General features: G+C 33.9%; 6 protein-coding genes across 8 annotated transcripts; 4 read left to right on the forward strand and 2 right to left on the reverse strand.

Annotated features, from left to right (window-relative positions):
- The first annotated feature begins 871 nt into the window (after positions 1–871).
- Positions 872–4,575, forward strand: LOC21398715 (protein SRG1). Its single transcript, XM_010096827.2, has 4 exons — positions 872–1,196; positions 1,483–1,730; positions 3,042–3,366; positions 4,312–4,575. The coding sequence occupies exons 1-4, from the start codon at positions 930–932 to the stop codon at positions 4,573–4,575; spliced, it is 1,104 nt and encodes a 367-aa protein (XP_010095129.1). The 5' UTR covers positions 872–929.
- A 19,978-nt stretch (positions 4,576–24,553) lies between these two features.
- On the forward strand, positions 24,554–31,322 carry LOC21398718 (ABC transporter B family member 9). Of its 2 annotated transcripts, XM_024164765.1 has the most exons (13): positions 24,554–24,666; positions 24,742–25,016; positions 26,038–26,092; positions 26,196–26,371; positions 26,486–26,707; positions 26,808–27,046; positions 27,173–27,698; positions 27,842–28,115; positions 28,206–28,872; positions 28,976–29,204; positions 29,437–29,703; positions 29,801–30,064; positions 30,151–31,322. In XM_024164765.1, exons 2-13 carry the CDS (start codon positions 24,798–24,800, stop codon positions 30,793–30,795), a joined length of 3,783 nt encoding a protein of 1,260 aa, XP_024020533.1. In that variant the 5' UTR covers positions 24,554–24,666; positions 24,742–24,797; the 3' UTR covers positions 30,796–31,322. The 2 variants fall into 2 exon arrangements, with proteins under 2 accessions (XP_024020533.1, XP_010095132.1); XM_010096830.2 differs by having other exon boundaries at positions 24,554–25,016.
- A 75-nt stretch (positions 31,323–31,397) lies between these two features.
- Positions 31,398–43,411, reverse strand: LOC21398720 (SH3 domain-containing protein 3). Its single transcript, XM_024164766.1, has 10 exons — positions 43,162–43,411; positions 41,996–42,118; positions 41,753–41,822; positions 41,458–41,603; positions 35,429–35,530; positions 35,105–35,302; positions 34,949–35,011; positions 34,772–34,861; positions 34,225–34,299; positions 31,398–31,714 (listed from the first exon to the last, which is right to left on the reverse strand). The coding sequence occupies exons 1-10, from the start codon at positions 43,219–43,221 to the stop codon at positions 31,592–31,594; spliced, it is 1,050 nt and encodes a 349-aa protein (XP_024020534.1). The 5' UTR covers positions 43,222–43,411; the 3' UTR covers positions 31,398–31,591.
- Positions 43,412–50,400: 6,989 nt separating this feature from the next.
- LOC21398722 (serrate RNA effector molecule homolog) lies at positions 50,401–53,816 on the forward strand. Of its 2 annotated transcripts, none has more exons than XM_024164774.1 (4): positions 50,401–50,813; positions 51,283–52,100; positions 52,211–52,315; positions 53,487–53,816. In XM_024164774.1, exons 1-3 carry the CDS (start codon positions 50,723–50,725, stop codon positions 52,307–52,309), a joined length of 1,008 nt encoding a protein of 335 aa, XP_024020542.1. In that variant the 5' UTR covers positions 50,401–50,722; the 3' UTR covers positions 52,310–52,315; positions 53,487–53,816. The 2 variants fall into 2 exon arrangements, with proteins under 2 accessions (XP_024020542.1, XP_024020543.1); XM_024164775.1 differs by lacking the exon at positions 53,487–53,816 and adding an exon at positions 52,915–53,439.
- A 324-nt stretch (positions 53,817–54,140) lies between these two features.
- Positions 54,141–55,510, reverse strand: LOC21398723 (membrane protein PM19L). Its single transcript, XM_010096835.2, has 4 exons — positions 55,203–55,510; positions 54,804–55,023; positions 54,637–54,673; positions 54,141–54,522 (listed from the first exon to the last, which is right to left on the reverse strand). Exons 1-4 carry the CDS (start codon positions 55,327–55,329, stop codon positions 54,436–54,438), a joined length of 471 nt encoding a protein of 156 aa, XP_010095137.2. The 5' UTR covers positions 55,330–55,510; the 3' UTR covers positions 54,141–54,435.
- Positions 55,511–56,353: 843 nt separating this feature from the next.
- Positions 56,354–59,061, forward strand: LOC21398724 (pentatricopeptide repeat-containing protein At5g46460, mitochondrial). Its single transcript, XM_010096836.2, has one exon. The coding sequence runs from the start codon at positions 56,354–56,356 to the stop codon at positions 58,436–58,438; it is 2,085 nt and encodes a 694-aa protein (XP_010095138.1). The 3' UTR covers positions 58,439–59,061.
- The last annotated feature ends 10,893 nt before the right edge of the window (positions 59,062–69,954 follow it).

Genomic DNA, 69,954 nt, shown 5'->3' on the forward strand with positions numbered 1-69,954 from the left:
TTGGGTACCAAGATTCAGTTTCCAAAGCACAGTCTCTCTCTTGGCTCCCTTACGCAATGAGCTAACCAAGTAAAATTAAGGAAGATTGTGACAAAATTAAAATTAACTATCGCTGTAGTGGATCTGTAATATTTTGTCGGTGAGGCACTATAAAGTTAATATTTTATTAAACAAGGACATGGTTATTAATATCAGTAATTAAATGGAAGTATAATTATAATTTTTCATAAATATGTTGGAGCAAAACTAAAATATTATAACATATTTGTATTAAAAAAAAATTAAAATTTTAAAAATATAACTAGTTAGTTGGGCACGTGCCCGCTCAACTACTAGCACCTGCGCCAGCCCAACCATTTCAGCCAATATCTTCCACTTTTTTTTTTTTTTTTTTTTTTTTTTTGAGAATATCAATATCTTCCCCTTGAGTGCCACGTAATGCGACAAAATATTGTATGTTGCTCAGAAAAAGATGACGTGGAACAATTTAGACCCTCGACCGGGTAGTACGGTCATGACTTACATTTATCATATATATCATTATATTATAAACCAAGTAGCAGGTACGGTCAATATCAACGGCGCCCACTAATAAAGAAGTGACGAAGAAATTATTGGAAGAAGATTTATAAATAAGGAAAGTCAACGTTCATCACATTGGAAGAAGATTTAAAAACAAGTAAAGTCAACGTTCATCAAAATCATAATTATAGGAGATTGTATTTCCAGCAATATTTTGTATTTTTATTCAAATGTTTTGTATTTTTAGTTAGTTAATTATTTACTCTTTCTATAGTTGTCAAACACAGTATATATATATATATATATATATAAATGTACATGTTTTTCGTCAATGAATTTTGGCCAAGCCATTCACAAAATTCCTTTCTCTGTAGATAATAAATTGGAGTTAATTAAGCTAATTAGCTATGGCCGAAGCGACCTCAATAGCAAAGCTGGGGGGATCTCTTGCAGTTCCTTCAGTTCAGGAGTTAGCGAAGGAGACAACAACACTGAAAGCTGTCCCAGAACGATATGTGCGTCGTGATCAAGACCCGACTTTCATACCCAATATCACTTCTTTGCCACAAGTTCCTGTTATCGACATGAACAACTTACTTTCTTTGGAAAAAGATGTCCTCCAATCGGAGCTTCAAAAGCTTCATCTTGCTTCCAAGGAATGGGGCTTCTTCCAGGTACATATATATAATATATACTTGTGGATGATTTTCTTTTTTTTTTTTTTTTAAATAAATGACGAGAGAAGTAACCGATATCAATGGCAACTTGCACATCTCAATCCGGTATATATCGTATAATGTATCTATAATCTCTGTTCTGAACAGTGATCAATTTTAGCGCTATACTCCTAAATTCATGAGTACTAGATCATTAGTCTTTTTTAATGACATTTTAATTTATGGATGGTGATCATATATTTACGTATACATATATATATGTATATGTATCATATGGTGGCAGTTGATAAATCATGGAGTGAGTTCTTTGGTGGTGGAGGGTGTGAAGACAGGGATTAAAGAATTGTTCAACCTCCCAATGGAAGAGAAAAAGAAGTTTTGGCAACAACCAGGCGACATGGAGGGTTTTGGACAAGCCTTCGTTGTCTCTGATGACCAAAAACTTGATTGGGCAGACACCTTCCACTTGTTCACCCTGCCAAAACATTTCAGGAAACCCCACTTATTGGCCAAATTTCATCCCCAATTCAGGTCTCTCTCTCTCCCTCTTAGTTACAAGTAATCCGCGCCTTTATTATCTATGCCTTTTTATTATCCTTATACATCGTATGAGGATTAGGGCTTCATTTTTAATTGTTAGATATGTATTCGATTCTTTTAATTTTGCACGCGTTTCATTTTGACTAGATTTAAGGTTCAGAAACATATTGCTATTCCCTGTTTAAAAATTTACAATTTGGCAACATAATGTCTGATTATCTACTCTTTGCCTAAAACTCTTTGGTCTAATGGCATGGGAGGGGTGTTGGAAAGGGCTTTGGATGGGGGTTGTGGGTTTGATCCCACATGTAACTTTTATTTCTTATTTACAGGATGGCATATGGTATAGCACTTGTGTTTTATTTTCAAAAAAAAAAAATGAAATAAATAACTAATATTTTGTGATGGGCAATGATGTTGAGAGAAAAAGAAAAAAAAAATGGAAAACTTAGACATTATAGAACAATAGAGGTTCGTGAACCACAGAGTATAAGTTTGATAAAAGGTTTTTAAAAGCATTAATGCGTGCTATTAATTTGTATGCATTGTTACACTTTCATTCGAAGTCGTTTTTTTAAAAGGGAAATTCAAAATTTTACAAAGCATGTCAAAGAAAACCACCAAGGTCGCTTTTGGTACTTTCCCTTCAAATTAGGGATTAAAAGAGAAATAAATATGATCATTAAACTTGGTACTCCACATAATTATGTTCATACTTCATAAGGAGTTCGATATCTAAAATTAAGGGCTTGTTTTTTTGGAGTTTAACTTGAGTATAATTCTTGAGTTGAATTTGAGTTATAATTTGAGTTGAACTTGTAACTTGAGTTTGAGTTTGGTTGTGTACATTTGAGTTATGGTTTGAGATAAGAATATTTTTGAGTTTGTGTTTGAGTTAGTCAAAACTTGAATTTGTATTTAGATAGTATTTTAATAAAAACTCAATGCTGATGAAGAATTTTAATAGGGTATATGGGTCGGGTTTTATTCATCTTTTCGTTGTCAACGCATAGAAAAAAAATCATCTCAATCAGAATTAAAACGAAAAAGTTATAGCATTTTTAAGAATAGAAAAAATACTGTTCATTAATTTGAGTTCGAGTTTCTGAACTCAAGTTGAAGGGGAAACTTAAACTCGAGTTTTAGTCCTAAACTCGAGTTTGAACTTGAGTTTAAACTTAAAAGAACGTGAACTCGAATAAAGTTGTAACTCGAGTTGCCTTTGTTTGAGTTTTTCACTCAAAAGAACAAGCCCAAGATTCAATTGCAAATTGCATATACTTTTCTATATTTGATTTGCAGATATTCCATAGAAACTTACTCAGCCGAGCTAGAAAAAATCGCAAACACAATCCTTGACCTAATGGCAAAGGCTCTAAAAATGGAACCTCATGAAATGAGGGAGCTATTTGATAATGGCGGGCAGACTTTGAGGATGAACTACTACCCTCCATGTCCACAAGCGGATCTTGTGATCGGCCTCAACCCGCATTCCGATGCCACCGGCCTCACCATCCTCCTCCAGATCAATGAAACCGAAGGCCTCCAGATTAGAAAGGACGGGATGTGGATTCCTGTTAAACCGCTCCCTAATGCTTTCATTGTCAACGTTGGAGACATTTTAGAGGTTAGTGCAATATTCATATTCATGTGAGAAAACGTCAACTCTCTTTCCTCAAAAAACATATATATATATATGTATATATGTATATGTGTGTGTGTCAACATTAGGCAATTTTGTCAAAAACGAAGGCTTGAACAATTGCTTCTACAAGTGTTCGAATCGGCTAGGAGATATTTATTAGGTCACACTTTGCTGCTATAGAAAAGTTTAATATTGTACATCAGTAATACTGAGTATTTTTAATACTAATTAACCGGCACTCGTGGTGGATATTTAAATGTATAAATTATAAAATATTCAGGAAGCTATCTGGCACCAAAACGCCACTCAAATATAGGCACTTAAAAAAGAGAGAAAATACAAAGTAATCTTAAAAAGTAAAGAAAAACACGAAAAAGCAGAGCAATAAAAGCTCCCTATTAAAAAAAAAGACAAAAATAAAGTAAAAAACGCTTAAAAATCAAAATTTGATACAAACAAGTAAATCAGCGAATGATTCATATAATATGGCTAGCGGGTCCACTACGTAGTGCATGAAGAAGAATGAGATTCATTCCCGTGGGGAAGCATAGGAGTACTGATGCATGAATGCAACAAAACCTAAAGTAGTTTTCAAGTAATATTTATTTAGGTCTTTCTCTAATAGGATCTTTCTAAAAAGAAAAAGTCTGTTTCTGACCTTTTAATCTAATTTAATTCAAAATAATATTTACTAAAAAATGTAAAATAAATAGTTTTATACAGATTTAACGACTGAAAAAATAATTTTTTAAGTTGTTTATTTTTTCAATACCTACCTGTGAAATCTCCTATTTATTTACTGAAACAAAAATGCCAATCATGATTACAATATTAGGTTTGAACTTTGATATCTCTACAAATGGTAGTTATTGCTAAAAGGGGTATCATTCTTATATATGTGGCTAAATGGTTGTGATTTTATTGCAGATTCTGACGAATGGGATATACCGTAGCATTGAGCACCGTGCTACAGTAAACATAGGAAAGGAACGGCTCTCATTGGCCACATTTTACAACCCCAAAATAGATGGAGAAGTGGGTCCCGCACCAAGCCTTATAACTCCGCAAACTCCACCATTGTTCAGAAGAATTGGCGTTGCAGATTACTTCAAGGGATATTTTTCACGTGAACTCAGCGGTAAATCATACGTCGATGTGATGAGGATCAATAATGACGAAAATAAAGTCTAATTAGTTACCAGATACATTCAAAAGTTTATACGTACTTTGGTGTGCTTGTGGTAAGTCAGTAGTATACTGACTTGCAGTAGTAATATGTTATTTTATAAATGAAAGTAGAAAGTACTTCTTCATTTTAAACACATTATACTTAGTTGGACCAATTCAATTAAGTGATATTTACTTCAAAAGAAAGCTCAGCGGAAGCAGAGTTGCTTCTCCGGGTCTCACGGCGGTCTCCTTGATGGCGACGGATCAGTCAAGCAGTGATTGTGGCGTTTTGCCTACTTGGATGGGGAATGATGCCGCCATTTGTAGGGCTTTTCGTCCTTTGATGGCGTTGCTCCTTTAGAGGCTTAGCAACCTATTGCTGACGGCAGTGCTGTAGGGGTGCCAAAATCTCACTGGGTGTCTCGACGGTAATGATGGCGGCATGGTTGATTCCAGCGTTGTAGTCTTCAATGGGTCTGTAGTGCTGGGGTTTTGTCGCGGTTGTGCCGTCTGCGGCATCTGATCTATGGAGGGCTCGTGTGGCTTGGTGGCCGTGTACGCATAGGAATCACCCTTGCTCCTTTGCTGTGGTTGCGGCCCTCTGCTTCTGCCTGCTCCGGTCTTTGCTCGGTGGATTGTTTGTAGTTCGTTTGGGTTTGGCGCGAGGCCGAGACCTCCCATCATTTTAGTTTTTTTTTTTTTTGGTTTTTCAATAATGACATGTTTTGTTATCCGCCTATTTGGATATGTTTTTATTTTGTTTGTCCTTGATTGTTGATTGTAATGAGGGAGGTGGTCTCTCCAACTTTTAGTGTGTCCAATGAACAATCCATAAAAGTTCACTCTTTGTGGTATATATTATCTGGTTGTATAGTTGGTGGCCTCTGTGCTACATTGTCGTGACCCATAACTGATCATATGTTTTCTTCGATTTTCAGGATCTTATTAAAAAATCGTCATGTGTGCTCTATTCTTAGTATGTCAAGGTGCTTCCTGTGTTACGTTTTACCCACAATGCATGATTAGATGGTTGATAACTTGATTTATTATTAGTACCATTCTTTGTTATTTTGCTTGTTCTTGGTACTTGCACATGTGTTTTATGGTGTTTTTGTCTCACTTTTGTAGATTTTAGCAAAAGTGGAATATTTGGTCTCAAGAGAAAGAAAAGTGCAAAAAAAAAAACAAAAAATAAAAACCACGTTGTTTCGACCGCCACAGCGCATCTTGACCTCGCTACAGCGCCAAAACCAGAGGCAAGGAAGTTACAGGACACAATGCATCCTGAGCTGCTGCAGCGCACCTCAGCCGACTAGGACAGGGGCTGCAGCGCAAATTATTCCCGTTGCAGCGCCCGCGACTGTGCTGCTAGGGTTTCTAGAGAATAGTAGCAGCACTGCAGCGTACAAGACTCCGCTGCAGCGCTCAGACACGTGTTGCTTAGTTTTTAGAGCAGAAATGAGCTGTTTTGCAGGGATATAAAAGGAAAAGAAAGGAACAGAGAGGGGAGATGATTTTCAAACAGAAAAACCAGAACGCAATAGAAGAAAATACTAAGAATTGAAGGCTTGCTTGAAGAACTAAGGAGGGATTGAAGATTGTGGAGATCTACTGGCATCTAGTTCTACATTCTCTCTTTCTCTCTTTATCTTATTTAGCTTTCGATTTTGAGTTACTTTCTTGGATTTGTGATTGAGTGATGGATTGGGATTTTGGTTCATTTATCCATTTAGTTGAGGAATTTTTGTTGTCTTTCTCCAGCTAAACCCTTAAGCTAGGGGGTTATGATGTAGCTTGATATTGACTATGTTTTGAAGATTATATTGTTTGTTGATTGAATTTCATCTCAAATCATTTGTGTTTTTCTGTGATATTTATTCAAATTTGTTTACCTAATGAATTGGAGATTTTAGATGTGTGGAACACAACCTATAGTAATATTGAGTTTGGGAGACCTATAACTTGGGTAATCACTACAATATGTTGGGCTTAATGAATGCTTAATTGATTGAGTTAATAGAGATATCAATTTGGCTGGTTCTGCATATTATTTTACTCGGCACTCGGAAGAGGGAGTGAAATTGATGTAGGTAACCTAGGATAAATGATTTGAATGAAATTGATCAACAAGTTATCAAGTTGGATAAACATAGTCTAGTTAAGTGAAATCAAAACCCCCTAGCCTTCATTTATCATCAGGGTTCCCTTCGATCCCTTGTTATTTCCAAATTCCATTTTTACTTGTTTTATTATTTTAATTTCATCATTTTAATTAGTTGAATTACTCGTATTCGATCGCCTAGATAAAGTTAAAGTTATTGTAGTAGTAGTATTTAATTTAATTTGTAAAAAAACTCAATCCTTATGGGACGATACTTGACAAATTGTCACTTTATTACTTCTTACAATTCATATACTTGCGAGCTCATACATATTAAAAAGAATTTTCCCAACAATTGTATTAATGGAGTTAGTCTCCTTTGAAGGTTAATTCTTGTATTACTGAGTCATTTACTCATAACTTTGTTTTCCCTCTTTCCTTTCCTTTCATTAAAAAAAAAATCAGGGGCAGCAATTAAAACACATAATAAGTGATGGTATTAGTAGTTTCCTCCTAGTCATGATAAAATCAAATGCCTTTTATATATGAGACCATTCTAATATATTGAGCCACATTCTATGTGGAGAATAATTTTATAAATTTGATCCCGCATTAAAATGTATAGTCTCCTTAAAAGTTAAGTCCATTAATTAGAGCAAGAGAAAAAATATGTTTTGAAAAATCATATAAAAAAATTGAGGTTATATAGAAATTTTTTATTAAAAAATTTAAGTAGGGAGACATTTGAAAGGAATAATTTTAATAAAAGAAAGTGAGGAAAAGAAAGTATTTTAAAGAAAGATTTTGTCAAAGAAAAACACGGAAAAAAATGAAAATAAGCCAAAAAAGTAGAAAAATTAAAAAAAAGTTAAAAAAGGAAAAGAAGAATAGTTAAAAAAGGAAAAAAAAAATTAAAGTTATATATGAAGTATGCACATATTTCAAAGAATGATATTGTAAAAAATGAACTGTTAAAGAATATTAGAGGTATAAAAAAATTAGAAAACGAAAAGAAGAAAAAATAAAAAAAATAAAAATGGAGGAAAAGTTTAAGAAAACAGAGAAGAAAATCAACATTGAATGTATATATAATCGTTAAAAGATTAAACGATTAAAAAAAAGATAGAAAAAAATGAAAAAAGAGAGAGAAGTTGCCACGTGGCGGCTTGGAGAGTGTTCAATGAGAGCATTATAGAAAATAATATATATGTGTAAAGATAATTTATGATATGACAAAAATTATATGAAAAACAATTAAGTAGGGATCTACAAGCCAAACCCACTCAATTCGGTTACAAAAGTCGGTTATGGAATATTGTTTTGGACATTTGAATAAAATTATTTTAACCATTGACCAAAAAAAAATAGAGATGCATGAAAAAAGTCACTTTCATAAGACTAAAGTGAGGAAAAATATATTTAAAATAAAACACACGCAAAAAATTAAACTAAATTTTTTTTTAAAAAAGCAAGATAAAATAACAGGGGAAAAAATAAAAGTGAGAGAGAAGAGAGAATGGCTATCACATTGCGGTTTGGTAGAAATTCTAACCATACTAGCTATTTCATATTTTTAGTAGATAGAATTTAGCTTTTCTCCACTCTAACCATTAGCTAAATGGTTAGTTATTTTGAAGAAAATTACATATAGTTAACAAGAAGGAGCTAGCTATTTAATTTTTTATATTATTTTATTCTTTCAAACCATAATAAATGTAAAGGTTCACTCTAAATTCAATAGAGTTATATATATTTTAAAACTAAATAAATATTAAAATAATTTATGTTTAATTAAAATAAGGAGTATGATTAAGTGTATCACTTAAAAATTATTTTATTGACCCATTTGTAATTCTCCAACCATCAGATATGCATCCACAAAATGTAGAAGCGACTCCCTTCAATAATAATAACAATAATAACAACAACAATGACGACGACGATAATGATGATGATGATGTAAAAGCCACTCATGGATGAAAAATTATTCAGTGAATTGGGTGTAACACGTCATTTTGTTTATGTAGTACACTCGTTTAATAAAAATATATCATTTGGATACTTTATTTATGACAGTTTTTTATACTTAATTTTTTCTTTCCTAATAGAATTTGCATTAATTGTTGAGTCAAAACCATAATAAATATTCTACTTAATTCCTTTATTTTAATCAATTAATTTTAAATAAGTATTTTTATTTTTAAAATACAACTATTCAATTTTCTTCGTGTAGTGCATCTTTTGCTATTAAATCATACAGAAAGAAAGTATGCTTCCAGTCATGTATCCGCACAACATGGTATAATATCTAATTTGATTGTTAACAGAGGTGTAAGTTTAGCCGCCTAATTAGGCTAAGTCTGGATCCAACGGCTTAAAGGGAAATTTCAAGCCAGCCAGCTTTGCCCTAAAAGGGAAGGGGTCCAGCCCAACCTGATCCTAAGCCCAAAAAGTTTATAAGGTACTTTAAAAAAAAAAGATCTTTAAAAATATAATGTTCAAGCTGCCCTGATCTTAAAGGAGAGAGGATCGGCCAAGCCCGGCTCTAAGCCCAAAACTTTTTAAGACCGGGCCTGACCAACAGTAACGGACCTCGAGTTGGTCTCTTTAGTACAACCTAAACTTGCTGCTCTAATTGTCAATATTTATATTTTTCACATAATAATTTTTTTTTATGTAAAAAAAAAGCTAATTAAGTTTAAAAAAAAGTGCGGCACGTACACGAAATAATTAGATCATTCAAAATGTATAAGAAACATCATTCAGCATTTTAACTTAAAAAACAAAAAAACAAAAAACAAATAGCAACTTATCAAGGGACATAATACAAAGAAAGTTTAATAGTATTTTAGAAAAAAAAATCTAAGGTTACATCATGAAGATAACATATATACTTTCCTTCTGTAGTGCAGAAAAAACAATAGAAGATATACTTTCTTCTGTACGATGGAATAGCAAGGGAAGCAGTATACAAAGAAAATTAAATAGTTGTATTATAGAATTAAAAACAATTAATAAAGAAATTAGATAAAATATTTAGAAAAAATTTCAAGTTTAACTATTGTTTTTTCTAACTTCAATATTTATGCCACTACACAAAATTTTGATGTCACTACAGAAAATAATCTACAAGTTATGAAAAGATAACCTGAAAGTTAATAAAAATAACCTGCAACTTACAGGTTATTAGTGACATGAGATAAATTTATAATTGTGTCAAAACTAAAATAATGTTACTTTAATGATCACATCTTTAATTTTCTCTTAAATATTTATTACACTTTTGACTCAACAATCAATGCAATTCCTATTAGGAAAGAAAAATTTAAGTATAAAATACTGACATAAATAAAGTGTCTAAATAATACATTTCTATTGGATGAGTGTATCACGTAAACAAAATGACGTGCTGCACCCGATCTATTGAATAATTTCTCCTCACCGCAATAAAATAATAATTGGAGCTTCACTACAATAGAGCTATTATCAGCAAACTATTAATTATATACCACAAGACCAACATCAACCTTTCCCATAATTTTCCGTAATCAATCTTTATTCGTAATTTCTTTAATTATGGTATATTTCCTTTCCCCTAATTTACTTATACCATACAAACAACCATGAGGCAACCCTGGATTTAGGAATCAAGATGGAGCTGAGATAACTATACATAATAATATAGACCCGAAATATTATTAAAAAAAACAAATATGGTCCGAATATTTATAAAAATAAAAAAAAATAAAAAAAAATAAAAAAGCAAAACTAAATGCAAGATCTTTTTTTTCACGAAAAAAATTGACTAGTACTTTGACCAATTTACAGCAGTACATATAAAACAAATTGTAGTTTATCTCTTTCATTATGGTCAATTAAATTTCTTATGAAAATGAAAAGGAATTAAAAGAGAAAATCCCAACAGATTCCCAGGTTTATTCTATTTCTAGGCGCAAGGGCGGAGAGAGAAACATCAATTTAATTACGTTAACAAAGAACATAAAGGTCACACCAGTAATGGAGGAATGTTTCTCGGTATTAAAACTACAATCAGATGATTCTTTCCTTTTGTATTTTTTACAGAAATTAAAAGATATTAGGCCTAACTCAACGTGACAAAATCGGTTTGTTAGGGGAGGATTATGTCAATATCTCCAGCCAATGTGGGATTCTAATGCGTTCCCTCATACACAGCATGGATCATGCCAAACCGTTACGAATAAGTCGATATTGGGGGACCCAACATTGCAAAATTGGGCATGCTCTGATATCATTTTACATATATCAAAGGATATTGAGCCTAATTTAATCTGATAAAATCGGCTTGTTAGGGAAAGATTACCCTCACCTTATTAAGTGGATCATGTCAATATCTCCGGTCAATCTGGATTCTAATATTTGATATTATAAATTGTCAATGTAATTCTCTTTTATTATTCTTTCTCTTTGTCCTTCAGAGCGGGTAAGTGGAGTCCAGCTTCGGTTTTCTTCGGTAATGGTGATGATAATTGCTCAACTTTGAACAATCCTGCTTTCTGTTCTTAGATTTTCGTCTTGTTCTCGCTGTTCATGGATTTTCTGTGTGTGTCTTTTGGGTATGTACCGTACGGTAATGATGGAAAATCTCTGCGATGCGGTAGTGTTTGGTTGCTGAGAAAATAGAATGCGTTTTTTTCCTAGAGTAGGGGAAATATAGGTTTTTCTGTTGCGTTCATTTGGTTGGGGATTTTCCCTTTATTTTCTGTTCAGTTTGAGCTTCAATTGAATCGGAATGTTTCGGATCCTTTGTGGATCAAAATCTTAGCGAAATGTGAAATGTGATTTTTCTCTCTCTATAGTTGAAAAAAAAAAAGAAAAATAAAATGAAGAGCTTATTTACTTTGGGCAAAAACGGTTTGTGTTTTATTGTTCATGGATCAGCGTTAGAGCTCCAAAAGCAAAAGGCAAAAACGTTTGATTTGTTTTTAGTTGCATTTAGATTTAAGGCACAAAATAAACATATATATCACGATTAATACTCAAGGTCGTGCGCTATTCATTATTTATTTTTCTTTTTTTGTCCGTATTTTTCGTTTTCCTCCTCTCTCTCTCTCTCTAAAACAAATTGTCATAAAACAAACGTTCCTCTTCCGTGTTAATATATTGGTCAGGAAAAAGAAATTCTGAAGCAAAAACAACACCAACAATGGATCAAGACGAAGTGAGGGAATCCGCAAATAAGTCGTTGTCGTCAGCGAATGACAACCGGAGTGTGTCGTTCTTCAAGCTCTTCTCGTTCGCCGACCGGCTTGATGTGTTGCTGATGGTCGTCGGAACCATTTCCGCCGCAGCGAACGGGGTTTCGAGCCCGGTGATGCTGGTGATATTTGGAGATCTCATCAACGCCTTCGGTGCCTCCGATAAATCCCATGTCCTTCACGAGGTTTCAAAGGTACGTACTTAATATCACTGCCATAAATTGAGTTTGATCTTTCTATTCTTTTGAGCTTTTTCGCTATGCTTCCTTTTATTCACCAATCACTCAAGAGTACAGAAAATGGATTTTTCCAAAAAAAAAAAAAAAAGAAGAGTACGAAAAATGGATATGTGAATAAATTAACAAGTCAAGTGGAGAATGAACTGGGCGATTTCACACAGAAATAGGTTGATCAAGATTATTATGGATCACTACATCCTGATAATCTTAATGCAAAATTCAGAAACAATTATCCTTTTTATTAATTTTCTATATATGTATATATATAACATTTATTAGCTAGCTTCAAAGTTTTTTTTTTTTTTTTTGAGTTAATAATTGGTCAATACAACAAATTAGGCGTTTTGTAGCATTTAAAAGCCGCAAATTGTATTACATCCATTGCATTTTAGCAGACGCTATTACAGCCCCTGTAATTTCTTATTGTTTGGTTGCTAGATTTATGCCATGATTCAAATAAATAAAAAATGGTTTAGAATCATGATTCTAAATCTATCAACCAAACGTCCAAACTTTCAATAGCATTTTTTTGGTGCTGCAACAGGCAATACTGAAATGACTATACACTAACGTTTATAGCAGTTTTGCAATGCTATCGTTTTCCTTTGCGGGTATAATAATATTTCTCATAAAATAGAAGTACATGCTTTTTGTTTATACATCCATAATTACAGCAAATGTCATAAAAGGAAAAAAGAAAAAAAGAAAAACCTTAGAGCACATAGTACATAGGAAATGTTTCTAAAATCTAACAAACTAATTGAAAAGCACAGTTCTAACAATATCCTACGTACAAGTACTTTAAGCTAGAAAATAATAATAATAATAATAATAATAATAATAATAATAATAATAATAATAATAATAATAATAATAATAAAAATAGAAGAAGCCGAGAGGTGTGCGCAAAGCAACAAAACGCCTTCACCATGAAGAGCATCGAAACACAGTTGAACTTGAACAAATAGCAAGCAACTTCATAAAATATTTCCTGGAAAGAAAACAATAAGAAATCAATTAGTCAAACCTATAAATTAACTCAGTAAAGTTAGATTAATTCAACTTACAACATAAGGAAGCATAATCATTTTTTTTCCATGTCAAGCATAAATCACTTGTAAGCTGGACAACAACACATCTTGAAAGGAAAACCACGAAGAACAAGTCAGAAGTCTTACTACAACAAAGAAAATGATTACACTAATTATCGAAAAAAAAAATTAAACAATATTGAACATAATCTCATACAGTGACTACATTCCCCCAAAAATTAGAACTAGAACACAACAAAGACAATGAGTCTGGTTCAGAAACAAAGTTTTGTATCTTGCAGCTGGTTTTTATTGAAAAAAACAAAAAAAAAAACAAACAAACAAACAAAGAGGGATATGGATCCTAGAAGGATATTAACACTATCATGATTCATGATACAAAAAACATAGCTCCTCCAAAACTAAGAAAACCTAATCAAAGGAGAACAGAAATCTCCCCCAAATTGAAGTTTTGGAAACAGTCTTATAAAAAAAAATTAAACTTTCAGAAATAGTATATAGATACATAATAGGTTTATACTCTATTAGGTGATGCTAAATAAATTGAAGAACAAATTTCCTCTGCTGTACCAAAAAAAAAAAAAAAGAGACAAAACTCATGAATTTATAAAAATATCATGCCAATTGCAAAAATAATCAACGCAGTAGGTAATAAAAAAAAAAAACAAATGCAGATCCAAGGCAAATTATAAAATAATGGCATAAAATCCTGGCTTCAGAGTCGAAGATTTTGCAAAATCTTACCTAAGCCTCTCATTGGTGCTCTTTTTGTGAATTTATTTTACCAATTTATCTTATATAAGGCCCTACAGACAGATGACAGTGACGATTAACTAATAAAAATAAAAATAAAAAACAAAATAAGAAATAGAACACACGATTTAAAATGGGAAAATACAAAGGATATTCATGATTGATGAGTGTGGGAGAGATTTCACGGGTTATGTTCAAATTGAAATATCCTCGATTATGTAACTGTTTGATTCAAACGAAATTAGTGTAAAAATATATATATATATATATATATATGTATATATATATATATCTCAAGTTTTAAAACTCAATTTCAAGTTGTTGGAGATTAAAAAAATTAGATTATGCACTTAGGTTAGACGTACATATGGAAAGTGGTAAACTTTTTTCTTCCTTGTAGTGGTAGCATTATCAGTACTCAAAGATATGGTGTTCTTCTAATCGAGATTTCAAAAGTTAGGGGTTGTTTGGTAGGGAGATTCGTACCCGATTTGAATTATGGTTCATAATTTGCTACAGTATTTTCTCTTAAAAAAATACACATAAATCGAAAATGGTTCTAATCTCATGATTCTAATCTATGAACCAAACGTTTCCTTAATCTAAGTATATTCAGGATTGAAATTCTTGAAATCGTCAGAATTGCTCGGACTATCTCTTTACTACTATTTCACTCTGTTTTCTTTTTTCGATCTCTTTCCCATAAATTCAAACACAAGCACATAAAGTGATCGTATGCGAATAAAATCCCCAATGTTCTCAATAACCCAATAATAAAATAATAAAAATCTTACAGAAAAACTGAAAAAAAAAAAAAGAAAAAAAAAAAGAGAACTTACAAGAGAGATTGGAAAAAAGCGAATGGACTAAACATATATGAAAGAAAAAAGTACAACTTATTAAAAGTAAAATTATACCTTTTTATTTACTTAACTTATTAAAAATACATCTTTTTTGTAGTTAGCTTAAAAATTGGGTTAGTTATTATTTCTTTTTTTTGAAAATTTTAGATTAGATATTCCTTATTTCCTTTTAGTTTTAAAATTTTATTTTTTTAGATAATTCATTTTTAATTAAAAAAAAAAACGTGGGTATGATGCTCCTTTCAACTCCCGCCTTTCTTTTCTGACCAACTCCCGCATTTTGCCCTTGTGTGATGTTACACTTTTTGAACTTTAAAAAAAAAAAAAAAAAAAAGAAACGCTATCAAAGCCACTTATTCTTACATATTGTTGTAAAATAGCAAAAGTATTAGCTATGTATATAGAATTGAAGACTATCAAAACCGAGACTCAGAAATTAAGCCAAAAGAAAAACACTAGTTAGGATCAACAGAAGAAACAGTGAATGAAAGCACCTCAAAATAAATATCTATACCATTTATCGTTTCTTACGTGTATGATGATGAGCCTTTTAAACTTTTGTACTTCGACAACTTCTCTGAAATGTTTTTATTTCTTTCTTTTTTGCTCTTTTTTTTAATTTTATTTAAATTATTCCTTCATTAGTTTCTAATTCTTTAAAACTAATTGTTAGCAAATACGTCCTTATTGAATTTTGTGGCTGGTTAAAATAATTCTCTTCAAGTGTGTCCCTACTAAAATTTCTTTTGTCAATTTTTATCTTCACGCATAATCCTTTTTAAAATAAATTTAAAAATCTTTAAATAGTTGTATAGATGAATTTCTTATTATTTAATAAATAATAAACTCTTCAAGTATTTTCAACACGGTATTACATGCAGAGTACGTTACAAAACTAGCATTTAGAAAAACCAAAAGCTTTCTTCTTCCATGCTGCCACATGACAGCATGAAGGCTCTTTTCTCTTATTTTTTTTCTTATTTATTTTTTAATCTTTATTTAGCCCTTTATTTTTTATTTTTTTCATTTTACTCCTTTGCTTTCTTTGTTTTTTTCCCTCCCTTTTTTGGCCTACTTACTTCTTGGTTTTTTCCCAAGTGCTGTGTGCTCCAAAATATTTTAACTTTTTTACCACATGCCTAATCTGAAATACTTTTTTCACTTAATTTATTAGCGTTAAAATAATTTTTCTTATCCTTGTTTAATTTTTTATTATTTTTTCTATTTTTCCAAAAGCTCTCCTAGAGCTTAATTCCTTTTATATTTAATCTATTATCTAACTTCTAATCTAATTTAACAAACATAAAAAAGCCAAAATTCTTTTTTATGGGGCTATCAGGTTTGTTAGAGTAAAAACTCTTTTTTATGGGCTGCCTTGTGGCAGCCTCTACACTTTAAACTCTATTTTTTCTTCTTCTTTTTTAATTTTTTATTATTTGGGAATTTTTTTTTGTTTTTTAAAATATATCTTTTTTCTATGGAAGTAATTTTTTTTTTGCATTTGTTCCTATGTTATGTTTTGTCAATAGTTAAAATAATTTTCTTTATGTGTCCCTACTTAATTTTTTTTTAGTAAATTGTAATCTTTACCCATATTTCTTTTCAAAATAAATTTAAAAATCCCTAAATGATTGTATAAATGAATTTCTTATTATTTGGCAAACAATAAACTCTTTAAATGTCTCTAACGCGGTAAAACGTCTAAAACACGCTACAAAACTAGTATAGTTTAAGAAGAGAGAAGCCCAACACCCGTCATCTTACTTAGAATAATCTTGATAAATACCCATTAAAAGTACATGGATCAAGATTTTTATCATCTATTCTTGATTCATAACCTTTTTAGTTTTTATAATTACACTAATAAAAAGGTATTTATCAAGAGTAAGGGCTTTTAAAGGTAAATTTTCTATTTTTTCTCTTACTCTACCCAACACCCACACCAAATTCTCCATTTTTTCTATTACTCTACCTGACACCCACACCACATGCGAGACCGTAGGCGATGTTCACAATGGCCCAAAGAGGTCCATTAGCCCAATGCTCTTTAAAAAGTGGGGAGTCCTTAAATTTTTGTCCAATAATTGGCATGAAAATTGAGAAAATCCAGCTCCTTGGTAGGAGGGATTTTGTATGTTCCAAAAACATAGGGTCCAAGTCAAAATTTTATTAAAAAAGGAAAATATTTAGGGGTGACAATTTAAGTCATAATCTCAAGTTGATGGTCAATATTTACAGGAATTATCTCAACTTTAACACGACTTATGACATGAACTCAGTAAGAAAATCTCAACTCTAACGTGACATGTTCTAATACGAATTAATATTATTACGACCCTCACGAACTCGTTACTTTTGTGACCCGTGATCCATCATAACTCACAACACACTCAATTTAAAATCAACCTGCAACGTACCTATGAACCATGTTTTTTTTTTTCACTTTAAATCTACAATTTATGCACTAAAATTATATAAAAACAACATAGAGCACATATATCTTCCAAATTAAATCAATTTCATATTACAACAACTAATTAAGTCCTAAAAATTTCAAACACCTCTAACCAAAAGTAGGAAAATTATTTTAAAAATTATAAAGTATTAACTGGATCAATTTAATGTCATGCGAACTAACACGAATGCATTTTTTTTTTTTTTATGGATCACTTTCAAGTTGATACTAAAACAATCCGTGACTCTTTCTTTTTGGTCACGAATCGACAAAAAGTTATCCCCTAAGTCTTATAATTGCTAGCATTAGGAAATGCCCTTATAATTTTCCTTTCTTTTCAGAAAATGCTAGAATAACGTAGGCCACTTTTACGTTATCGGTGGTGAAAAATCTAACGGTTAATTTCGTAAATTGTTGGTTGGTCCCAATGTTTATTTATTAATAAATGAGGACGTACACACCAGACTTTTACTTGGGCTATGCCGAAATTGAAAGGAGGACAGCTTATGAAAAAAAAAAAAAAAGGCAATTCCTTCCCCAGCCTAATTTGATTCTACCATGGAATCTCAAAAACAAAACCAGTTCTTTTTTTTTTTCTTGAAACATTACAAAACCAATTAGATGCAAGCCAAAGAAAAAACCCAAACAAACAATGCAACCCTCTTTAGAAAAAGAAGAATTCGTCTCATTTAATTTACTGATTTAAATTTTTTATTCAAATTAAAATATAACTTTATATAAAAAAAATTTAACTATAATAAAATAAATTAAATATAATTTTTTATGATAATTTTTAACTGGAACCATTAATTCTCAAACATTGAAATCATATGCAATATTTTCTTCAAAGTGTTAAATTTATCATATGCACACGTGCAGATTTTTAATTGTTCCGGATATATAACTCAAAAAATAGTCATGATAATTTTAAAAAGAAAAGGGAAGAATAGTCATCAATAAACAGTGACAGACAATGAGAAGGAAAAGTTGATTTATCCTTTTTATGTTGCATGTGAATGGCCGATGGTGGGTAGTTGGAAAGTATTCAAAACTTGGACCTAAACTCAAATTTGAAATTGAAAATTTACACCTGTCTTTCTGTGACTTGTCTCCCAAGATCAGGGCACACATCAAGCAGTTAAATTGTAAGTTTTATATTGTATTTCCTTGACGAGAAAGATTGTTGATGTATCCCGTTTATTTTACCGATTCGAGTTTAAAATTCAAATTTTATTATAACAAAAAACTCTAAAAAACAGGCACATCTAATTTTTTTTTTACTACAGTAAAAAACTCTCACATAAAGTCATATCTTAATTCGAATCAACAAACTAACAGACCCTAATGACTAGTGACTTTTTAAATTTTTTTATCAAGAATAATATGCATGATGATCCCTAAACTCTTTAGTAGGTAATTTTTTTTTTTTATTTTGACAAGCCATCCTTAAACTCTCAAAACGTTAGCAGTTAATCCCTTTTCGTTAACTTTCGTTAATTTTTTTGACAGAACAGATCACGTGTATGGTATGTGATCTAAACTAAAAAGATATTTTAGTAAAATAACAATGATTTATCATTTACCACAAATTTTGAATTAAAGAAAATTCTTAAATAAAGAAAAAGCTGTAGACCTTACGATCTAAAAAGGAAAGAGAAAAAAAAAAGTATAATCAAAGAGGGAGACGAAGAGAGCAAAACCGTTGCGACGATTGGAAAGACGGGTTTCTCTTTATTCTTGTTTTTTTGCTGGATCTGGAATTTCTTGGTTTATTCTTCCTAGTTTGGATAAATAAGGGATTCATATAGGTTGTCCTTTTGGTTAGCGACACTTTCCGGCGAGTTTCAGGTGGGTTTCAAACTGTTGTCCATTGATGGATCCCTTGCTCTCACCATTGTTTTTAAGTTTAAAAAATAGTTCATGGATTTTTGAACCTTCCAATCCCATACTCTCATAACATGTTTGTTTGACTGTATTAGAATATTGTATTATATAATAATACATTAATCTAATATCTAATGTGATCATCGCATTCTATAAATTAATACATAAAGTAAATTAATACTGTCTATGTCGCATTATTGCATACGACTTAATTTTAGCGTATTGTATTGTATTATTCTATTAGTGGATTTATGATTCATGTTATGATTGGGTATGAGTGTGGGTTAGGGACATGCCAACATAGAGTCATCTCGAATCCTCTAGTTGTTTAAAAATTTTACGGGGCAAAATGTAAATTTATATTATTTAAAATTACATTTTGACCCTAAATGTTTTTATAAAATTACATTTTGACTCATAACTTTAAAAAAATTATATTTTGATCCTAAAATTTTGAAAATTTATATTATGATCTCAAAATTTTGAAAAATTACATTTTGACCTTAAAATTTTAAATTTTGACCCTAAAATTTTTAAAATTTTACATTTTTACCCTTTGCACAATACGTAATGACACCGAATAGTGTATTGTATTATGATAACACAATACAATAAAATATAATACAAGCGACCAAACATGGCCTCAAAGTGTTCATTTTTGTTATTTAAAGTTTGGTGTTCTAAGCACGTAGGCTTTTTTATTTTCTTTTCTTTCTTTATGTTTCCTTTGCTTTCTTTCAAGCCAGCAATTTGGGTGTGTTCTTCTATGTTTTCATAGGTGTATTTTATGATTTGAGTTTGGGTGATTTTAGTAAAATATGTTGATTCAAGTTAAAAGCAGAATTTAAAGTTGTAAATTGAGTTTGTGTTTAGATTTACACATTTGAGTTAAAGTTTAACATTGAGAATCTAATTTGAGTTTGTGTTTGTTTATACCAAAACTAGAGTTGTAAATAGTAAAAAATGAAGGAGATTAATTATTTTTGTTTGAAATTTATTATTAAGTAAGGGATAATAGTTTATTTTATTGTAGCATTTAACTTGGAGGGGGTGCTGGTGCTGAACTTGAAAACACAACTGGTGACTTAAAGTGAAGCAAACGCAATTCTTATTTGGTTGCATAACATTTTGAATTTGAACTTGACTTTAGAGCTCATTTGAACCCAAAATTAAAAGTTGAACTTAACTTTATTCCCCCTATCCTAGTTCTTAAGGTTCTAACCTATTTGCCGTTCAAAACTCAATCCAAAGGTTCCTACCAACCATTTTCACTCACATATGTTGAAAACCTATAGTTCTAATAATGTAACCAATTGTTGGTTCAAATTTTATTCTCTATTTATACCTTATACTACTAAACGCTATTTCGAATCACGAAAAATCCACATATAGATTCAAATTTAAAAGTTTAAACCCACACAATACGAACTCGCGAAACGAATGTGGCCTTAGTATTTTCACTGCAAAAAAGTCACATGTTGAGGCCAAGTTAATAATGCCATCTAAAAGTTAATGAAAATGGCTTAATTGTTAATGTTTTAAGAACTTTCGCCTAAATTAAAATAATAAATATTAAACTGTCACCTACTAAAGAGTTTAGGAACTATTGTTCTAAATTACTCTTTTATCAATTGGCAGGCCTGGTACATGAGTTCCTTATTTTAATATGAGATATATGATTCTTTGTAAATATGTAGATATATAGATATGCTAATTAAAACATTGGTACATCATTTGATATAACAAAAAATTGATATAGATAATAATTTGAGAACCGGTGTATGATTATATATATTTATGATAAAGATTCTGATTTGCTTTGTTAATTTTTAACATCACCATCCAGCAAAAGAAAAGTTACTACCGTTACAACTTTTTTTGTTTTACTTATCATAATTTAACTAATTAGTAGATAGGTTTTATATCTACTAGAAAACAGAATTCACGAACCGCTTATATTAAGTATACAAGATATTTAGCAAAAAAAGAGTATATAAGATAAATATAGTTTTTTTTTTTGGTATATTTCGATGTTGATAAACTTTTAGCGAGTAAACTCCAAGCAAAAAATAACTAATAGGGAGTAAACTAAACTTGCACGCGAAGCATATAGAGATAGTGTAGTTAAATAAATCTCTACCAAACAAAACTTATAACTTCGTCCATTTTTTTTTTTTTTTTTTGGCTGGAAGTTATAACTTGGTTCTTACACAAAAGTTTTTATGTATATATAGTGGTTGACTATCAGAAGTCAAAATTAAATCTCTTACAAACAAAACTTGTAACTTGGTCCTTACGCATAAGTGTTTATGTATATATAACGGTTGGCTATCAGAAGTCAAAGTATAGCGTCTAGCTATGAATATTCCATGTTCAATTACAAAATTTATTTTAAAATAGAAAAGGGTTTAGAAGGATGAAAATTCCTGGTTATACATTTTTTTTTTCTTTTTTCTTTTGAAAATTCCTGGTGATACCCTCATGAACCTAAATTCATTCCCAATACTTTATAATTTTGATTGTGACTGAAAGCTTGAATTATTACCTCCTTTCTAATACTTTCTAATTTTCATGAACCTACTTTTCTGTGTTTGAATTAGTGATTACTTTAATATGTTTCAATAACTGTCTCTTCAAGTCCAAAGTAGCTGAATATATAATAGTATATACAAAATATATTTTGTTGGACTTTCTTATCTATTTTCTAAATGACGACAAAGATACTATTCTCATGCACCTTTACGTTAGTGCCGTTCTAAACCGGCCGCTCTGAACACTTGATTCAAATGGAGCTTTTTTTTTTATTAAAATAATAAATGAATGAAAAAGAGGATAATTCTTTAATCAAGTACAAAAATAAAATACAGTACTACTTAAAACAAAGGGTTAATATCACAAAGTTCATGAAATTTACCTTCAATCTCATTTTAATTCTTGACTTTTAAAACGTCTCACAGTTGGTTCTTAAGATTTTACCTTCCATTAATTAGGTATTAAATATCTGACGGAATATGTGTAAATTTAAGGCCAAAATCGAAAACATTTAAAATTTAGAGACTCTTTATGAAAATTATATTTGACAGAATCTGTCTAAATTAGGGACCAAAATTAAAAACATCTAAAATTTAGAGACTATTTATGAAAATGAACTTATGTTTTTTTTCTCTCATATTATTTCACTTTTTAAACTTTATATGTTTCTAATTTTGATATCAAATTTACAAAGACTCTTTAGCTAACGAAATGACTAAAATAGAAACAGAGTAAAACCTTAAAAAAACAGTTTTGAGACATTTTTAAAAGTTAAGAACAAAAATGAAATTAAGAATAAACCTTACTATTTATGAGATTAACCCTAAAACAAATATAGTTATAAACCTTTAAATATCATAAAAGAAAAAAAAGTGGATTAAGCACTTATACCAATTGATTAACGGAGCTTGATGAAAACTTGATCGTGTATTGTATCCTATCGATAGAATATTTTTTTCTTACGGAATAATTTTTACTTTTTGACATATGCAAAAGATCACCTCAAAAGCAGAAGAAACATTGACCATATTGTCGATTATTTTCTTCCTTTTTTCAGTATGGGGTGTTATCAGATGTAGACTTTTCTTTCTTTCTTTTCAAGGACTTGATAAGTAGGTTATCAACTCCGCAAACGTTAATTGTGCATGAATTACTATTATTTTTCTTAATTAAAGGAAGCAAACGTTAATTGTGCATGAATTACTATTATTTATCTCCTTTCTTCAATATTACTTAATTGAAGAAAGGAGACAAATATCTTTCATAGAATATCGGTCTAAATTTTTATTTATTTTTCTTAATTAATATCATTTTTAGTCAAACAACTATACTAGTCAAAAAGATATTAATTAAAAGTAAGAAGAAAAAATTTAAACTCCTACACTCTAATTTTTAATTTTGGTAGTTCTATTGTACTTCATGGGGGAAAAAAAAAAAGAAAAGAAAAACCGATTTTTTTCCAGGGTAGACAGTCGGATTCTTTGGGTTCACATTGACGTATCAAATTACTAAGGGATTAGTATATTACAAATATGTCTTCCGTCCAATTTATGGAATGTCATGTTTTATTTTATGTTTTCAGGAACTTATCATTTTCTGTATTTTTAAAACATATTAAAATCTCTAACTTCAATAATAACCTTCATAAAAAAAAATGATTTTTAAGTCTAACTGTATATTTATTTCATGACTCAATATTGCTACAGTGTTTTTTCACTAAAAATAAAGGGCCGTTCAGTTCGTTGATTCGAATTTTTAATTCGAGTTGAGATGTGACTTTATGTGAGAGCTTTTTACTGTAACAAAAAAGTTAGATGTGATTATTTTTTAGAGCTTTTTACTATAGCAAAACTCGAATTTTAAACTCGAATCGACGAAATAAACGGGGCTAAAATCTTTTCACATATTACAATTCTCATGTAAGTGATCAATGGGCATATATAGAGGGACCAGCCTATATGCTAACCTTTTATACGCTGGAATCTAGGGAGTTCTACGCTACGCGTGAACTAATAGGACTTCTGGAAGGAACTCAAATGTGTGTGTGTGTTTTCCTTTTTCTTTTTTTTTTTCTTTTCTTTTTTTAGAGGTGTGACTAAAATGTTTTTAGCTGTTTAATCACAATTAATTAACTTAGATTGGTAAAAAAGAAATCACAATTTAGCTTAATCAAGTTTTTATCATGTCTGTATCGCATACAAAATTGTATATTACAAATTGAAAAGATTTATGATTCGTTGCAATTGTGACATTTAATACTTTTCCACAAATTTGTATACCCACTCGAAGATATAAAAATGGCATTCATTCTGAAATTAAAGCCTTCAATATATATATATATATATATTGGGGAATATCAATATTATTGGTCCCACCTCTAATTCTCCTACCAGCTGATTTGCATTCCCACTTTGACTCTTGGAATTATCATGAGGTGTTTTAACCGTTCAGAAAACAAAAAAAAACAAAAAAAAAAAACAAAACTTTTTTTTGCTCCGTATAAGAAAGTTCTGAAATTTCGAATAAATTTGATGGAATTTATATTTCTTTATCGTGTATTTCCTTTCGCTTAATATACTTTTTTTTTAATGAAATCCCTTTAATATATTTTTATTTTACAATACAAAAAACATGAACCAACATATCGGATTGTTCTTGGACGCTGTTTCCAGGAGCAACTGCGATAATTATAGATAATACCCAAATTAAAAAGAAAACAAGAAATTAAATGCGAGATCCAATATTTTCCTTTCCTATTTTTTTCCTTTTTTCTTTTGACTAGTTTTTCCGATTTACACCACGTGTAAAAACAGAAGTACCTTTTCCATATCATCTTTAAATTTCTTTTCAAACAAGAAAGGAAAAAAAAAAAAAAGAAAAAAAGGAAAATTATCGCCAACGGATTTCCTGGCGTTTCTGCTATATATAGGCGAGGAAAGAAAAACACCAAGTTACGTTTAACAAAGAACTCGCCGCATTAACAAGGCCACACCAAGGTCGTGCACTTTTTTTTTTTTTTCATTTTCTCTTTTTAATTATTTTCTCTCTCAAAACCAAATTAACTATGGAAGATCAAGAAGCGAGAGAACCAGCAGCAGCGGATCATCATAAGCCGTCTTCGTCTTCGATGAAGAATGTCGTTCGAGGTGAGAGCAAGGAGCAGAAGGTGTCGTTTTTCAAGCTGTTCTCGTTCGCCGACCGGCTTGACGTGGTGCTGATGGTCGTCGGGACGGTTTGCGCCGCCGCAAACGGGGTGTCGCAGCCGCTGATGACGCTGATATTCGGAAAACTCATCAACTCCTTCGGAGAATCCGATCAATCTCATGTTCTTGACGAGGTTTCGAAGGTACGTACGTACTTAATTAAGTATATGACTGTTAGAGTAATTTCGTGACAATTTTAATGATCGAAATCTTCTGTATTGTTCGAATAGTTATTTGTTTTTTGTTGTGTTTTATTTTGGTTTCTAATTGGGGTTACGGATGATCATGTGATGAGTAACGTGTTAAGATTTTCTTGTATGAAAAAGAGAGAGACAAAAAAAAAAAAAGAAAAAGAAAAAGAAAACGTACTTTTGAGTAATGCTTTTGTATTTGGCTAATATAATAAAAAATTTTGGGCCGTTGAATTTGATTTTTGTTTCTTTACGTTCATATCGGTTAACAAATCACAAATATGAATAAAAATTTCCGTACTTTGAAAATTAACTGTAAGTTTCCTATCTTTTTTCATGATTATGTTACTTAAAGCATAAAAAAACAAAACAAAAAATGTACTCCGAAAGAAAATACTACCTACTAATTATTATCGTTTTCTTTTTTTCAAGAGAATTTAACATCTATATGTCATTGATATTACCCACTTTTTTTTTTTTGGAGTCTTATTTATGTTGAGATTACCACTACTAGTACTTGGTATAGAATGCAAATTAAACTTTTGAAAAGTTGCATATTTGCACCTAACAACGACACGTGTAGTGCCGTATGCTACACGTATCAACATATAAATGAGCACGGGAATTTTTCTTTCCTCTTTCTTTAAATCTTTGTGGCAGTAAATGTAGAGATTTGATGTGAAAACTTTTGAGTATAAACCTTTTTCATTCCGGTACTGCATTTGTTAATGGAAACTTTTGGTTTGTTTTCATCTTTAATTTAAGAGAAACGGATTATTTCCAAAGGGAATCTAATCGCTTTAGATTTTACACCAATTAGTAGCCGACCTAGCCGACGTCTAAATCATAGATGTTATAAAATTGAGTTTCTATAGATTTTTACAAATATTATTACGTATAAGTACAAGATATGCATAATATATTTACTGTAACTTTGACTTTAATTAACTCCGTTTGATTTTTGTAATATCAGGTTTCCTTGGATTTTGTATACTTGGCAATTGGAACTAGCATTGCTTCTTTTCTTCGTAAGTACTTCTCCTTAAAATAACACTTTTTTTTTCCTTACATGTCAGTTGTCACGTGGCTAAATATGTACAATATTATGTACTATGTTGTTGTCCATTACAGAGGTGGCTTGTTGGATGGTAACCGGTGAAAGACAAGCCACGAGAATCCGAGGTTTGTACTTAGAAACCATTCTTAGACAAGACATTGCATTCTTTGACACCGAAACTACCACCGGAGAAGTCATTGGGAGAATGTCAGGAGACACCATTCTCATTCAAGACGCCATGGGCGAAAAGGTAACACTGTAGTGTGTATTATTGCTTGAATTTAGGACCAAAGTTGATGAGCATTCAAACGTATATATGCATCGTATCTTGACAATTGACATGCTCTTAAATCAAATTTGGCAGGTCGGGAAGTTCATACAGCTCGTTTCAACCTTTCTGGGGGGCTTTGTTATCGCCTTTGTGAAAGGGTGGCTTCTGACCCTTGTTTTGCTCGGTTGCATTCCGCTCATAGTCCTTGCAGGCGGTGCCATGGCGACTATAATGTCAAAAATGGCGAGCCGTGGACAAGTCGCTTATGCTGAAGCTGGCAACGTAGTAGAACAAACTGTTGGATCCATTAGAACGGTAAGTCCCCTTGTATAATTATCATCTTAAAGTTTGTTGTTTCGAAAGAGTGCGAAGAAGTCATGTATTTTATTGGTTTTGTTTTGTTTGTTCTAATTAGGTTGCAGCATTTACTGGAGAGAAGAAAGCGATTGAGAAATACAATAGCAAGTTGGTCATTGCCTATAATATGATGGCGAAACAAGGGCTGGCCTCAGGCCTTGGACTTGGGACAGTTTTGTTGATTGTGTTCGGGACTTATGGACTTGCTGTTTGGTTCGGATCCAAATTGATCATTGAAAAGGGATACACCGGCGGAGAAGTTATAAATGTGATTTTCGCAATCATGACCGGAGGCATGTAAGTATCAACATCTCATAAATAATTCCATTGATTTTTATCTTGGATGCTCATTTAAAAAAAAAAAAAAACGGTTACTCGTGTGACGTTCGTGATTGTTTTGGTTGTCCGGTCTCTTTGGATTAGGTCCCTAGGCCAGACATCTCCATGCTTGAATGCTTTTGCTTCAGGGAAGGCTGCAGCCTACAAAATGTTTGAGACCATCAAACGAAAACCGAACATCGACGCCTATGATACTAATGGCATTGTATTGGAAGACATGAGAGGTGAAATTGAACTCAAGAATGTGTACTTCAGATACCCTGCTAGGCCAGATGTGCAAATCTTCGCAGGATTCTCATTACATGTCCCAAGCGGCACGACAACCGCATTAGTCGGACAAAGTGGAAGTGGGAAATCCACGGTGATTAGCTTGTTAGAAAGATTCTACGATCCTGATTCAGGTGAAGTGCTTATTGACGGTGTTGATTTGAAAAGGTTACAACTTAAATGGATAAGAGAAAAGATTGGGTTGGTAAGTCAAGAACCTGTTTTGTTTGCAACTACCATAAGGGAAAATATAGCATATGGGAAAGAAAATGCTACTGAAGAGGAGATTAAAACGGCAATTGAACTTGCTAATGCAGCAAAGTTCATTTACAAGTTGCCTGAGGTAGTACTTATTTTTCATTTCAATTTATTTTTCCCTCATTTTTATTTCACAAAAGAAAATTTTCAAGCCCTTCAAAAAAAAAAAAAAAAATTTAAGCAAATCTTTCAATTCCTTAACAATTCTTTTGACTAACTTGTCTGCAGGGCCTAAATACATTGGCAGGGGAACATGGGACTCAGCTATCTGGTGGACAAAAGCAAAGGATAGCAATTGCAAGGGCCATCTTAAAGAATCCAAGAATTCTCCTTCTTGATGAAGCAACAAGCGCGTTAGATACAGAGTCCGAACGTATTGTTCAGGAGGCACTAGTGAGAGTTATGGCAAACCGGACCACTGTGGTTGTTGCTCATCGTTTAACAACCATTAAAAATGCTGACATTATTGCAGTTGTGCACCAGGGAAAAATTGTTGAGAAAGGTGAGACTTAGAACTTGTCATCTTTTCATTTCAAATGCTCTAAAAAGTTTGTTTACCAAGTTAACATTTTAAATTAACTGACTGTTGTAGGAACTCATACCGAGTTGATTAGTAATCCTGAAGGTGCTTACTCCCAGTTGATTCGCTTGCAAGAAGGAGCCAATGGAACAGAAGAAAACCAAGCCAATGACAAGGATAAGAACAGTACATGTTTTGAGATAGAGAAGGTCATGACAAGGTCTAATAGCCAAAGATTATCGATGAGGAGATCCATTAGTAGAGGCTCATCAAGTAGCCGACATTCTTTTACCCTTAGCTTTGGTGTTCCTGGACCAATTAGTATTCACGAGGCTGAAGAAAGAGGTGCGGAGAATACGGCAGAAAATGATGAGGATGCTGAAAAGCCTAAAAAAGTTTCCATGAGGAGGTTGGCGTACTTGAACAAGCCTGAGCTTCCTGTCTTGATTATGGGAACCATTGCTGCTGCAATACATGGATTGTCTTTCCCTGTATTTGGCCTTCTACTTTCAAGTTCCATTGACATGTTCTACGAAAATCATAGTGAGCTGCGAAAGGATTCCAAGTTTTGGGCACTTATCTACATGGGTTTGGGGCTTCTCAACTTTGTGGTAATTCCAGTACAGAATTTCTTATTCGGAGTTGCAGGTGGAAAGTTAGTCCAACGTATTCGTTCCTTAACTTTCGAGAAAGTTATCCACCAAGAAATCAGTTGGTTTGATGATCCTGCAAATTCAAGGTGCATTTAAGGAACCGTTTTCAAGTTTTTTTTTCCTATCTTCACATAAATTTATGACAACTTATATAAATTCATAACTAATAATTATTGTTGTATTTGTCAGTGGTGCAATCGGTGCGAGGTTGTCTTCTGATGCTTCAACAATTAGGAGTCTCGTTGGCGATGCATTGGCACTAATAGTTCAGAATATAGCAACAATCACATCAGGGCTAATCATATCATTCACAGCTAATTGGATTCTTGCATTAATAATCCTAGCAGTGTCTCCTCTGATGATTATTCAGGGATTTTTGCAGGCCAAGTTTCTAAAAGGATTCAGTGCTGATGCCAAGGTGAGTCTTACCTCAATTCTCATTTACATTTTTTTTTTTTCCAAAATATCCTTTAGATGCTTACAACAAAGGCACAAAAATAGGCACGGACCATGGCCAGCCAGGCCCAACCGATCCAGCCCGTAAATAGACGGGCCAGTATAGGCTTGCCTAATACTATGGACTAATTGATGGATCAGCCCAGCCTAATCCAGATTGCACCTCTAACTGTGAGCATTTTGAAAATGTGCAGGTTATGTATGAAGAAGCTAGTCAAGTGGCAAATGATGCAGTTGGCAGTATTAGAACTGTTGCATCATTTTGTGCGGAAAAGAAAGTTATGGAAATGTACCAAAAGAAATGTGAGGTTCCCATGAAAACTGGAGTGCGGTTAGGACTAATAAGTGGAGGAGGTTTTGGCTTTTCTTTCTTGGTCCTCTACAATGTAAATGCATTTATTTTCTACATTGGAGCTGTTCTTGTGAAAGATGGGAAAGCAACATTTGGAGAGGTTTTCAAGGTAAAGCGTCATTGGGTTTGGTTGTTTTCTTCAACTTTTATAATCCTTTAGAAGTTTTGTTTAAATTCAATTGCCAAAATATCAATGTCACTTGCAGGTTTTCTTTGCATTAACACTTGCAGCAATGGGGGTTTCCCAAACTACTGCCTTGGCTCCTGATTCCTCTAAAGCCAAGGATTCAGCTGCCTCAATATTCAAAATTCTCGATAGAAAGCCTAAGATTGATTCAAGCAGCGACGAGGGGGTAACGCTACCAACCGTAACCGGAGATATTGAGCTTCAACATGTTAGCTTCAGATATCCCACGAGACCTAATGTCGAAATCTTTAGAGATCTTTCTCTAACCATTCCATCTGGAAAGGTATTCCACAACCACTCTTTCTATGTTATACCTCTCTACTTTGACTTATGCTCTCATTTTTTCTTTCTTTTTTTTCTTTTTGGCAGACTGTTGCTTTAGTTGGAGAGAGTGGTAGTGGAAAATCGACAGTAATAAGCCTAATAGAGAGATTCTATGATCCACTGTCTGGTCTCGTGACATTAGATGGAGTTGAAATCAAAAAGTTGAAACTAAATTGGTTGAGGCAACAAATGGGATTGGTGAGTCAAGAACCCGTCCTCTTTAATGAGACAATCCGCACCAACATAGCCTATGGCAAACAAGGGGAGGTCACCGAGGAAGAGATAATAGCGGCCACAAAAGCATCAAATGCACACAACTTTATATCCTCATTGCCTAACGGATATGACACGCCTGTTGGGGAGAGAGGAACACAGTTATCAGGAGGACAAAAGCAAAGGATAGCCATAGCAAGAGCCATACTAAAAAACCCGAAAGTCCTTTTGCTTGATGAAGCTACAAGTGCACTAGATGCAGAGTCGGAGAGAGTGGTACAAGATGCCTTGGACAGAGTTATGGTGGACAGAACAACCGTTGTTGTTGCTCATCGCCTTACTACAATCAAAGGAGCCGACATCATTGCAGTAGTGAAGAATGGTGTGATTGCTGAGAAGGGCAAGCATGATGAGCTGATGAAGATCAATGGTGGTGCCTACGCATCATTGGTAGCACTTCACAAGTCTGCAACATGATAAAGGGCAAACAGAAACAGGTATTAGCTGTAGTGTTTGCCAAGATGGGATTTAGTGAGTCAGGGTAGAACAGGCAAAAATGAAAATTAAGATTTAAGGACAGTTAATTGAATTATAAGGCATCTAATATCATGTTTCCTGGAAAGTTGTATCCTCAAGGAGCCTTTCCGTAGGAATACGGTAGGAATGGAGATGTTTTGGCGAGGTTTATGAATGGCTTTTTATGCTCAGTTTAGTTACAGCAAATTTTTTGCATTACGGAAATGTATGGGAATTCATAAAAATAAAAAATAAAAAATAAATATGGATTCTAACAGAAATTCTTCGATCTCTTGCTTTTTTTTTTTTTAGGGAAATTCTTATCGCGTGATCTTTTAATGATAAGTACCAGAACGAGTTATATTTTTATTAAGATAGTCTTGCGCAATGAGTTTTCAAGCCTCTTTTCTTTTTTTTCTTTTTTTTTTTTTTTTTGCTTTTATAGTTTTCAAGCCTTACCTCAGTGTCCAATTTACATAGTGTGCTTCCCACTATCAACTACTTCAACACATCATTAATTTTTATGACTCTACTCTGAACATGACTGAGCTTTTTCAGGATTCTAACCAAAGAGATTCTCGCTCCATCTTCTTCGAATGTATACAAAAGAATATACACACATAATGGTTCTTCCTTAAAAATGGGGGCAAAACATGCCAAAATTTAAATTTCCAAAAGTAAGACTTGAACAAAAATAGTGTCGATCCAACTCTTGTCCGTTACAGCAGAGATGAACAACATCAGAAGAACAAACAAATCAATGAACTTCAGTAGCAACATCGATGGTGGTCGGAATTCTCTGGCGCTTCTCCACAAAGGCTGATGGGAACCACCCAGCTTTGCCTTTGCACTCTCCTTCCGACCATCCTGATTGACTCACCTGAGTAAGCAGAAATGTAATCAGAAAAATCTGAATAAGAAAATCTTGTTAACTTCTTTTCTAACTTTTGGCTGACAGACAAGAATGACGTGGAAAGAAAACAAAAGAAATTGAGAAACAATTAACAACTAAACAGAAGATATAAGAGTGAGGAATGTCATAAAGGGGAGATGAGGATGAACTTGAACGGAATATGTGCATTATAAAGCAAAAAATGAAAACATAAATAAAACATATTAGGTGCGTTTGGAATTGGTTGCAAAATGATTTTGTTTTCTGTATGAAAATAAAAATGAAAACGTTTTCATTTTCATTTTGGAATTATTTCTTAAATGCATTTGGTAGTTTTATTCAGAGATTAATTTCAGTTTTTTAAAAAAATGAAACTGCGTTTGGTAGTTTAATTTTTAAAAACATGTAATAATATTTAAAATAAATAATATTATTAAATATATTAAATAATATATTAGAGGAAATGGGAAGAAAGAGGGGGGGGGGGGAGACGCCGACTTGCTTGGCGAGCAAGATGTGCTCCTTCATCTGCGGCATGGGGCCGTCGGCCCCGGAGACGACGAGAATCGCGCCATCCATCTAAGCGGCGCCGATGATCATGTTCTTGACGTAGTCGGCGTGGCCGGGGCAGCCCCGCCCATTCTTCTCTCTCTGTAAATCAGATGCAGCCACGATTAGTGACACCCGCGGCTTCCGACGACTGACGATAGCCACCGAGCGAGGGAATCTCCGACGACGTCTCTCGCAATCTGGAGCCGTTGTCGCGATCTCCTCGCGATCCACGTCGGGATCTCCTTGCGATCTTCTCGTTCAGCCGTCGTTCAAGATCGCCATTCTGACAACCGTTCGCGAGCAAGAAGAACGCCGTTGCTGGAGAAGATGACCGTTCACAAACCAGATCACGATGTCAGAGTGGGGGCGGGGGGGTGCAGTCGGGGGTGGTTGGCAGTGGAGAAGAGAGAGAAGAAAATGAAAAAGAAAATATGAAATCCGTTTTCAGAAAACGAAAACGAGAAAATGAAAACAGCTTTTTTTCATTTTTAAAATTTCACAAAACGACAAAAACGATTTTGTTTTTGTTTTTAAAATTTTTGTTTGCCAAACGTGTTTTCAATTTTTTGCTTCGAAAAACGTGAAAAATGAGATTGAAAACGGTAACAAACAGGGCCAAAAGTTTTCAACGTTACGCAGCATTCAGGTCTTTTTGTTTTTTGTTTTTATTGCTAAGAAGTTTATCTCATCTATCAAGAAGCATTGCAAACACGATAATTTTAAGATTTTAGGCAATACTTGAATAGAGTTCTGAAAAAGGATGGAAATCCTCTGTCCCATTCTTCTGTCTCTCCCAATACTTTTTTGACACATCAGCTTAATAAAAATACCCACTTTTAAGAGAATAAAACGGAAATCCCCCGTTAGTAACTTTCCCCAAAAACTCTCTCCTGCGCCTTTGCTATCTCTCGTCTTTCTATCTTTCAGAACCCAAATAGAATTGTTCTTATTTTTATTTTTCACGTTTTTTGAAAAAAATTCTAAAACCGCGTTTGACACAATTAAAGATAAAAAATAAAAATGAAAATAATTTTTTAATTTAGTGTAAAATGAGAGAAAAATAAAAAACGACTCAACTTTTAGTTGTTTTTCATTTTTTATTTTCATTTTCTCCTCTCTCGAGCAGAGAGAGAGAACATTAATGAGTTTTTTATACTGAAAATAATCTCTTAATAAAACTACTAAACGTATTTTCAAAAATGATTTTTATTTGAGATTGAAAACGTTTTCATTTCCATTTTCATACAAAAAAATAAAATCATTTTAGAATGAATTTCAAACGCACCCTCTCTCTCCTGAGCCTGTACTCTGACTCATCCTTCTATCTTTGTTTTATTTATTTGATTCAACGTGGTGTTTGCGTGATGGATTTGAAAAGTGCATTACAGTAAGAATCGTCCTTGGCGACGATGAGTGTCAGTTTGTGGCCACTTGATTGTTTGGGTGGAAGAGAGAGAAATACCAGAGAGGAAGAGAGTTTTTCGGGAAGGTAAAAGTAACGGAGGACTCGGGTTTTGCTCTGATAAGAGCTTTTTTTAATTGAGCTGATGCGTCAATAAAGTATTGGGAGGATAGAGAGGGAGACAGAAGAACGGGACAGAGGATCTCTTTCCTCTGAAAAAGCGTTAAGTGGTTAAGAGATTTTGAAGATAGTAGAACTCTTGCTCGGATCCATACTGAAGATTCTTATCATGGGAATTCCTTAGGAGAATGACATGCAAAGAAAGAAAAATTAGGAGGGGAATTTTGTTCCATCATTTCACTGCTTAATAACAGCGTTCAGAAACAATTCGATACTCTTTGTTGTCGTCCTTCCCAACAATTAACAATGGACCATATTTTGACCTATGTCGATAATCTTCAAACTAAAAACAGATGTCAAAATAAAAATGATGATCTATTAAAAAAAGCAACTAAGAATTCTGAAAAAGGAGATAAATGAATACCTTTCGCACGACAACATAGTCACCAACTGACAAGCTCAATTCCTTCTCGGAGGTAGCAGTAAAGGGATGCGTTGCCTGCATGATTGGAGTGAGAAAGTTTTCAAGTCAGACACGAGTTGTTCAATGCATGTAATCTCATGAAGCCAGCCCAAAGTGGCAAAGAATAGAAACTATATCCATTATCTAGTATCCTACAAGTAATAGCAACATTAATAGTTGATTTGACGAGTCTAACTCTAGTAGATTCTATTATGTCTTCAACACTAGGGTACGTCATTCTATTTTTCCCTCCAAAGGTGCAGCATCTTTTCCGTCCGAGTATATATTATCCTCCTCCTTTCATCTGTTTCTGCTTTCTCTGAAGATATTTAATAAAATACATTTCTGTTGCTTAATTTAGGCCAAAAAAAGCAGCTGTCAGATTTGACATATCTGCCAATGGTATGCCGTAACTAAGCCTAAACGTGAAACAAATGTAAAAAACATCAAATTTTTTTATATGTAGTAGATGGTAATGAGGTTCCAAGTTTAGAAATAGAAAGCATACTTCAGCCAAGAAGTACATTTTGTTCCCAGAGAAATTATCTGATGGAATCACAGGAGGAGCTGACTCTCTCCACTGTTTCTCTGTCACCATCTGATACAATGTCCAGGCGAAGTTAAAACCTCATATCGCTTAAATAGACATTAATAGTTTTGATTTTTCAAACAATGTAGGACCTACCTCAGCCTCAACATCGCCAAGAATAGCCGCGATTCTTAGGTGATAATTCTTTTCTCCTTCAACCTTCCAAAGGGTAAACTTTGTTAGGATGAGAACTCGATAAGCCTTAAATGCTTTGACCTAAAAACCTATTCCTGAAATCATGCGCATACAAACCAGTGCAACAAGCCTTTGGAAAGTCAGTCTCTGTTGCTGTGATTCAACAGCAGCCAATGCAGTTGAAGCTTCTTTGCCTAGAACTGCCATATTTGCTTTGAGTTCTTGCATCTTTGCCTCCGCTGCATGCAGCTTTGCAACCTGTTCAGGGTTTGGGAGTTCCCTTACCCTTGCTTGTCTTCTGGAAACTTCAACTGCCTGTTTGCTTTTAAAGGTTGATGTGAATTATGAGTGCGTGAGGCATAAAGACACGGGAATACAAGCAATATAAGAATTATACTAATTTGATATCGAGTAATTACTCGAATATCAACTTTCAGATACCTGTGTCTCAGCTTCTTGTCTCATTCGACTATAACGTTGTGCAAGATGACGAGCATCTTCAAGAGGAGCACCAGTAATCATGGCTCTCAGTGGATCTAAAATCTGGAAGCACAGAGAACATGAAGCTCACATTAATTTGACAATGAAGACTCAATATTTATTCCTTTATCGAAATGAAATGTTGCTTGATCTTTCAGAGTTAATTGCATTCATAAAAAATGTGAAGTAGCAATTGTTAATAAGTTTTGAAAGATTTTGAAACCCTATCCCCCGGGAAAAAGAGAAAATTATCAAAACTTTAGCTCCAAAACCACAAATACACGCAGACGAGAAATTTGTGTGCTTGCTACGTTAACAATGCAATAAGATGGTGCTTACTGCGTATACACACACATGCATGCATACGGTCACACACACAAACCTAGAATCTCTTCCCTTGGAAAAGAAAAGGCCACAATAATTATCAAGGAGGATTCATAGAAAGAAAAAGCTCGCACCAATTAAGTCAGAACTAACCCCAAAAGCTCTTGATACTAAATTAATCTAATAAACTAATCAAAGCTAACAAAAACATACCAACAATTCTATGAGAATCCAATGGCTTGACTAAAAAGGAAACATGCCAAACATAACTCTAAGTTGACACGTCTGTAGAAATCAGGAAAGTAGGCTAAAGTTATGGACTGGATATGTACCAATCCGGTTAATGGGAGCTTAGAGATAAATTAGGAAAGTAGTTTATTTTTTCAATTTTTAAAGAGATTCCTTGAGATAAGGATCTCACTCAATCAAGGGATTTAGTTTCCTTTTTCCGCGGGATATACTTTCCCGTTCCCATAGGATGGTTTTCCTATAAATATTGTAATCCTTGTACAGGAATTAATCAATGAAATATACTTTCTTTTCTGCCATGAAACCTACATGGTATCAGAGCCGAAAATAACCTTCTTAATTCATGGCTGAAACGGCCATTACAGAAGAAGGCAGATCCTCGGCATCCTCTAGGGCAGAAGGTCCTAATCGTGGTGAACCACATCAAACCACCATGGCGCAAGGAGGAGACTCTTCTCAATTTTCATTCCAATTGACTCTCCACAAACTGAATGGGAAAAACTACCTAGAATGGGCACAATCAATGAAGCTGGCCATAGATGGAAGAGGAAAACTTGGTCATCTGAATGGAGAAGTGAAGAAGCCTGGAGATGGGGACCCGAAACTGAAGGCATGGAGGTCAGAAAATTCTTTAGTCACTGTCTGGTTGATTAACTCTATGGAACCGACCATAGGTAAGCCCTTACCTTTTCCTTCCTACTGCAAAAGATGTATGGGATGCGGTGAGAGAGACTTATTCTGATCTTGAAAATTCCTCACAAATTTTTGAATTAAAAACCAAGTTGTGGAAATCCAAACAAGGTGAGCGTGAGGTTACAGTTTATTATAATGAGATGGTTTCCCTATGGCAAGAGTAGATCAGTGTTATAATGATGAGTGGGATTGCCCGACGGATAGCGTAAGATTCATGAAAAAAGAAGAGAGTGATCGGGTGTACCTGTTTTTGGCTGGTTTGGATCGAGTCTTTGATGAGATTAGGTCTAGGATTCTTGGAAAAAATCCTCTACCAACTCTTCGGGAGGCCTTTTCTGAAATTAAAAGAGAGGAGACTAGGAGGAAGGTTATGTTGAAAACTGAAGAGGATAACAAACCAGTGGCTGCTGTGACTGACAATTTTGCTCTTGTGTCAATGAGGAATGAATCGGAAAACGACAGGAAAAAGAAGCCTTGGTGTGACCACTGCAAAAAGCACTGGCATATGTGTGAAAACTACTGGAAGATTCATGGAAAACCGCAGAATTGGAAGAAGAAGAACACTGATAACAGGGGCTTCTCGGCTCAAGCAACCAGTGAAGATCAGGGGCAGCAACATACTCCTGAAGGGCTGCCTTTCACAAAGGAGCAATTGGAGCAGCTGCACAAGTTTTTTCAATCTTCACAATTCCGAGTAAACCAATCAACCCCTTCCTGTTCCTTTGTCCAAATATGTAATCTTGTCTCAGCCTTCCTCAGTGTTAATCCTAAACAAAATAGCTCCTGGATCATAGATTCAGGAGCCACTGATCACATGATAGGTTGCTCCTAATTTTTTTTCAACTTATACCCCATGTGCAGGGAATAGAAAGATTAGAATCGCTGATGGTTCTCTCTCCGCAATTGCTGGACCAGGGACTGTCAAAATTTCCAATTACATAACCTTGCATGATGTACTCCATGTTCCTAAACTCTCTTGTAACCTTGTGTCTGTTAGTCAGATAACAAATTCTCTTAATTTTCGTGTTATATTTGACTCCTCTCGGTGTGAGTTTTAGGACATGGTCTCAGGGAGGACGATTGGCAGTGCTAGAAAAAGTGGAGGTCTCTATTTTCTTAAAGATGGAACCGAATCAGGACACCAAGTTCAAAATTCTTGTTTCAACTCTGTTTCCGTTTCTAATAATGTTATGATTTGGCATTATAGATTAGGGCATCCAAGTTTTTATTACTTAAAGCATTTGCTACCTGATTTATTTAGAAATAAAAGTCCATCTTCTTTTAAATGTGAGATTTGTGAACTAGCTAAGCATCATCGTTCATCCTTTCCTTCTAGACCATATCAAGCATCAAAACCGTTTCTGTTAATTCATAGTGATGTTTGGGGACCATCTAGAGCCTCAACAATGTATGGAAAAAAATGGTTTGTCAGCTTTATAAATGATCACACACGACTCACTTGGGTATATTTATTGAGGGACAAGTCTGAAGTAAAAGAGATCTTTCAGGTATTCCATACAATGATTGAAACACAATTTCAAGAAAAAATAAAAGTGTTTAGGAGTGATAATGGCAGAGAATACTTTAATGAAATCCTAGGGGGATATTTTTCAAAAAAGAGCATAATACATCAAAGTTCGTGTTCAAATACACCCCAACAGAATGGGATAGCAGAAAGAAAAAACAAACACCTCCTAAAAGTCACTAGAGCATTATTATTTACTAATGGTGTTCCTAAGTATCTTTGGGGAGATGCACTCCTAACTGCAACATTCCTTATAAATCGCATGCCTGCCAAAGTTCTAAATTATCAAACACCCCCAAGCGTCTTCAAGATTACTTTTCCTACCTCTAAGTTGACAACAGATTTACCTTTGAAAGTGTTTGGGTGTAGTGCATTCGTTCATATTCAAAGTCAAAATAGGAAAAAGTTAGATCCTCGCGCCAGGAAGTGTATATTTGTAGGGTATGCTCTGAACCAAAAGGGGTATAAGTGCTATGACATAAGATCCAAAAAAATGTTTATCACAATGGATGTCACTTTCTTTGAGTCTCAACCATTTTTTGGTACTCATCTTCAGGGGGAGAGAATAAGTGAAGATTCGAACTTTGAAATAGAAACTGAAACTGATCAACCCGTCACAAAGAGCCCAAATTTCCTAATAAATACAAAGTTGAGTGATTTGAGTAATGAAAATTTGAATCATGAGTCTATAGAGTCATCTCATAACATTAATAAAGATGTGAATAGGGAACAAACAGGAACAAAAAAACTGCTGGTTTACAGGAGGAAGAACTGGAAGCAAGGAGTAGAGACTGAAACTATCCAACACTGCCAAGAGCCTGAACCACAGATCAGTCCGGATCTTGCACCACAAAACATTCCCGATTCTGATCCAGGTAATCCTCACACAGTACCTATCCACACAAACCTGCCCAATCTTGAATCCGAGCCCTATATACCTGAGTCTGATCTTCCCATTGCTAAACGCAAAGGGGTCAGAAGTTGTGTAAGATATCCCATGTCGAGCAGTGAAATGATGGAACAAAAACCTGTCACCTGTTTTCTCTGCCTTTACCTCACAGTTGTCTAGTGTGGAGACTCCAAAGAATGTGCAAGATACTCTAAAGGTTCCTGAATTGAAGGAAGTTGTTCTCGAGGAAATGAAGGCCCTTGAAAAGAATGGAACTTGGGAAGTGACAGAACTGCCGAAGGAAAAGAAGTTTGTTGGCTGCAAATGGGTGTTCATAACGAAATACATATCAGATGGATCTCTGGAGAGATACAAGGCTCGTCTAGCAGCCAAAGGGTTTACTCAAACGTATGGGATTGACTACCTTGAACCTTTGCACCAGTAGCAAAGCTCAATACTATCAGGGTACTCCTAACACTTGCAACCAACTTAGATTTGCCACTACAGCAACTAGATGTGAAGAATGCTTTCCTTAATGGCGATCTGGAGGAAGAAGTCTACATGGACCACCTCCAGGGTTTGAGGAAAAATATGGAAACCAGGTATGCAGGCTGAAAAAGTCTCTATATGGTCTAAAGCAATCTCCAAGAGCATGGTTCGAGAGATTTACTCAATTTGTGAGAGACAGGGATATGACCAGGGGCAAGCAGATCACACGATGTTCACAAGACACTCCAATGGGAAAGTAGTTGTCCTTATAGTATATGTTGATGACATCATTCTTACTGGGGATGATACTGCTGAGATGAATTGCCTAAAGCAGAGTCTGACTTCTGAATTCGAGATTAAGGACCTAGGCTCACTAAAATACTTCCTTGGTATGGAAGTGGCCAAGTCAAGAAAGGGGATTACAGTTTCACAAAGGAAGTATGTGATTGATCTTCTTGAAGAGACTGGGATGAGTGGATGTCGCCCTGCAGAAACACCAATTGATCCAAATCAGAAGTTCGGAAACAAAGAGGGAAGACCAGTGGATACGGCCCAGTGCCAAAGACTAATTGGGAAGCTAATCTACTTATCACATACACGACCAGACATAGCATTCGATGTCAGCCTAGTGAGCCAGTTCATGCACTCTCCTCATGAAGAACATCTAGAAGCAGCCTACCGCATTCTAAACTTAAAGAGTTCACCGGGAAAATGACTGTTTTTTTATAAGAATGAACAACGAGGTATTGAAGCTATACAGATGCAGATTGGGCGGGGTCTACTTCAGATAGAAGGTCCACATCTAGCTACTGCACGTTTGTATGGGGAAACTTAGTAACATGGAGGAGCAAAAAACAAAACGTAATGGCCCGAAGTAGTGCAGAAGCAGAATACAGATCAATGGCATAAGGGATCTGTGAGATGACATGGCTCAAACGGATTTTGGAGGAACTAAGAAGACCTGTGATCACGCCTATGAAGCTGTATTGTGACAACAAAGCAGCGATCAGCATCGCCCATAATCCAGTCCAACATGACAGAACAAAACATGTTGAGATTGACCGGCATTTTATAAAAGAAAAGATTAAAGCTGGAGCCATCTGCTTGTTCCAACCTAACAACAAGTGGCTGATGTTCTTACTAAAGGATTATTTAAACCAAACTTCGAGTTTCTCATTAGCAAATTGGGCATGATAGATATCTATGCACCAACTTGAGGGGAAGTGTAGAAATCAGGAAAGTAGGCTAAAGTTATGGACCGGATATGTACCAATCCGGTTAATAGAGATAAATTAAGAAAGTAGTTTATTTTTTCAATTTTTAAAGAGATTCCTTGAGATAAGGATCTCACTCAATCAAGGGATTTAGTTACATTTTTCTGTGGGATATACTTTCCCATTCCCATAGGATTGTTTTCCTATAAATATTGTAATCCTTGTATAGGAATTAATCAATGAAATATACTTTCTTTTCTGCCCTGAAACCTACAATGTCATACAGCAAAGAACAAAAGCTGAAAGCAGCCAAAATTCTATCTGACTTGTACAAAAAGCTCAGAGTCAACTGAAACAATTTTGGCATCAAAGTTTCACAGATTAAAAAAGAACTAAAAAGTAATGAATAGCATCAAAATTTTACACATAAAAAAGCACTAAACAGTAATCAAGAAGCAAGGTACACTAACTATTTATCAAAGGACACCATAAAATTCTTTCTTATTTGGGCATAACTAGACAATTTATGTATGACAAAAATTATGATCAACCAATAAGTAAACATAAAAGTGTTTCTATGACAATATAATTGGATATGAAAATGAACCTGTGAAGAGAGCAGCTTGTTATATTCTTCTTGTTCTTTTTCTACATGCTTGCGAGCGTCACCATATATTGAAGCAGCTTTTGCTAGTATGTTATCGTCGATGTTTTCAGCTCCATATTTGCAACAGTCCTCGGACAGTTTGGTTCCTGACTACGACAAAGATTATAAAATAATGATAATAAATAAAGAAGTGAAAGAACTAAGGCACATTAAATAAGTTTTATTTGCAAAAGAGAAGAATAATATTAGCAAAACCAAGATATATGCAATAGTTAATGATTGAAAGAGTTTCTACCTGTTTCAACATGCTTGTATCCTATGGCCACAAATGATTCTGCGGCTCTGACAATTTCTTTCTGAAAGTCCTGGAAAACAAGAAAAGAGCATTCATGAAAACGTATTCAACAGGCATTGGATTTTGGATAGAAATGGGGTACAAAATAAAATGGAACTGACTGAAATGCATTCAACAATTTAAAAATCAATACCGTAAATTAAAAAGTCTGCCATTAATAAAAAAGCAAAACCCATATGGTACCTTTCCTCCACGAGTGGTTCTGTAAAGTTTCTCTAGTTGTTGATGTCTCTGCATCTCAATCTCATCTATTACCATTACATCTGAGCTTTCATAACCAGTTCCACTAAACTGCTTTATTACTGCCTGAAAATAAAAATAAAAAGAGCATAGGCAGGTCAGAAAAAATTTTCTTTTTAAAAAACAAACTACAAATACACATTGGCATAGGAAAAATTCATGCACGTAAAGAAAGATAATGTAATGTCAAGTTGTGTTGAGGGATTTCCCCGAGGGCTCAAATCACTAGACCTACGTCCCCACTCCCCCTCAAGGCCGGAAACGTACACCAGTCAAGGCCGGAGCTCGATAAACCAAAGGTCTTATAACGTCAATGTGACTGGACTGAAAATTAAGGCAACCCTCGATGTTACACTGGAATGTGTATACATCGAAGCGGAAACCCTCAGCACCATGATGTTTGGGGTCAAAGAAAGCCATTTAATATGCCATGACACAAAGATTTTATGCTCAAGATTGGGATCGAGAACTCAAAGCCCAACCTCAGGTCCCTAGTCGAGATGACAACATATGTCAACGTTGTAAAAGGAATATTAGAGAATTTCCTTATCAGAAATTATGCCTGGGATGTTCCCAAACATTACTTACTAGTGACTGGGGTCAATGGAACAAGATCACAAGAATTACCTCTATGAACCTCAATGGACAAACTTTACCAATTCTATGGAATACTGTGCCTAATAGATACTAGTAATAATTCCATAACTCTACAAATGCACTACCACACAATGTTCGCCTCAAATTTTCTCCATTTTCCAGAGAAACGACAAACTAAATTTGAAATGTTCATATACATCAAGATGCGATCTTGGCCGCATCAAATAAGGTCAATCAAAACACAATAAACTGAGCCTATTTCAATCGATTTCAGTCAAATTCAAAGTTTCATCCTCTTTTCCGACATATTCTCGGGAAACGACTAAATTTACAGAACAAAAAGGAGAAAATACAGATCGGAAACACCAAGTAGCAAAGAAATAACCTACTAATCCTTCATTCATTTTTCAGAACAAAAGAAAATATACGCAAAGCCTCGGATCATCAAATAGCTAACATTTTCTCGGGAAGCAGAAAAGTCGAAATTAGGAAAATTGAGAGACCGAATTCACCTGCTGTTGCTTGGCGACCTGTTCTCTGAGCTTGCTGGCTTGTTTCCGCAGAGCGTCCATGGCTGTTCTTCTTCTTCAAGCTCTGGAATCTTCCAGAGCAACAGAGGCGAAACGACGTCGGATCGTCCGAAAGGCGACACAGAGACGAAGAGCCTTTACTTTTGTTGTGTTGGGATCTGAAAGCGAAGAACTAGAAGATGAAGATGAAGATAGTCAGCAAATAGTCGCTCTTACACATTCGGATTTTACTAATTACTATTTACAGCTTTGTTTGGCTCTTATTATGTGACGACTGTTTTTTGCTAGTCGATTGCCTTCCCCTTTAGTGGTTATGGGCTTAAGCCTTGAGAGGACCGTCCAATATTTTAGGCCCATTCAAGCTAATATAAGGAGCCACGATAGCTTTTAAACGGATCTTCACGCAAATAACTAGATTACGCATGTTTTAAAAAATTAAAGATCAATTTATTAAATAAAAAAAATTAGAGATTAAATTGTCACTTATTAAATAAAAATAGATTGAGAACTATTTCCGTCAATAACCCTAATTATAACCATGAGAACAACCGTTTCAAAGCATCTAATGCTGAAATTTATGGTCATGAGACAAAATTGTAGTGGTGTCAAGTACATTTATTTAATGACATTTAACACTTTGTTCGATGATCATCAATGTAACACTTTTCTTACCTCACAGCTTTCCAAGGTTTTTTTTTTTTTTCACCGGAAAGTACGAAATTTCTATAGATTGGGTAAGAAATGTCACCTTCAAAATAAATAAATGAAGTTGGAAATTCAATAATGTACGGGGTGGGGAAGCTACATACGTATACTGTATTTTTAGACCTATCATATTTTTCAAAGTCAATCAAAATATTTTGCCCAAAAAAAAAAATCTACAAATGTATACTGTATATATATTGAGCAAAAAAAAAAAAGAAATATTTTTCAATATTGATCAAAATTCTATGATAGGATATTAAAAAATCCTAACGGGTGATACAATTCTAAACCGCCGGATTTTTATTAATTAAGTTCCGCAAAATTTCATACTCTTTTTCTTTATTTTAATATGATATTGAAATTATATGATCATTTATAATAGTGTCTTACTAGTAACGTCTTCTTACCGTAGCCTACTATATAATTTTTTAAGATTTATACATAGTTGAATTTATGGAGTCAAAATACGTGTCGCTTCTAATGTGATGCAAATGCAACAATAGATGTTCTATATATTTAGCCGACATGAAGAGATTAGCTTTAATAAAAAATGCAAAGCTTGAAATATGTAAATGATTACTGATCTAACCACTTCACGATTCCATTAATGCTCAATAATCTTAAAATTAGGTCCAAGATTGCTATTACATTGTCAAATAAATCCACATTGAATAGATTCCGACCACTTATCTCTTGTGGTTGTAAAGCCTCACACGAGAACTATAGAAAAACACTTTTTCAGTTGGTTGTGGCAAATATCATATCGGCAGATGTTATAACGCCAGATGTTAAACTTAAAAGTACATACCTTTTTATTTTACGATTGAGATATGAGATAGATCACAGAGTATTATTTTGTTGTGCAGTACAATTGTTCATTTCCTTTACATTCCTAAGCGCATATATATAACTACTCAAAACTGCACCCATAACTCATTTTAAAATAAGAGTTATACGAATTGTTTAAAAAAAAAAAAAAAAAAAAAAAAAAAAAAAAAAAAGAACAGACAAAAACGAGATATTAAGAGAGAACAGTATGTAGTAAAAATATAGATATATATATATATATATTTGTATAAATATATTATATAGGCTAAATAAAAATTTAAAGTAATATAAATTGAATGGAGAGTTTAGGAGCAATATGAGGAATTTACAAATAGGTTGACCACAAGTTAGTCTTTCAAAATAATAGGAGGATAATTAAGAGATAATTTTATGCTTAAATTCTATGTATCATTTTATAATTTACAATATTGGACCTTACTTTTTTTTTTTTAAGGGAATATTGGACCTTACTTATGGTTCTTGGCCATGTGGGTACAAATTTCTTTTAATGTATTTAAAAAATAAAAATTTCCCTAGAAAAAAAAAATCAACTCATTTAACAAACTAATTGAAGGCAACCGTTTCCTTTGAAAAATGAGAAACGTTAGAGTTACTTGAGTTTTATTAGAGTAAAAAATTTTCAAAAATAGTCATATTTAATTTTTTTATTACAATAAAAAATTCTCACATAAAGTCACATTTCAACTCGAATTAATAACTTTTTTTTTCTCACTTTCTTTATTCTCTTCATGCTACATGGCATTACACTTTCTAAGAAATAAGAAACATAACAATAAACCATTCTTTTATCTTTTATTACAACTCTGACACTTTCTTTAAGATTACAAAATTGTAATAATTTATTCCTTACTTAATCTTTTATTATTTTATAAGTATGTTGTTTTCTTTTTTTAAGGGGAATATATAAGTTCGTTTTCTTTTGTTTTAATCAAATAATTTTGTAAAATTTTCTTTAAGAACTTATAGATTACTACATCATTCGCTTATACATGTAACACTTTTAAACCGTATATAATATAAGTGTAACAATTGTTTTCTTATGATGTATACGTTTTCAAAGGGTAACTGTTTATGTATGTATATAAATGTTTCCTTTTTTATTTCTTTCAAAAGTCTTTCTTCTTTTAATAGTAATCTTGTAATATTTGAAAAATAAATAATTTCGTAATAAATTATAAAAATAACCTTCAACATCTCTTTTTACTAATATAAAAGAGTGGAGTGACAGGGTTGTAATAAGAGGAAAAACAATGACTTATGGTTTTGCTTCTTTTTTTTCACGAAAAGTGGGATGTCATGTGGCAAAAGGAGAATAAAATCAGTGGAAAAAAGTGTGACTAAAGAAACGACCCTAGCATTTCTCTTGAAAATTAATGCTTGCTTATGCGATTAATCATAAAAGCTGGCAAAAAGTTCATCTGAGGAACGTTATAACGAAAAGAAATCAATGCACCTCAACAAAGAAGGGGAACGAACGACACAATAAGACGCGCACAAAATTCATCTCCTCCCGGTTGTACTTTCCCTGTATGGTGGCTATGTTCAAATCTAACTTCCGTACTTCGGCAGACGGTTTAGCGCGGGTGGATTTTTTTTAATTGTATAGTTGTAATAATGGTGGGTGTGTCCTCTGCATAGTTTTGTGTCTATCACCCGCTTATTAGTGTGGGTTATGTGTTTTATTTTATAATAACAGAGGTAGTTTCTCTACTTTCTGATTTAGTTTATGTGTCTCATCTATTTGAGGTGTTTCTCGATAGTGTGTGTTGATGTCTAGCTAGAGATTTCTCTAGGCCATGTTACTTATGTCCCTGTGAATTAAGGTTTGTATAGGTCGACTGAGTTACTCCATCAACTGTTTAATTCTTTTTAATAAGCTTTAGCCATGCTTGATTTTTAGTGCCGATCAGGCTTTTTATCTTCTGGATAGTGGCATCGTATTTGTTCTTATGTTATTGTTGTTTTTACAAGTGGATCCAATCATTTGGGTCAAATTTCATTGTATTTAGAGTTATGTACGGCTTTATGTTGAGTTTGTAATTCATTTATACTAATAAATGAAATTTCCCCTTACCAAAAAAGAGCAACGAAACATGAAACGATAAAAAAAAAAACTCATTCTCTTTTATATATAGGTTTAAAGTATATAATTTTGTTAGTGTGACTAGGAGTGTAATAAATGTAACATTTTTTTGTTTATCATTATAACATTATTTGTACACTCATATAACAATAAATAAAATATAATTTGACACCAAGTTATATTAAATTTATTTTAATGGTACTATATCACACTAAAAAATTACACATCATTACAAAAAAAGTTGCACCTGTCAGACCGTACAATCACTAGACTTAAGACTATTGCCTCGTTCACTTCGTGGATTCGAGTTTTCAATTTGAGCTGAGATGTGACACTTTCTGAGAGCTTTTTACTGTAGCAGAAAAAGTTAATGTGATATTTTCTGAGAGCTTTTTACTGTAGAAACCTAAAACTGAAAACTCGAATCGGTGAAATGAACGAGGCCTATATGTGTGTGTGTGTGTGTGTTTTGTATAATCTTTAATAGAACTTTGAGCACAGAATATAGTTCTAAATAATGAAATTACATTAAAATTATGCCAGAAACACAAAAATTTAACAAAATTTGATAAAATCCCAACGGTAGACGTTTGTTTCATATATTTATTATTAATTCTGAATCATGATTTATGTTTCTTTATAGTATTTTTCTCTTATAAAAAACACACGTAAAACAAGAATGATTATGAATCATAATTCTAAATCTATGGACCGAACGTAACAGTCCTTGGTTTCCTCACAAAATATGTTTCAATGCTAACTATCATATGAAAATATTTTTGTTTCTCTTTTCGGTATGTATGGTTGCAAAGAATGGCAACTAATGGCATGTTTAGTAACAAGGTTTAAATTCCGGTTCAAATAGTTTTATTACGGTATGTTATCTTATAAAAATTTAAAATATAGTTCAAACCATATGGATTCCACTCTTGAAGCAAACGGGTCATAAATCTCTCTCTTATGAACTAGAGAGAAAGAATTAGAGATGACAATTTTATCCATTAACTCATTTACATGTAGGGTATATTAAACTAGACGGGGAAAATCCGTTTTAAATTGATCCGGATTGTGAACGGATTAAAATTTTAACTCGTCACAAGTTGTGGGGTGGAAATGGATTTAGAGGTCTTCGATTCTATCGTTTACTAGTCCCGTTTAATTATACTCTATTTTTAAATTAGATATTTTATGTATAATATACTATTATATATAATTTTAAGTATAATCTATTACATAATATGTATAAAAATTTTAAACTACCCTTTTTTTAACTCAATATTTTATATGTTTGTATTGTTTAATTAATTATTTATTTTTTACAATGAAAATAACTAATCGGATAAATGGGGCATTATAAATATTATGAATATGTGATGGTAAAATCCGTCATGTAACTCGTCAATTTTTGCGGATTCTTGAGACGAATATAATAAGTGCTTTTGTTCGCGGGACGAGTTGGTGAGAAGACCACCCGGCCCCAAATCCTCTCCATTGCTATCCCTAAAAAGAATAGGTCTAACTTGATAAGTGTCGAATTCTCTTTTCCATTTTATTTTAATTTGAAGGGTAATGGGTTAGAGAGGAAATCATGCATCAGAGAAGAAAAGTTAATATGTTTTTTAGATTGAAAGGTAAATTGATATGCTTAACTTAGCAAATAAAGATAAATATGGAATATGGAATAAGCCAACCTTTTCGTTTATATGGTCACCAAATCTTTCTTTTCATTTTTCCTTAACAAAAAATCTTAATACGTTTTGAAACTAAAAATGAACATTGAACATTTATTCAATCCCAGTTCAAAACTAAAGATCATATCAAATTCATATAAGGAACCATGAAGGCGGGGTATCTTTTTATATTCTTAATCTATGGACCGAACGTAACAGTCCTTGGTTTCCTCACAAAATATGTTTCAATGCTAACTATCATATGAAAATATTTTTGTTTCTCTTTTCGGTATGTATGGTTGCAAAGAATGGCAAATAATGGCATGTTTAGTAACAAGGTTTAAATTCCAGTTCAAATAGTTTTATTACTGTATGTTATCTTATAAAAATTTAAATTATAGTTCAAACCATATGGATTCCACTCTTGAAGCAAACGGGTCATAAATCTCTCTCTTATGAACTAGAGAGAAAGAATTAGAGATGACAATTTTATCCATTAACTCATTTACATGTAGGGTATATTAAACTAGACGGGGAAAATCCGTTTTAAATTTATCCGGATTGTGAACGGATTAAAATTTTAACTCGTCACAAGTTGTGGGGTGGAAATGGATTTAGAGGTCTCCGATTCTATCGTTTACCAGTCTCGTTTAATTATACTCTATTTTTAAATTAGATATTTTATGTATAATATACTATTATATATAATTTTAAGTATAATCTATTACATAATATGTATAAAAATTTTAAACTACCCTTTTTTTAACTCAATGTTTTATATGTTTGTATTGTTTAATTAATTAATTATTTTTACAATGAAAATAACTAATCGGATAAATGGGGCATTATAAATATTATGAATATGTGATGGTAAAATCCGTCATGTAACTCGTCAATTTTTACGGATTCCTGAGACGAATATAATAAGTGCTTTTGTTTTGTTCGCGGGGCGAGTTGGTGAGAAGACTACCCCGCCCCAAATCCTCTCCATTGCTATCCCTAAAAAGAATAGGTCTAACTTGGTAAGTGTCGAATTCTCTTTTCCATTTTATTTTAATTTTAAGGGTAATGGGTTAGAGAGGAAATCATGCATCAGAGAAGAAAAGTTAATATGTTTTTTAGATTGAAAGGTAAATTGATATGCTTGACTTAGCAAATAAAGATAAATATGGAATATGGAATAAGCCAACCTTTTCGTTTATATGGTCACCAAATCTTTCTTTTCATTTTTCCTTAACAAAAAATCTTAATACGTTTTGAAACTAAAAATGAACATTGAACATTTATTCAATCCCAGTTCAAAACTAAAGATCATATCAAATTCATATAAGGAACCATGAAGGCGGGGTATCTTTTTATTTATGGAAAAAAAATTGTCAAGAATTTGAACATTGAATTTTAAGGGCCGTAAAATAGACTTTTCTCACCATTTGTTCCAATGCATTAACCACAAAAATTATTACAAATACAGGTAGAAAATCATTTACTAAAAAAAGGAAAAAATAATTCTACAAAAGAAAGGAAAAAATTTAAAAAAAAAAAACATTCAACACAACTTTTTTTTTCCTTTCTTTTTAATTCGAAATTCAAACAATCAACCTTTTCCTTTTCTTGATAAATAATACACACCACACAAAAATATTATTTCAGCCACAATAAATTCCCTAATGTCCCACACCCATGCCCAAAGAGGCCAATATTTTGAAAGTTTTCCCACTCATTCATGAAAGTTCCAAAACTCCCTAAAAACCCAGACAAAAAAAATCCCTTTCAACAAAAAATGAACCAACATTTATAAAAAAATATTTATATTTCTCTGAAAACTGTGGTTTTTTAATTATTCTTTTTTAATTATTTTCTTCACCCAATAAAATACGCCCATCAAACACTTCAAAGCACATAGAGGCTGAGAGCAATGAACACTCGTTTCCACAAAATTTTATTTTTCCCGAAAATCCCGATAGGTCCTCATCTCTTATTACCTGTACCAATTTCGTTTTTTTCTTTTTTCTTTTTCCTTTTTTTCTTTTTTCCTTTTCCTTTTTTTCGAAGATACCCATTTCAAAATTAGCTTCGGACACGGCGTGTAAAAAGTTAGAGAGAGGAGAGAGAAAGTGTTGCAGGGTCCATACGAGAGGAGGGAGAAGAGAACCCCACGATCTGAGAGAAACCCACTTGTTTTTGTCCTTTATTTTTTAATTTTCTTTTTTCAATCAGCCCATAAGCGCCAATAATCATGCCATCAGGTGCTAAGAAGCGAAAGGCTGCCAAGAAAAAGAAGGAATTGGAAGCCAACAACAATGGCAATCCTTCTAACAACCCTCAAGGTAATAATTTCTCTTGTCACTATTTGGATACTTAAATTTATATTGATTTTTAATATCTTTATATTTGTGTATATATATTTTTGAAGTTTTCTTTTAATTTTTGTTGATTTGGGTTAATTGGGTATGGCTTTTGTTTGATCTAAATTTACGGTAAATGAATAATCTTGCAGCTTATCCATCTGGCAGTCAATCATTTTTTTTTCCTTTTTCAATGTTGGTTTTTTGTTCCTTTTTTCGTTATCAATTTTGGGTTGGTGGGCAGCTGTTGGTTGTCTCTCCTTTTGCTTTAAAGTGATGAAGAACATGTGATTGAATCAACCGACCCATCTGTCAATTCGTACTCCATTATGGGAAAAAAACTTTATTTATGATCGAATTGGGTTAATGGGTGTCCCTTAATGTCCCTTTCTCTGCTTGATTTTGATTGGAATTTCTTTTTGAAATTGAATTGAATTATGAATTATGCCAGAGCATGATGATGCCAAATCCCAAGATGAGAAGGGAAGTGATGGGGGTGAGGTCAGTTCCCCTGCACATGAGGACCACCATAACAATAATGACAATCCTTTTAATGAGGGAAATGAGGTGAGACACCCATCAGCTGCTCGCTCTGTTGTCGTCGAGGATAATAAGTCCATGGAGAAAGTTCCTAGTGGTGTTGTGGAGGAGGAAGGGAAACTAGGAGGTCAGGATGGTGATGATGTCGCTAAGGTCGAGAGGGGGGGTTCGAAATCTGAGGGGGATTCTGAGAGAAGCATTAGTATTGAAGGCTTTGAGTTTTCAAAGATATCGAATGATGGGGATGATAAAAGCTCTAGTAGCAGCAGTAGTTCTAGCTCGGATGATGAGTCTCAAGCTGTTGAGAAGAAAGAGAATAAATCTGAAGCAACTAAGATTACCAAGAGCGAATCTTCTGGGGATGCTAATTTAGTTGAGAAAGTGTCCTCCATCATCGAATCAGTTACGCCAGTGGTTCCAGTATTGGAGGAGACATTGAGTGTCGTAGAAAATGCTATAGTTGATAATTCGTTGGTTTCTGAGGTGGTTAAGTTGGACACTGGTAGAGAGAAATTGGCTAACAAGGTTTCAGAAACAGTTACCAGTTTTTCTCCGGAGAAATATGAGGACAAGATATTTTCCTTATTGGATCAGTATACAAAGCCGTCCCCCAGTGAATTGGAAAGTGACCTGAAAGTTGATGAGGACAAAGAATTGCCACCATCACAAGATGCTCGTGTTGCTGAAACTACTACTGGCACTGAATACAACAAAAATTCTGAGAAAGAGGTATTTTGTCTGTTCCTTTCCTCATTGCAAAGTTGAGTTTTACATGGTTTTAACTTTTTAGTCATTAACTTTTACAATTAAATGCAACGTCTTTCCTGAATTATTTGCAGCCTCTGGTCGCTCCAGCCCCAGCTTTACACCCAGTGCAACGAACCTCCTGGTTGAGTTGCTGTGGAATTTTGGATTTGCTATCTGGATCCAGTAGATAAGATCAGGTTGAGACTGTAACCTAACGTTTCATTGTATTCTGTTTTGTTTGACATTTTATGATGCCGAGCTGTCTTGTTAAATTACTAAATCGGGGAATTTATTAGGACATATTATTAGTTCGGCCTATCAATTAAGTCCCAGGAAATTCTAAACTTTGTTCTTTTCCAACGAGGTATTTTCAACCTTACCCTATACTGGATTATCCAATAGACAAATGGTTTCTCACCTGCTTTGTTACTCAATTCTGGAGTAGCATTTGGATCGGTGAAGTAAAATTATTTTCCAATACTGAAAAGTTATAGATCTTGAAGAATATATAATGTATCATGGATGAGAGGATTAGGAAATGGTTCTGGGTTCAAAAGATCAGGGTAAGGGTGGATTTTGAGGCATTTCTAAGAGAGAGACCAGTGGTACTAAACTGAAAAGTTGCGCTTGTAGAAAATTAGAAAATTGAGGAGAAGGCTCTGTGAAGCAATTCCTTTGTACATTTAATTGATTTCTTTGACTTGCGAGCGTAGAGCGTATACAAATATCTTTCTGATGAGTTATTTCCATCTACTTATTAGTCGTTGAAATACAAATTAGAAAAACTTTTGTGCAGCGTACCGCCATATCCTTTCTCGTAGCCAAATATGGTATGCCATCCTGTATACATGCTTGCGCGCTCATGTAGATCCATTCGCACATATATGCATCCAATCATTGGTGAACTTCTCTTCCATTTTAATATTTCGGTCAAAGTCCTTACACTTTTTTTCATTTTAACGGCTTTTATGTTGGATTTCTTGAGGCTGGATTTGTTCTGATTGAATCCTGAATTGCTGTTGGCACATGGTTCCCCTCATCATGTTGAGTTTTTCTTTGAAGTTTGTTCTGATTTAAACTAAATGATTTTTTGACCGAATAGTTTCATGATCTGCATGACATAAGGAATTTGTTAATTTCTGCATCGATTATTTTTTTGGCCAGTGTACGACGGCAACTTGAAATTCTCACTGCTAAACTACATCCACATGGTTTCACATTACGTATTTCTAATTTTGCATTATTATGTCAGACAATTTCATTGCCTGGAAAGAAGAAAAATTTTGTGATCTAATCTTATCATGCTTCGGATTAAATTTGCTCAAAATTTTAAGAAAATTGGAACCTAAATTTGGTTGGACTATCCAGGTACAGAAGCCAAAGAGAATTCAGTTGAGTGGATGGATGAAGCTTGTGAAGGCGAGGAAGGATCCGGTTCCGTTCCGAGCACCTTGTGATTTTTGAAAATTAGTACTCAGTAAAGTTTTTTTCACAAAGAATAATGGGCAAGAGGCTCTAGTTGATAAACAGTATAAGGTTTGTTGTGGTTATAGTGTCGCTAGCTTTTTAAACATTTACATGTGAATTTTTTGCAGTGTAGTTTGTTTGTGCTGTATTTTTTCCCCCTTGGGCAGTTGTGGGACAATGGAGTCGTTTTAGAATATTACAATCATTTTCAATCTTTATTAATTACTTGCATGATCTGGTGTTTATACCTCTCTTGAATGATGGATGCTTTCCATTTTCTTCTTACCTTTTCTTTGTTATTTCTTTTTATAAAAAGCGTAGCATACATACATATACATACATACATACATACATATATATATAGACACACACACACATATAGGTACGTGTACATATTTGTTTTCAAAACCAAGGTTTTCCGTGGTTGCAAGCATGGCGATAAATCAACGCCACTGCCTCCAATATTGAGGTTTAGAGTTAGAATCTTCCCACCCCCAATATATATATATATATATATATATATATATATGTATGTATTTATATTTAAAAGAAAAACCGAGGCTTTCCCATTTAGATGGTCATGTTAATAAAAGATGTTTAAAATGTTTCAATTCAAGGTGCACAAATAATTCACTATATCTCACAATAGTTTTATTTGTTTATAGTAAATCAATCCAATTATCTCACACCAAATCACACAATAAAGTGCCAATTCCCTTGGCAAGGCTTTTACAAGATAAAGGGGTAAAATGAAACACAGAGAAAAGGAAAAAAAAAAAAAAAAAGAAAAGAAAAAGAAGAAGAAGAAGCTCTAGCACACAAACTTCCAAGTCACTCAACTCTCAAAAGTTCATCTCCTTGATACAGCGCTATGAATGGCTGCAATATATATAAGCTGTGTAGCTGAAAGGATGATTAAGAATGCCTCCATTGTTCTCTACAAAAACAGAGAAAAGGTATGTCAATTTTCCATTGTTTTTCTAAGTACACTTTCCAATATAATGATGTAAAATATATAAATATGGTTTGTTTTTTTTCTGTTGGTTCTTACCAAACGGGCATTCCTATCAATCTCTTTGCAAGCAAAGCTGCATGAATTACACGCGTTGGTTAATACAATAATACTTAAATATGTATCTATAACTTCCCGAAATTTGAGACCCACCAGTGATTTTTCCCTAGGAGTTTAAAAGAAATAAAACTGATTTTGGCTATTACCCCATGGCAAGGAGGGTGAGGGTCCAGGCAATGGTGGCAGCTGTGGCTGCAGCAGGCAAGCTATCGGCGGTCCACGAACGAATGTGGTTGGCCCCGGAGATAGCCGAGGCAGCTCCAACAACTCCAGCAATCAAAGCGAACATCACAAAGAACCCGGTCGCCGCATTTCCCATCGGAAAATATATAGGCGAGAAATGAGCCGGAAGTTGCAAACCAGCACCTGCACGAACTCTCATCACTTAGCATGTATAAATCGAAAACCAACTTGTAAAAAATTGAAATCCAACATATTGAGTTGCTAACATTGTAAAATTTCTCACGTCCATATATAACATAATGAAATATATATATATATATAGAGAGAGAGAGAGAGAGAGAGAGAGAGAGAGAGAGAGATACCGATCTCGAAGCCATGATCAATTGCTCTGTTGATGGCCCAACCGCCAATGCCTAGCACAATGACATACATGCAAAAATTGAGCAGCAAAAGTAGTGTGGCAACAGATTTCAACTGGGTGTTGGCCATTTGATTAAACAGAATTGAATGGTCTTATTATAATGTGGGGGAAAAAAAAGAAGAAGAAGCAAAGTTTTATAGCATCCCAAGAAAGTAGTGCAAATTGTTTCGGAAGAGAAGGAAAAAAAAAGGTTTTTGTAGTAAGTGTTTTGTGCTTGGATGGGGGGTTCTTATAATAAACTGGGGTTGTCTTTGGGATAAGGTTTTTGGTTCTTTTCTTGCTAAGGCTGCTGAAATTTTAAAGGGTTCTTTGAGGTTGTAAAGAAAGAGGATTCTTCATAATCAAGGCAAGCCAACATAAAATGCTAGATTCTTACTTGCCTCACATTTCCAAGTCTTTTCTTTCCCTTTGCTACATTCTTCTTTCTTATTATATTCATTGTTCAGCTTTTGTGCTTCCGTTAAAAAAAAAAGTAATTTGTTTGTTTTGCTGGTTTATTTCAATCAACTCAGTTCGAACATTGAGCACAGTTTAAATTCATGTCTAGTAAGCATGCAATTCAAATTACATTTTCCATTTGAATTGAGTTAAATTGTCAAACTTAGTGTTTAACTCTCCTTAAATTCAACCGTTCAAATCATTTTTAAATAATAAAAAGGTGTCAACTCTCTACTTTCACACTTACCAAACACAAATTTAAATTTTATTACCTGTTCAGATTAAAATTTTAAATGTACATCTAAATGCCAATTTAAATTATAATTTAAACTACACAGTTTAAATTTTCTGTTCAAATAAAAATGTTCAAATCAACAAATTTCGAATCAAATCGAACCAAATAAGGCTAAAAAACATTCAATCAAATTTCACTTGGCGAGTCCTTGTGGGCCCGCATTAAAACGGTGCGTTTAAAGTTGGACTTCTAAACGGTGCCTTTTATGTTGTTGGTATCTTCGTAGTGACCGTCTATTGATCGTTAGAGAGGAGAGAGAAGTGATGGTTCAATTTCGCGCCAATTTTCGTTCTTTTCGAATTTCACAGGAGTCATTTTTGTTCTAATTGGGGTCCTGATCTCCGCTTTCTGATTCCTCTATGGCTCTTGTAAAATCCTTGGGACGCTTTTTGGGTTTGATGAATTACACCAAACTGAGTTCTTCTTATAACACCAAACTGAGTTCTTCTTATTACAAGTCTTTGCTTTCTGATCACTTGCAGAACCAAAGAGTAGATGAAGCTCGAGCAGTTTTTGATGGTATTCCTTGTCCCGGTGTTAATTTATACACGATTATGACAATGGGTTATGTGAAGAATCGTCGGTTGGATGACGCCTTGAAATTGTTCGATGAAATACCCGTTAGAGATAGAGATACGGTTTCTTGGAATTCAATGATGAAAGGGTGTTTGGATTGTGGGGAACTTAGTAAGGCTAAGAAGATTTTTGATGAAATGCCCGAGAGGAATGTTGTTTCTTGGACGACAATGATACATGGGTTCATGCGGTTTGGGGAAGTTGAGATGGCTGAGCGCTTGTTTCATAAGATGCCCACGAGGGACATAGCCACTTGGAATTCGATGATTCATGGCTATTTTAGCAATGGTAGAGTGGGGAGTGCTATTGATTTGTTTGAGGTAATGCCTCACCGCAACGTGATTTCCTGGACGTCGATGATTGGTGGGCTTGATCAGAATGGGAAGAGCGATGAAGCTTTGCTATTTTTCAACAGGATGACGGGTTCTGGTTTCAAGCCCACTTCAACGACATTGGTATGTGCGTTGACTGCTTCTGCTAATATATTTGCTTTACATTTAGGTCTTAAAATTCATGGTCAGATAGTCAAGTTAGGCTATTGCTTTGACGAGTTTTCATATGCTTCACTTATTACCTTTTATGCAAACTGCAAGCAAGTAGAGCATGCTTGTAAGGTTTTCAAAGAGAAAATGCACAAAAATGTGGCAGTGTGGACAGCTCTCGTGACAGGGTATGCCTTGAATTGCGAGCCTGAAAAGGCGTTAGAGGTTTTCAGGGACATGATAGCATCGGGCGTCCTTCCTAATCAGTCTTCTTTTACCAGTGCTTTGAATGCTTGTTGTGGATTAGAGGCTCTTGATAGGGGCAAGGAGATACATTCGGTAGCTATAAAACTAGGTATGGGAAATGATTCATTTGTTGGAAACACTCTCATTGTCATGTATAGTAAATGTGGCAGTATAAATCATGGGATTTCTGTTTTTACTAGGACTAATGAGAAGAACATTGTTTCCTGGAACTCAGTTATTATGGGATGTGCACAACATGGTTATGGGATGTTGGCTTTGACACTCTTCAGCCAAATGATGCGTGCGGGGATAGAGCCAGATGAAATCACATTCACTGGATTGCTATCTGCATGTAGACATTCTGGGATGCTACAGAAAAGAAGAGGGTTTTCCAAATTTTTTAGTCAAGATAAAACTTTTGAGGTAAATCAAGAACACTATGCGTGTATGGTTGATCTCTTAGGCCGATGTGGGAAGTTGGAAGAAGCGGAGGAGTTAGTTAGAAACATGCCTTTTGAAGCGAATTCCATGGTATGGCTAGCGTTACTTGGCGCTTGTAGGTTGCATTCTAATTTGGATGTTGCTGAAAGAGCTGCAAAAAGCGTCTTTGAACTAGACCCGCATTGTAGTGCCGCTTATGTGTTGTTATCTAACATATATGCTTCTGCAAATAGATGGAGTGACGTCTCAAGAGTACGCGAGACAATGAAACGAAATGGCATTGTAAAACAACCAGGTTCTAGTTGGGTCACTCTGAAGGGATTGAGGCATGAATTTCGTTCTGGAGATAGGTCCCACCCACTGAGTGAGAAAATCTATCAAAAGTTGGACTGGCTGGGAGTTAAGTTGAAGGAATTTGGTTATGTTCCAGACCAACAATTTGCTCTGCACGATGTTGAGGCCGAACAAAAGGAAGAGATGTTGTCTTCCCACAGCGAGAGGCTTGCTATTGTATTTGCTTTGGTTAGTACTGCAGAGGGGAGTACAATAACAGTGATGAAAAACCTTCGTGTATGCGGGGATTGTCACTCTGCCATCAAGCTTATTGCGAAGATTGTTGGGCGTGAGATCGTTTTAAGAGATTCAAGCCGATTTCATCACTTCAGGAATGGCATTTGTTCTTGTGGGGATTATTGGTAGTAGTGCAGTAGTACTATGGTTTCACATACACTTGAAAGAAAATTTTCAAAGGACTAGTTCTAGCCATGTCCCGGCATACTTTTATGATTACCCAATAGCAGGAATCTTGTTTATAGACCAATACTTGTAAGTTTAATGTCTTGTTGGTCACTGGAAATATCGATTCGGAATTAGCAAGTGTTTTGGAGTTTGACTGGTTGAAATTCTGCATTCTAAAATTCGAGCAGAGAAGTGGTTTTTGTCGGAACTCTGGCATAGCAGTTGCTACTTGATCACCTGGACAAGCGAAGACAGACCAAAAAAGGAAAAAAAAAAAAAAGCACAGGTGAAGCTAATACTTAGCACTCACTAGTCATCGGTAGGAACCTATATAGGATTACTCTGTAAATGGTAATGCTCAAGCTCAACAAGGAAAAATGAGATTTGGTTCTCGACTTTGTCCAGCAGTTTGAAAAGCATTTTGATATAGTAAAAAAGAAGATTATTCATATTGGAACATATGGAGTTGATACATTCTTGAAGTGATAGAGGAATTCCGCGATGTTGTCCGGGGGTCAAACCTTCCAATTAAGAACTTGAGACTGTAAATCTGAGATAGAATATTGTGAATGTTTAGGTTCAGCCCAAAGAATGAAGTGATAAGAGGAGGGCAATTTGTGGATTTTGTGAATGTTTAGGTTCAGCTTGTAATTTTGCTTCTTATGAACAATGCAAATTTGATGATCATGATGTGGCTAGGTTTTTTTAATGGATGAGCAAATTTGAAATCACGCCCAGGTGGAAATTTGTTTCTTGGATTGAATATTCCTAGAAAAAAGTGCGAGTCCCAGATCTTCTTCTTCTTCTTCTTTTTTTAATTTTTATTTATATTTTTTATAACTATGTTTGGTTGGAGGATTTAAATCATGATTTGAATCATGATTTGAATCATGATTCATAGTTCGCTACAGTGTTTTCTCTCACAAAAAATACACGTAAATAAAAAATGATTCTAATCACATGATTCTAATTCATGAACCAACGTCAAAAAAAAAAAAAAAAATACACACATTATGGCTTTTCCCTTCCCTCCAATTTGGCGCCAACTTTCTAAAAGTTCCTCTTCACAATAATTTAACAATTTTCCTCCTAACATTGTGAATGCAATTCTAGGACTATAGCTTTTTGTGAATAAATAAATACTTCTTTGGCAAGCTTTAATATAATTGGAGATTATGGTTAACATGGGGCGCTAAGATGGATTGATAGGATACTGGGTGGATATTTTGTGGATTTAGCTTTTCAGATATTATTAGGAGAAAAAAAGGGTTGAATCTGCCTCGTTCACTTCGCTAATTCGAGTTTAAAATTTGAGTTTTTTTACAGTAAAAAGCTCTCACAAATAATCACATCTAACTTTTTTGTTACAGTAAAAAGCTCTCACATAAAGTCACATTTCAACTCAAATTTTAAACTCGAATCAACGAAGTAAACGGAGCCTTGGGTTGAATCACATTTTTCGGTCACACTAAAACGAAATATCTGTGAAACACCAAAAAATTAATAACATTCTGAAAAGAAGTCTTATAAAAAACAGTATCAACAGGAAAACGATATTAGTCAAAAGTTGATGTGATTCGAAGCATGTAGATATTTGATAGTTTCTTTTTTTTTTTTTTTTTTTTTTTTTTTTTTTTGCTGTGTAAACCAAAGCAGAAATTTAAAAACCACCATACATAAAAAAACCACGATGGGGAATAAAAACGATAGGATCTCAAGAAAACGACAACATTAGGGGGAGAAACAGAATCGTCATTGCGCTCTTTCATGTAATCCAACATTTCCCATCGAAATTCCAACAATCCATATACTCCCTTGTCTTAAAAAGCTCATCCTTGTGGCACTTCTCTCTCTTTCTCTCTAGAAAGCTAAGAGAGTGGCGTTTGGTTCATGGATTCAAATTATGTGATTAGAATTATTTTCGATTTACGTGTATTTTTTATGAGAGAAAATACTGTAGCGAACCACGAATCATGATTCGAATCAGGGAACGAATCTAAGTACCAAACGGACTCTAAATCAGCTTATTGATTTTGATTTTGCTGTCACATTTACCTTGTTGTGTCAACTACTCCTCTCACTGCTACTAATAGGAAAATTAGACGATGGTTAACAGATACGACAGTCAAGAAACCGCCTCATATTGAGAGTCATTAAATGTAACAATATTTTTAAAATCGTCATTAGATGTACTGAACTGAAAAAAAAAAAAAAAGCAGTTTGTTTTTCCGGATTTCCACTGATGACCTATATCCCAGGTGTGATTGGGCCTCATAATATTCTGATTTTGGTCAAAGCATCATATTTCAAAAATAAATAGCAATAAATAACATTGGATTTGAAGCAAGAAGAACTGTCAATTAAGAAGGTAAATGAATAATAATAATTGTTTTGAAATGGTTCATAAAGTGCATAGCACTGTTAACACATGATCACAATTAATAAGATTCCGAAAAGAAGTCTTAAAAAAAAAAAAAGAAAGCCAAATTTATGAAAACCACGGTCTTCTAGAAACCACAATATATTAAGAAAAGGATTAATTTCATAACCGCCTTCTGATGTTGTACCTTGTTTCAACATGTCTCCTGAATTTTAAAAAAGTTTATTTCAACTCTAAAATATGAAAAATAGTTCAAAACACCCAATGAACTAATGTTTTCGATAAATACTCATTGAATTATTGAATTTGTGTCAACTTACCCTCCGATCTTTTAAAAAGTTAGAAGGCAAATTGACATAAGAATAATGATTAAGGGAGCAAATTGAATTAAAATCAATAGTTTGAGGGATATTTATGAAAATATAAGTAATGTCATGTCATCAATTTGTGAGTTTTATAAATGTAGGAGACATTGTAAATTAGGGTACATACTTTAAGAGTAAAATGAGTCCTTTTTTAATTTAAAAAACATGTTGAAATAAGGTACAAAGTGGCAAAGTGCTCAAGAGTTAAAACATCAGTACCATCGTTGTGATAAATAAGCAACGGCCTCCTCAGAAAACGACAACAGCATAGGATTACAAATATAAAAAAAACGACAACAGCATAGGACTACAATATAAAAAAACGACAACATCAGAACAAAATAAAATTCCCTGTGCCCGTTGATACAAGCCCTCATTTCCCATTGAAATTCATCCTTATGCTCCCTTGTCTCTTTTCTTGATCAAAATCTAATCCTTTTGCTCTCTCTCTCTCTCTCTCTCTCTCAAGAAAGCAAGAGAAAAGTGATTTAAACTTCTTTGGTAATCGGGAAGCAAGTTTCCTCATTGTACTGTTCTTGAAAAGTACTCTAGGAATTTGAAGATCAATCAGACATGGAATGTCTCAAGGAACTTGAGCGACAACTTCTTCATTTTGATGAAAGTGAAGAAGACATTATAAGAGATGCTAATGATTACCAGAAATTATGCAAGATTTACTCCGGATTCGAGCAACTTCTTTGCCTCGAAACCAAGAAAGACAGCCATCAGTCTAAAGAGGAAGATTTCCCAGATAATCTGAACGAGTTTTTCGACAACATTCGAGCGATCTACAATTTGGAATGGAGTTTTATAGATTTCATGCTCTACATCTATGGAATTCCGCGCGAAACAGTGGACAAAGCGTCAAAGAAGAGCCAAGAAATGGTGACAAAAGAGTTTGAATGTGTCGGGAAAAGGAGGGAGAAACTTGAAAACTTGTTACAACAGGATCTTACTGTTCTTGGAATGAATGAGATTACGGAAGCTTTGAGATTGACCATGGAATGGATGCAAGAGATCGAGACTCACCTCATCTCCGTGGTGCGTTATCTTCTCATTTTGACCCCGCAAAATAAAGCGGCAAAAGTAGAGTTCCGAGAATTCAAATCAATACTTGAAAAGATAAAGAGTGTTAAGCATGGAAGGGTTCAAATTTCTCTTGACAGCATTCTTGCACTACTGAAAAGGCATTTGAGGCTCATGGAGAACTCGAAATTCAACGCCTTCCGCGAAAAGAGAAAACGGCCGTGGAAAGATATTGACACTTATGAACATCTTGATCAGCTTACTGGCATGATGTGCAGCCTGGAGTTTGTTTTCCGAATCATTTCGAGCCTGTTCTTTAAGGAGAAAAAGAAGGAAGAAATGGTTCTCTACGTCGCGATTCTTAAACAGTCTAATGAGGATTTGGAAGAAATACAAATGAAGATCAACGAATTGTCGGCAGTGTATTCGTTGGCAATGAACTGAAGCTTATTTGCAGTGTTTCTCAGTCTAGCAAATACGGAACCGTACTTATGATTCAATATTTGAGACTCAAAAAGAGGCGCATTTTTTTTAAAAGAAATTTTGACATTTGAGAGGCTAGTTGTTTTTGTCTTCTTTCCATATGTTCTCTGTTCTTAATACTTGTGTTTCACACATTGGTTGTAGTCTTGTAGCTAGCACTTGTATTTGAGACAAAAAAAGTACTATGTAAAAAGCGAGATTTTGTTTTTTGAAATACAGTAACTGCTAATATAACAGAGCAGTTGGTGGATTCTGGTAATGTTTAAATAGGTTCAGCTTATGAATTTGTTTCTTATTTTGTTTGGAAATCGTTCAAAACCTTCTTTGGAAAACAATAATGTTTAACTATGACTGATGTTGATCCTGGTTTTTGAGGGTAATAATAAGAATCCAGATTTTGGTTGTAAGAAAGAAAGAAAATCATCTCGGAAACAAGACAATCTGAAGAAGATATATATATATATTTAGAGGTTGATGGATTCAGATCATATTCAATAGGAAATCTTGGCCGGTAAATAATTCAGATTTTCGTACGAACATTGCAACAAGATCGGAACTCTGTAGTCGTTTCATCAACTAAGCAATTTTTTTTTCTTTTCAGCAGAAAACTAATTTATTCACGAATATATGTTGGTGATTAAAAACCAGAACAAAAAATTCACGTCAATTTAATCTATATCCTTCATAAAATTTTGCTTTTGAAGAGTATAGAGTCATAAACTGGATTATTATGATTACATAAATTATAGGAATACGTATTTCTAATTCGTTTGAAAGTAAAAGCGGGTAGTAAATAGGACTTGTATATTATTCTAATTTTTGCTCATCTTTGATTTGTTTTCCTTCCTTTGTTCTTTTCCCTTCATTTGTTTATTTATTTATTTTTTTTAACTTTCTCTCAAGATTTAGCTATTAATTTTAGCAATTTAACATCACAGTAAATCTTGATTTACACAAAAACTGCTATTCACAATCTTCCACCCAAATTCCCGTCACTAACAGATTATTAATGTGACACTAATTTTAAAACATAAAACATTAGAAATTAGAATAAAAACTATTAATTATTAAAAAATCAATTAAAAATTCATAAATCTAAAGTTTTGGAGGAAAAAAAAAAATCTGAAATTTAACCAAAAGAAATCTGAAATTATTTCTCAAAACCCTCCCAAAATCTGAACACCTAATCGGCCACCACCCCCCTCCTCTCGACAGCAATGGCCCATGCTCCTGACTTCGACCAAGCTTGCTTGCCTCCACTACACCGGCGAGATGATGATCGCCGACGACTACTGTGGCGGAATCAACGGCTGAGCAGCGAGTCAGGCCTTCAACACTCTGAAGCCCCACTTCCCACTGAGAAGGGGCGCTGCAAAGGGAAGAGGGATTGAGAAGTGGACTGCAAGCAACAAGGCCTGGCCGGTTCACACCTTGGATCTGGGTTGTTGTTTGTTTGTTTGTTGTTGTTGGTTTTTTTTTTTTTTTTTAACAGATATGGGTTGCACGAGTTTTGGCCAGTGTTCGCACCATGACAACCAAAGCTTGAATCTGAACTTTGGGTTGAGGCGTCAGATTTAACTTCCTCAAGCATCTATCACCAAAAGCATATAATTAATGTGTAGGATGGAATTTCCTCTATGTAGAAGATTTAGTTAAGCACTTAATACTTGAAGGTGGCGAATGATACCAAGACGAAGAAGATAAAGTTTCTTTTTTTTTTTTTTTGAAAGTTTTTCGAGTCCATTCTACAGGTATTCTCACTTTTTAAAAGTCACGTCTAATTAAAATCACATTAAAATAAAAAAAATTCCATAATAAATAGATTTTAATATAAAATTTAAGAGTTGAAAATTAAAAGACCACTTATAATTTATTTTTACAGAAATTATAAAAGAAAATCTTTTTTTTGGGTTTTTTGATTTTTAAAAAAAGTGTTGTTTTATTTAATTTTTGAATTCTTTTAAAAGTCAGGTTTTTGTTTATTCTTTATTTATTATTTTTAATAAAATAATCATTTTATTGATTTAATTGGAATATAATATTTGTAATTAAATTTTAATGACACGCCACATTAATAATCTGTTTAAATTATAGACGGGAGTTGATGGAGAGAACATTTAATCCGTTTTCTATAAATTGATAGTGTTTAAAACTGTTTTAAAAGATCACGGGCCATTGTGAAAAAGAATACATAGTTTGGGGGTGTTTATGAAATTAATCCTTATTATGGTAATTGGTCGGCGTTTTCTAATTTGTATGATTTTTGGCTTTCCAACGCCGCCATCTAATTCGGATGGTTTTGGATGGTTCTCTCTCTCATTCTTTCTTTGCACGCAAGTCAATTTGAATGATACTTCTTCTTAGTTCTCTTTTCGACTGACACTACAAGCGAAACATATTCATACTCCATTGTCTGCCAAACCATCAATCTCTCTTTCTCTGTGACTCTGTCAGATCAAGCGTCCCAAAAATTTGAAACAGCGAACAAGGTTAGCGTTTCTCTCTTCCTCAGTACCTTCTCTCTCTCTTCTTCTTCTCAGAGCTTCTCTCTCTTTCTGTTTCTCCTTATCAGAGCCTCTCTCTCTCTCTCTCTCTCTCCCCGTCTCTACTTTTTTTGCATCTTTCTCTGTTTTTGATCCTTCTCTATCTGTACATTGTCTTAGGATATCTTGGAATGATGACTACGAAAGACCCTTTTCTGGAACTCGGCCACACGGTTTCAAATTTCAATTTTGTTGCCAATAAAGTGGACAACAAGATTGATGATCTGATACTACTCATGAAAGAAACAGAACAACAACATGATCAAGTACTCAAGGATTTAGGCCAAGAAATCAATGACCTGAAGAAATCTCAAGAGCTGCTCAAGAAGGATTTCACTCAGACGATTATGAAGTTCTGTGCAACTGACGAATCAGATTATGACTACTTGATAATCCAAGACGAAGAAGTGCTTGAAAGGGGAGCAAAAATCGATGATGAGATCTTTCTTGTGACGCAAGAAATCAAAAGATTGTATGAAAAAGAAGTCACTCTTATAATGGAAAGGAAGGAGTTGGCTCATAAAGTCTGTAATGCTTTTCCTGGCGAAAAGGGGTGTGTGGAGAAATCTCATATTTATGATAATATTAATGTCACTTCCTCAGATAAGAAAAGAAAGATCAATGAAACGTCAAATTCGCACGGTTGCAAAAGGTTGAAGAAGGAAAGTCACGATTTTAGAACATGGAGTTTGACTATAGTTATGATGAAGATGTACGGATTTACACTTGACAGGGCAAAGAAGGAAGAGGAAGTTATAAGGAACTTGAAGGAAGCTTTTTGTTTTGCATCGAAGAGACATAGATACTTAACCAAGAAGAACTTCATTAATGAGGTTCTTGGGGAAAAGAAAAGCAAGCTAGAGGGCTTATTGCAGGCACTCAAAGTCATCAAAAAGTCGAGCGAAATTGATGAAGAGGTTTGTGAAGCTAAGGAGCTGATTATGGAGTGGTTATATCAGATTGAGAGAGAGATCTTTTTCCTGGTCAATGATCTGCACTTCTTAATGTCAACTTGTGGTGATAAAGAGGCAGAAGCCAAGTTCCGAGCTCACTTCAGATCAAAGCTTGCAAGGCTAAAACGGCGTAAACACGGGAGGGTACCAGTCGTTGTTTATCGGATACTCGCTTTGCTGGAGGGAAAAATGGAAGGAAAAGAAAGGGGAATAGGCCGGTATAAGGATGAAAATGAGAAAGAGATGTTATTCAATGTTGGTGATGTTATGAATCGACTCTACAAGATGATTCTGTGTTTGACATCCGTTTTAAATGATAATTCAACTCCGTCCAATTCTGGTATGTCTAAGAAGGAAGAACTACTTGCATATGCTGAAATTGTAGAAAGATGTGATGAGGAGTGGAGGGCAATAAGAATGAAGATTGATGAATCATTGGGATAATCATCAGAAGCTATATATTTTTTTCTAGATAACCTTTTTATTTTATTTTTATTTTACTTTTCGTAATTTTTAGCTTGAAAGTAGTTATCCACGCAGCCTCCATACATGTACAAGATGAGACTATTGAATTTATGATATATATATTTAAAAACTTTCAGAACTTTCTTCTCTCTATGTGTGGTTACACTTTTGTTACATTTTATCTCATGATCTTTGCTTGCTGTGTTTGTTGGTTTATAGACTGCACAGTCATATTCGGATGGGATATTTGTTGTTGTGCAATTAATTACAGCCTAGTTAGTTCGTTTTTGACAACATCTTGAGGAACTAATAATAGGACTCAAATTTACCCGATCACCACTAGGTCAAACAATATGGGACTAGAGTCGAGGGCTTGAGTTCTAAAGGTGTCGGTTCAACATCACATTGTATTAAAAAAATTAGGTCAAACAACGGTTTAGCGTTGGGGGCGTTACAGGGAGGGTACCGGTCGTTGTTTATCGGATACTTGCTTTACTGGAGCGAAAAATGGAAGGAAAAGAAAGAGGACTGGGCTGGTGTAAGGATGAAAATAAGAAAGAGGTGTTATCCTAAGTTCATAATGTGTCGAATCGATTTTACAAGATGATTTCGTGTTTGGTGTTGGTTTTAAATGGGAATTCAACTCTGTCCAATTCAGGTATGTCTAAGAAGGAAAAACTAGTTGCATCTGCTAAAATTGTTGAAAGTTGTGACGAAGAGTGGAGAGCAATAAGAATGAAGATTTATTAATGAATTATTGGTATACTCATGAGTTTATGAGGGTGTGGGTTCGATCTCGAATTGTCTTTAAAAAAAAAGACTCAACTATTCCGAGTAAAATGGCTTTAATTTATTTTGATTCAATTAATGCTAACAAGATCAAGTTGGTGTCTGGGTATGAATTTTAAGTTTGGTGTCTCGGCAGTATGTCAGTGAAACTATGATGAAATAACTTGTTTGGAAACACATTCCTATATAGTTAAGGGGTTTAATTCTTATGTTTTTCCCTTTTCTTTTTCATTTTTTTGGACCTGGTCAACAGATCAAAAAGTAAGCTGAAAAGAATACATTCTTTAATTCATGGAGTCAAAATCATCTGTAAAAATGTAAAAAATGTAACATTAATGTAATCATGGTTTATTTTACAAGTTTGAACAACATAAATTCCAAGCAAAAACTAAAGGCGCCATAAAAAATTTGAATATCTGTTCAAAACTATAGACCAAACGTGCCATAAAATTCAAAGGTACAATCTTCAGTACATCCATGTACACGTGATATATTAATATTTGATAAACATAAATGCTATGTATAAAAGTAGTAAATATCTTTGAATAATATTTTTTTAAGATGCCTCAATTTCGTTTATACGAGGAAAGGATTTTTTAGTAACTCAACTCTAAGCGAAAATGAAAGAAGACAGCCAGCGCCACACAGCCAGCGCCGCGCTAGATGTTCTGCTTGAATGCATGCAGCGCCACAGCTCCGATGCTTCTGCCCAAATCACTTGAAATCAACCAAGCAATCATTTTTCCTTTTGACCTACAAAAACGACTCAAAGACAAGGCAAATCTAATACTAAACTCTCAAAAACTAACAAAATGCTAAACTTGAAAGTCTAGATTCGTGAGTGTAAAACTCACTCATCAGCGTTGTTGACTCGAGTCACTTCACTCTTATGCAAAATGATAAAAAATACAACATCTAAGAAAGAAGAACAGCGCTGTTGACATGTATCCATTCTGGAACCTCCGATATTATGAAGGTAACTGTTTGTTAAATTGTCTGAGAGGTTTTATTTTGGCTATTTTCTGCTATGATTGCTCTTAGAGCCTAATTTTTGAACTTCTTTTTGGTAAAAATGTCTTAAGTGCCACGTTTTCTAGGAAACGACTTTGTGACTACCTTTCTTTACATTAGTTACTTAAGGCTAATAGAAAAAGGGCTTGGTATCGTATCTTCAAAGATGATTGTTTCATGACGAAAGCTTAACTTTACAAGCTCATTGCAAAATTACACTACTTCCATGATGGTGCTATCCATGGGCTTTGGTTAACAGAAAACTGTGTTTTATGGTTGTGCTTCGGTTTAGATAACCGAGTTTTATCTAGTTATCTACAGGAATTTCTTTTTCTTTCATCTTTAGATTTCTTAAATACGTAATTAAGAAAGGAGAGGGAAAGATGGGATGATGGGACATATAATTAGTTAGAAGCATAACTAAGTTATGAATCAATTCTTGCTGGCAGCTATCTTGTTCCGACAAATCAACCTTTGTCTCAATTCTTGTTTGCCGTACCCTGCTAATCTAATTATCTTGGAGTTTTACATTCTACTTATGATGCTGATTTGAATCAATGCCAAACCTCAAACCAAGTGATTATTATGGTTGAACTTGAAAATGTGTGTTCTCTTTAGCCTAAATTTACAGGGAATCGGATGGCAGCACGAGTCCTTTCAGTGAAGGAATATGTCGAAGTGTCTTCAATTTTGCTTTGCACGAGCTAGCGTTTATAAGTCTGGATCATGTAAGTTGTATTTTGTTGCTAACATGATCTTTGCATTTTGTTAATTACTATGTTAAAGCTGGTTGCGTGCGTGTTTTGTTCATTTTGGTTCTCATTTTGATATTGAATTCTTATGGAATCTTTTTAACTTAGCCTTGTTAAGAGTTATTGAGATCAGGTGTCTGATCTGTATGTATTCTACAGTGCTCACTAAAAGAAGGAACTAAATACTAATAATTAAACTGTGACAACTTCACTGTTTCTTACAGAAAAATAGTCTGTAACCACTTTATTCTGGCGTCGGAATAAAAAAAAATCCAGAATCAATTCTTTCGCTGGCGATTCATTAACCAATCAGTCGATTGAGGAATGTAATTTAGACAGCTTCTAACCAAGTAATAATAGTCCAACAATCAATAGCTAAATTGTATTTAGAAATTCTTTTTTTTTTGCTTGTTATAAGTATGTTCCTTTCACTATTTTCAGAGTCAATTTGGACGCCCACAATGCAATAATGGCCACTATCACACCACATGTAATGACTGAGAAAATTTCAGACCTTAAATAATACAATTCATGTATATTTAAGCCAAGGATTTTCTTAAAAAATATTATGTTATATTGTGAATGGAGGATTTATGGAATTAATATATGTATTCCTAAATTTTATAGCAAATTTCATGTTAAGTTCATGTTTTGATCAAGTAAATTCGATCGATAAATTCTCGCCGTATTTTAAGGCGGAATAATTTTCA

This window comes from Morus notabilis, unplaced genomic scaffold, assembly GCF_000414095.1.
Source record: "Morus notabilis unplaced genomic scaffold, ASM41409v2 Scaffold1187, whole genome shotgun sequence".
NCBI lineage: Eukaryota > Viridiplantae > Streptophyta > Magnoliopsida > Rosales > Moraceae > Morus > Morus notabilis.

Bases quoted from the DNA above. Each gene is read 5' to 3' on its own strand.
- LOC21398715 (XM_010096827.2), top strand. From the start codon at position 930: ATGGCCGAAGCGACCTCAATAGCAAAGCTGGGGGGATCTCTTGCAGTT. The intron at 1,197-1,482 runs GTACATATATAT...ATATGGTGGCAG, and splicing joins AGGAATGGGGCTTCTTCCAG to TTGATAAATCATGGAGTGAG. The intron at 3,367-4,311 runs GTTAGTGCAATA...ATTTTATTGCAG, and splicing joins ACGTTGGAGACATTTTAGAG to ATTCTGACGAATGGGATATA.
- LOC21398718 (XM_010096830.2), top strand. From the start codon at position 24,735: ATGGAAGATCAAGAAGCGAGAGAACCAGCAGCAGCGGATCATCATAAG. The intron at 26,372-26,485 runs GTAACACTGTAG...CAAATTTGGCAG, and splicing joins AAGACGCCATGGGCGAAAAG to GTCGGGAAGTTCATACAGCT. The intron at 29,205-29,436 runs GTGAGTCTTACC...GAAAATGTGCAG, and splicing joins GATTCAGTGCTGATGCCAAG to GTTATGTATGAAGAAGCTAG.
- LOC21398720 (XM_024164766.1), bottom strand. From the start codon at position 43,221: ATGGACGCTCTGCGGAAACAAGCCAGCAAGCTCAGAGAACAGGTCGCC. The intron at 41,604-41,752 runs GTAGAAACTCTT...TGTCGTAGTCAG, and splicing joins ATACAAGCATGTTGAAACAG to GAACCAAACTGTCCGAGGAC. The intron at 31,715-34,224 runs GTATTCATTTAT...CTGCTTACTCAG, and splicing joins ACTATGTTGTCGTGCGAAAG to GTGAGTCAATCAGGATGGTC.
- LOC21398722 (XM_024164774.1), top strand. From the start codon at position 50,723: ATGCCATCAGGTGCTAAGAAGCGAAAGGCTGCCAAGAAAAAGAAGGAA. The intron at 50,814-51,282 runs GTAATAATTTCT...GAATTATGCCAG, and splicing joins TCCTTCTAACAACCCTCAAG to AGCATGATGATGCCAAATCC. The intron at 52,101-52,210 runs GTATTTTGTCTG...AATTATTTGCAG, and splicing joins ACAAAAATTCTGAGAAAGAG to CCTCTGGTCGCTCCAGCCCC.
- LOC21398723 (XM_010096835.2), bottom strand. From the start codon at position 55,329: ATGGCCAACACCCAGTTGAAATCTGTTGCCACACTACTTTTGCTGCTC. The intron at 54,674-54,803 runs GTAATAGCCAAA...TAATTCATGCAG, and splicing joins CTCACCCTCCTTGCCATGGG to CTTTGCTTGCAAAGAGATTG. The intron at 54,523-54,636 runs GTAAGAACCAAC...CTGTTTTTGTAG, and splicing joins TTGATAGGAATGCCCGTTTG to AGAACAATGGAGGCATTCTT.
- LOC21398724 (XM_010096836.2), top strand. From the start codon at position 56,354: ATGGCTCTTGTAAAATCCTTGGGACGCTTTTTGGGTTTGATGAATTAC.